This window comes from Macaca thibetana, chromosome 4, assembly GCF_024542745.1.
Source record: "Macaca thibetana thibetana isolate TM-01 chromosome 4, ASM2454274v1, whole genome shotgun sequence".
Taxonomy (NCBI): Eukaryota; Metazoa; Chordata; class Mammalia; order Primates; family Cercopithecidae; genus Macaca; species Macaca thibetana.
The window spans coordinates 124,647,835-124,719,923 of NC_065581.1; positions in this window are offsets into that span (position 1 = coordinate 124,647,835).

Below are 72,089 nucleotides of genomic sequence, written 5' to 3' on the forward strand. Positions count from 1 at the left end.
AAAAAAAGTTTCTAACTCTTGAAACAGACAAGTTCAAGCACATCAGCCATGAATCTCCATCTTGGAGCCAGGCCCAGGGGAGGAGGTCAGTGAATAGTTGAACATAATTATCCATCAACATAACAACCTTTAAATGAATTTCTGCCAGCATGTTAAGGAAGTTTCTTGCATGTCCAGTGCTTATAATCATTGTAATTGCACTAGAGGACTATTTTTTTACTAATGTAACCCTATTTAATACAATCCTTTACATTGCTGTTGCCCTCTGTAATCTCCTTAATGAGTGAATATTTAATTATATTACTCCTTTATCAATTTTATATTGAGTCCATCTGGAGATCATGTGCTAGAACCCTTAATGTATAATTTCATTTTTGAAAACATATTAAATAATTTAAATGAACCTGATTTTCATATATTCTAATACAATTTCATAAATAATTATAGACAGAAACTTGTATGGCTTAGCAGATTGGTAACGTAATGTAGAGTCTTCTTTTAGCTCACATGTTCAAAACCAACTTCAGATTATAAATCGAGGAAAAGTTATGGAAATTAAACCTCATGTTGTGAGCTAGTTTTATTTGCATGTATCTACTAAAAACATTAAAGTATGAAGAAATGCAAACCTTTTTCAAGTCTTAGAAAAATTTCCCAAAAGGTAGTACTATAATCTGAAATCCTTGGAGAAAGAGAGAGAAGAGGGTGGAAGAAAGAGAGAGAGAGAGAGACAGAGAGAACAGATATTTATATATATGATACCAATTAATATCTACTTCCATATAGTAATACTCATGTATTAGTAAACTTGTACACATTTTCCCTTGCAGACATTAAAGATATAAAATCAGAATAAAAACCACCTCAGTGATTTTGAAAAATACACCTTTCTCAATGTTATTTAACATCCCTCCTGGTGGGTCTTTTTTGTACTACCAAATGTGCTTCCCTACAAATTTCTGTAAACCCCAGTTACCACTCCTACTTTAATATAGTATGAATTTGTAGTGGTGACTAGATACTTGTCTTCTTCTTCATGAACTTGTTAAAAATAAAAGTGAGATATCAATCAAAAGGTATATAGTCTTCTTCCTTTCATTTTCAGGAAAATCTGCTTCTGAATTCCGCTTGGCTACTTACAGAACGGATGCTCACCATGTGCCTACACGGGGCCTCTATATATCTTCCCCTTATGGATAATCTAGGAAAATTAGGAAAAGATCTAAGTGAAACTATTGGAGCAGCCAAAGTCAACAATCCAGAAACCTGAAGTTAGATTCCCAGGGGTAGGTTTAACCCATGAGGGTCACAGAAAACTGTTGAGTGCTAAAATGGTAGCTACACGACAGAGTGAAATAGTGCAAATAATCCTATCAAATGTGGAAAGAAGAAAGGCTAGAAGGAGACAGTGTAGAGGGCTTGAATCAATATTAATACCTGGGAATGACAGCAACAGACAAGCTATTCTAGTGTGAAACAATTAAGGTTGACAGGGCTCAGTTTGAACAATGTGTTGCACTGGTCATAAAGCTAAGAAAGAGATCTGCAAACAATGACAAGCTCTGTATACAGTAACCACCATCATTGACTGAGTGATCAGGAGGTTTAATTGGTGACCAAGGAATCACTAATTGGGCATTAATCTTTTAATCGGTAATGTTTGCTTATAGAAATCACTCTTTGGTAAGTTTCATTTTCTTTCTTTTCTCACACAGCCAGGGAAGCTTTGACTTGTACATTAGAAGACAAGTTTACTTTAGTAGTTGATCTGACTTTCAAAAGGACAAAGCCACTGACTCCACAACTAGAAAGCCGTAAAATGTCAAGAAACCTGGTAAAGTAATACCTTTCTTTAAATTGACAGTGAGAGATGAACAAGTGAGACTGAACCCTTTGCTGAGAGCAAATTTAATTGGCAGGGGTCAGGGAATTTCACAATGATATAGAGGTCCTTAAGGATGCAAAAAAAAAAAAAATATATATATATATATATTCTGAAGTGGAGGAAAAAACTGCCTAAAGTAGTTCTGGTGATGTCAATGTCAATCTTCTCCTGCACAATCTTGCCTGGGGCTGGTTCTGCCAAAACTAAAGAGACGATGACATCTGTATGGCATATTCATAGTACTGTAGCATTTTATTGTACACCTTGGTAAAAATAAAGAAATTTTCGGCTTCTTAAGAAAAAGATGAGGGAGAAACTAAATTATGCGTTTGTTGTTCTAAAATGCATATTGCTCTACATTCAGTAAATGCAAAATAAATGCTCATTAACTGAAGTCTATACTAAAATTTTTAAACAATTTTCAAAAGTAGAAAAATAAATTTGATCACAGACCCAGTAGTGGAAGTTCCAATATTTCTTAAATAGTCTAAAATAGTTTTGCTCTTAATAACAGAGCTCTAGGGTTTAAGAAACATGCTTATTTGCTAGGGAAAAGTTTTCAATACCTATGCTTCAGGAAGGGTGTATTGGTTTTATATGTATCTTTTATTTTTCTTTTTAGGACATATTTCCAAAACATGATTTACATTGTGAATTGAATCACGTATGAACAGTTTCTAGACTATTTGAAAATGTACCAAAATAAAACATTCTAATCTGTACAAAATAAATGTCTTGAAACTGAATCCTGTTCTAAAACATTACACGTGTGACTGGGAAACATGATTATTAATATCATCATATTTTCCATGTTAATCTGAATTAGACACAAAGATAATAATAGATTCAACCTTGGAAAGCTATGCAGATTCCAGTTTAAAGTGCTGTGCTACTTAGCAAAGATGTACGGTTCTTTATACCCCATCTATGCTAAAAATCACAGGTATTGAAAACTTTTTCCCATCAAGTAATATACATTCTAAAATGCATATTGCTGTATGTTCAGTAAGGGCAAAATAAATGCTCATTAACTGAACTCTTCCATTAGTTTTTAAACTAATTCTATTAGTTTTTAAACTAATTCTTAAATGTGGAAAATGTAAAACATGTGTTCTATCATCAAATACTATTTCTCATTATGTATTTCAACACATAATTAAGTTAGCTATTGTTTCACTTATATTGAAAACCTAGAATCTGAAACCAGCGACTTATATACAGAGTTGTTTTTCATGCTTTTGTAAGTCTTCGGTGATCCAGTCTTTTAAGTCATTCACTCTCAATTTATGTAAAGCTGTTCACAAAAGCTTTACTAGGAGTTTGTTTGTTGCTAAGATTCATCTATGTTACGGTGCGTTATTAAAGTTCATTTATTTTGCCTACTATAGAACATGCCAACGTGAGAATGACACATGGTTTATTCATCTAGTTTGCCACAGGGGAGCGTTCAAATTATTCCCAGGTGTCTGATGTTATGATATTCTCAGGCACGTCTCTGGTGGTACCATGTTTTAAGAGTTTCTCTTGGGTGCATACCTCCACGTAGCATTCTGGGATACAGAGCATATATATGCTCAACTTTAGAAGGAAATAGGCAACAGCAACTTTCTTCATAGGTTCTTTCACCAAGGTAAACCTCTACTTTTTCATGACTAATCAAGTCACTACTAATTAAACCTATTATTCTTTTCACCGTTAGGCATAATCCAATAATCTCAGAATCGTTAGGGAACACAAAAATACTGTAACATCTTTGAAAATGCAGTTTTCCTAATAAAATATTTTTATTTTTTCACGTGCTTTAAACTATTCATTTGTTTTGTCAAACTAGAGAGTTTCCTGACTTAGATGTTGTTACGGACTTGTCTCAAATCGTGACTTCAGAACTAATGCCTGTTCTCATTAGTAGCCCAGTTAGTCAAATCAGACACTTTATATGAGAAAAAGTTTCACTTCATTTTTTTCAAATCAAAAGCACTTGCTAATATGCACTTAAGGAATATGGAAAACAGACATACATTCCAGAGTATATGTAGTAAAATAAATTATTAAACTTAGTTCAATAAAATTAAAATGATGTGAATTTCAAATAATTAAGTTGGGTAAATTTTATGTAATACCTCATTACTTAATATGAAATAATTTAATGGAGCAAAAAGCAAAAATTATAGACTAAGAATATAAGCACATGATAATATATTAATCTTTCAGATATTATCTTCATGCATGTGTTCAACTCTGACATTCAGTTTCTGGAAAAAGTTAAATAAGAATACCCCCCTTACTTTAATTAGACATAATGATTTTAAAAACTGTGTATTTACAGGAAGAAATGGGACATGCTACTATAAAATAATTAATCCAACATTTACCATTAAAATTTCATTTATGGATAGGAAGTAGAATATATTTTAACACATAATTATAATGAGGTAAGATGATTTTCTATAATTAAATACTTCAAGATAGCATTTGACAAAATAAGACTTATCTACAATGTCAAATAAAGGTGTATCACACCTAACACAAACAATTGTTCATTTGCAACTTTTGTACATCATAATTCAAAAAATATGATGTACTGAATACACTCTAGTTACTATAAAAAAGTTAGAGTAAGTAATCTGTGTTATGCTGGAAATTTGTAGATTCTTTTGTTTCCTCCTAATGATGCATTTAAGGAAAAGGAATTGAAAATAACATTTAAAATTGCTTACATTAAATATGTGAATAAAAGCCATTTTTAAAAGTTTATTATTTCTCAAAGCTCACTTTGTTACTCTATACTTTTTTTTTTTTTTTTAAATTGAGACAGAGTCTCTCTTTGTCGCCCAGGCTAGAGTGCAGTGATGCGATCTCAGCTCACTTTAACATCTGCCTCAAGGGTTCAAGCGATTCTCCCACCTCAGCCTCCTGAGTAGCTGGGATCACAGGTACGTGCCACATGCCTGGATAATTTTTGTATTTTTAGTGGAGACGGGGTTTCACCATGTTGGCCAAGATGGTCTCGAACTCCTGGCCTCAAGTGATCCACCTGCCTAGGCCTCCCAAAGTGCTGGGATTACAAGCATGAGCCACTGTGCCTAGGCTAACTATACATTTATAGTTAGCAATTCATTTTCAAAAGCAATTCATCCTTTGGAAATAGTAGTTTGGCACAGAAGAGGCCATAAAATTAGATTTGCCATCAATTCTACCACCAATAATCTATCATGTATCTGATTTAAGAACAGTCTACAAGGACAGAGATACACCACTTTTTATTCCTTGCTCCTTTCTTAACAGAAATATATATAAGACAGGGAAAAACACAAATTTCTATAGTGGGATTAAGGTATTTTAATGAAGGCAACAAGAGTAATTTGAAATATCTGATGAGATAAATTAGTTTTTTTTTTTGTTTTTTTGTTTTTGTTTTTTTGTAAATAGCTATTATATTCAGGAAAGGGGTTTAAGGGTTTAAACAAAAAACAAACATTATCATGCTAAAAAAGAGTAATTGTGGTAAGTGAGGAACTTTAATTAAGTATGTTAAAACTGTCTGTACTCACATTCTTGGAAATAATCCCAATTTGAAGACCACTGTTCAATGACTCCACTAGGTGAAAAATCTTCTTCCTATCAAAAGTGAGGTAGACATTTAATACTTCCAATCAAGACTTTCTACATTTAAAAAGGCAGATGATGGAAAATTACACTGGAAATCAGCTGGAATGGGGGCAGTGTTGCTCACTGGCTCAGGCTGCGTCTACCTAGGATGACCTGATGTTCTGGTTTGCTTTCCCCAGCAGGCTCTGGTGCACCTCTTGTCCCAGCATCCTGGCAGTTTTTCTTTACTTTTCTTCTTTTTCTTTCCAGACAAAATTATGCAAATTTAGATAATAAATTTTATATCACATACTTCTACCCCAATCCTCTCCCATTTATATGACTTTTGAGAGACTATGGTTCAAGGTTGATCAATAATTGTGTAGAAATGTCCAGAGCCACAGAGTTGTCACATAAAGGGAAAATGTTCTCATCCCAATTCCAGTGTTATAGAACTTGAGGCTGTATGCTTTCTGATTGTAGCTTTATCCCCAGGTCCAAAATAATGAGCTATAAAAATGACCAACCTAGGACTATTTTTCAATGGGGAAAAAGCCAGGGAAACTGGATATTGAATTTGCAAAATTAAAGCTGGTCATTAGCTTCACAAAGAGATTACCAGTCTGTCGAATTCTTACATTGATGTTTCTTAAGGGAATAAGATGGAGTGAAAATGTCTGAGCTTTTTATTTCTCAATTTAGCATAGAGTATATGAATGAGTTACATTCATTTTCATTCAACATTCATTCTGCAATCATTCATTAAGTATTTAAGGCACCCCAAATGCCTGTCTTCAAGGACTTTCAAGTTAAGTAGGGGAGACAGACAAGCAAAGAATGCAATATAAGGTGGTAGGTGCTGCAAAAATACATAAAGTGGGAAAACAAAGGAAAAACTTCCACCATGTCAAAATGTATTAGGAAAGCCTTTTGATCCTTCCTGACTTTAGAGGAATAAACAGAGCTCTGTATTTTTGGTTCATGAACGGACTTCCTTAATTCTAACAACGTGAACACACAAGTCCCCCTCCCTGACAAGTGTCTGAATCTTAAAGCTGAATGTAATTGGCATCTATTTTTGAACTTTTATAAACTATTTGTGGAGAAATGTTTTGCTTCTTGATGCAAAGCCATGGGCAACTGCAATTCACCACAACTTCTCTCCTGCTGCCTGAATTCTTTGAATAAGGCATTGTGTGAAATTCCGACCTCATTAAATCTGCTGTTTAGCTGCGCTCTGTGCAGCCACTGCGAATCTGCTCTGGGTCAACCCTCCTGCTTGTGAAACCATTTAAGGCAAACAAGATGCCTGAACCATGAGGTGTAATATAATACCAAAGTCAGACAGCCACATTCTTTACTGCTTAAGTAAATTTCTACATTCTTTGCTGATCAAACTAAATTCTTTTTCCGTTTTTATTTGGTAGAATCATTCAGACAAAATGTTGCTTCCTCCAAATAATAAATTGCATTGGAGGACCAGATAGTTAAAGAGCCGAGAAACTCATTTCACTTAACCATAGTCCACAAAGGCCGAAAAATCCAAGTTGAAAAGAGTGCCCCTGGTAAAGTGGATCACTTTAATTCTGGAACAGAAATTGCCTGATGACACCACTTGGACAAATTAAGCAAAATATTTTCTATCCTGCACTAGAATTTCAGAACAGAAGATTCATTCCAGAATAATTTTACTCTGCTCTAAAGCAACCCGAGAAGTCATTAAGTGTGTGTGCGCTCACATGCATGCATGTGTTAGGTAGATGGGAAAAATGTCTACTAGAATTGAGACCATATTCTCATTTCACATGATATGACAGTTCTTACGAGGCAGCAGTGACTGTTTTTCTACCTAACTTGGTGACAGTCTCAAATCAATCAGTGACCTAGATGGAAAAGATTTTATAGCCCATTACCCAAGCCTTCAGTCATCCCACTGGTATTGTGACCGAACTGATTTTCAACTCCAAAAATAGACTCTGTTACTGAAGTTATGATATTTTCCAGACAGAGACAACAATGTGATCAATTTGGAGTAGACCTACAGATTTCTTCAAAAGTATTTGTGATATATTTTTATGACTTCAATTATTCACAATGCCTCAAATAAGCACCATGTTAAGTTTGAGAAGTTATATATCTGTTAAGTTTGAAAAGTTATGTATATGATGTATTAGCATGACATATTAAAATTCAATGTGGAAACACATAATAAATTCATTAAAAAGACTTTTTTAAGCTCCTTGAAGTATGTTTTTATTTATTATTTTCTAATTTTAATTTTATTTTTCCTATAATATGTTTAAATAGCAACAATCTTTAATAGTTGCTTTAGCCTTGCTAGAAATAACATTTGTAGATATTCATAATTTAATTTTTTTAGAATATTATTATTTTTTATAATTTTTTAAAAGCATTTATGAGTACATAGTAGGTATATATTTATGGGGTACATGAGATGTGTTGAGAGAGGAATGCAATGTGAAATAAGCACATCATGGAGAATGGAGTATCCATCCCTTCATGCATTTATCCTTTGAGTAACAAACAATCCAGTTACCCTCTTTATTTTAAAGTATATAGTTAAGTTATTATTGACTATGGTCATCCCATTGTGCTATCGAATAGTAGGTCTCATTCATTCTTTCTGTTTTTTTCGCACCCATTAACTGTTTATATCTTCCCCACCAACCCCTCATTACCTTTCCCAGTCTCTGGTAACCATCGTTCTACTCTCTATGTCCATAAATTCAATTGATTTGATTTTTAGATCACACAAATAAGTGAGAATATAATGTTTATCTTTCTGTGCCTGGCTTAGTTCACTTAACGGAAAAATTTCCACTTCCCTCCATGTTGTTGCACATGACTGGATCTCATTCTCTTTATGGCTGATTAGTACTTCATTGAGTATATGTACAACATTTTCTTTATCCATTCATCTGTTGACAGACACTTAGGTAGCTTCCACATCTTAGCTATTGTAAACAGCACAAACATAAGAGTGCAAATATTTCTCTGATATACTGATTTATTTTATTTTCAGTGTACACTCAGCATGGATTGCTGGATTACATGGTAGCTCAATTTTCAGTTTTTTTGAAGAAATGCCCAACTGTTCTCCATAGTAGTTGTACTAATTTACATTCCCACTAACAGTATGCAAGGGTTTCTTTTTCTCTACATCCTTGCCAGCATTTGTTATTGTCCGTCTTTTTGTATAAGCCATTTTAATGGAGATGAGATAATATCTCATTGTAATTTTGATTTACATTTCTCTGATGATCACTGATGTTGAGCACCCTTTTTATATATCTGTCGGCCTTTTGTATGTCTTCTTTTGAAAAATACCTATTCAAATCTTTAAATAGGCTTGTAACTTTTTTCCTATCGCGTTGTATGAGCTCCTTATATATACTGGCTATTAATCCTTTATCAGAGGGTAGATCGCAAATATTTTCTCCCATTCTGTGGGTTGTCTCTTCACTTGGTTGATTGTATCCTTTGCTGTGCAGAAGCTTTTAAACTTTAGGTGATTCTATTTTTCCATGTTTACTTTGCTTGCCTGTGCTTGTGGAGTATTGCTCAAGAAGTCCTTGCCCACACCAATGTCCTGCAGATTTTCCCCAGTGTTTGCAGTGGTTTCATAGTTTGAGGTCTTAGGGTTAAGCCCTAAATCCATTTTAATTTGATTCTTGTAGATGGTAAGAAATAGGGGTCTAATTAAATTATTCTGCATATGAATATCCAGTTTTCCCAGCACCATTTCTTGAAGGGACTGTCTATTCCCCAGCGTGTGTTCTTAGCAACTTTGTCAAAAATGAGTTCATTGTAGGTTGTTTCTGGGTCCTCTATTCTGTTCCACTGGTCTACGTGTCTGTTTTTATGCCATACGATGCTGTTTTGGTCACTACAGCTCGGTAGTATAAAGTCGGGTAATAGGATTCCTCCAGTTTTGTTCTTCTTGTTAGGATATATTTGACTATTCTTGATCTTTTGTGGTTCCATATAAATTTTAGAATTGTTTTTTCTACTTCTGGAAGAATGTCATTGCTATTTTCACAGGGATTGCACTAAATCTGTGGATTGCTTTGGGTAGTATGGTCATTTTAACAATATTGATTCTTCCAATCCATGAACATGCAATATTTTTTCCATTTCTTGGTGTCGTCTTCAGTTTCCTTCATCAGTGTTTTATAGTTTTCATTGTAGAGATCTTTCATTTCTTTGGTTAATCCTTAGGTATTTAATTTTATGTATAGCTACTATAAATGTGATTACTTTTTAAATTTGTTTTTCAGATTGTTAACTATTGGCATAGAAATGCTACTGATTTTTCTATGTTGATTTTGCATCCTGCAACTTTGCTGTATTTGCTTATCAGTTCTAACAGGTTTGTGTGTGTGTGTGTGTGTGTGTGTGTGTGTGTGTGTATGTAGTCTATAGGTTTTTCCACATATAAGATCATATCATTAGCAAATGAGGATAATTTGACTTCTTCTTTTACAATTTGGATGTCCTTTTTAGCTTTCTCTTGTTTAATTGTTCTAGCTAGGACTTCCAGCACTATGCTGAATAACAATGGTGACAGTTAGCATTTCTGCCATGTTCCAGATCTTAGAGAAAATGCTTTCAGATTTTTCCCATTCAGTGTGATACTAGCTGTGGATTTGTCATATATGGCTTTTATTATGTTGAGGTATGTTCCTTGTATACCACTTTTTTTAAGGTTTTTGTCATGAAGAGACGTAGAATTTTATCAAATGCATTTTCAGCCTCAATTGAAATGCTCATATGGTTTTTGTCCTTCATTCTGTTATATGCTATATCAAATTAATTGATTTGCATATGTTGAGCCATCCTTGTATCCCAGAAATAAATCCCACGTGGTCGTGATGAATAATCTTTCTAATGTATTGTTGAATTTGGCTTGAGAGTGTTTTGTTGAGGATTTTTACATCCCTGTTAATTGGAGATATTGGCCTGTAGTTTTCTTTTTCTTTTTTTCTTTCTTTTCTTTTTTTTTTTTTTTTTCCGTATGTGTCTTTGTCTGGTTTTGGTATCAGGGTAATACTGCCTTGTAGAATGGGTTTGGAAGTATTCCACTGTCTTCTATTTTTTGGAATTAGTTTGAGTAGAATTAGTATTATTTCTTTAAATGTTCAGTAGAATTCAGCAGTGAGGCCATTGTGTTCTGGGTTTTTCTTTACTGGAAGACTTTTTATTATAGCTTTGATCACATTACTTATTGGTATATTCAGGTTTTTAATTTATCCCTGGTTCTATCTTGGTAGGTTGTATGTCCATAGGATTTCATCCCTTCTTTTCTTGCTTTTCCAATTTATTGGCACACAGTTGCTCAGAGTAGCCACTAAGGATCTTTTGAATTTCTGTCATGCCTGTTGTAATATGTCCTTTTTCAGTTTTGATTTTATTTGTTTGAATCTTTTCACTTCATTTTCTTAGTCTGGATAGAGGTTTGTCAATTCTATTCATCTTTTAAAAAAATAACTTTTTGTTTCATTGATATGTTGTATTTTTTATTTTAATTGCATTTATTTCTGCTCTGATATTTATTATTTCTCTTTTCCTACTAATTTTGGTTTTGCTTTGGTTTTGCTTTACTAGTTCTTTAAAATGCATCATTAGATTGCATATTTGAAGTTTTTCCTTTTTTGATGACCACAGTTTTAAGTATATACATCTTTCTGTGTACTGCCTTTGCTATATCCAATAGGTTGTTTATGTTATGTTTCTATTATCATTGTTTTAAGAAATTACTCAATTTTATTCTTAATTTCTTCATTGACCTACTCATTCCTTGTCATTCAGGAGCATATTGTTTAATGTCCATGTATTTTTAAAGTTTCCAAAATTTCTCTTGTTATTATTTTCTAGATTTATTCCATTGTGATCAGAAAAGATGCTTGATATTATTTCAAATTTTGAATGTTTAAAACTTGTGTTGTGATCTGTGGTCTATCTTTTAGAATAATCCATGTGCAAAGAAAAATAATGTGCATTTTGCAGCTGTTGGATGAAATGTTCCATAAATATCTTTTAGATCCAGTTGGTCTGTAGTATAAACTAAGTCTAATGTTTATTTGTTGATTTTCTGTCTGGAAGATCTGTCTAATATTGAAAATGGGATGCTGAAGTCTCCAGCTATCATTATATTGGGGCCTATCTCTATATTTACCTCTAATAATATTTTCTTTACATATCTGGGTGCACCAGTGTCAGGTGCATATATATTTACAATTATTATATCCTCTTGCTGAATTTTTATCCTTATATAGTGACCTTTGCCTCTTTTTATAGTTTTCGTCTTGAAATCTATTGCTTCTGACATAAACACATGACTCTTTTTTTTTTTTTTTTTTTTTTTTTTTTTTGGTTTCCAATTGCATGGAATATCTTTTTCCATCCTTTTAGTTTTTGTCTATATGTGTCTTTACAGGTAACGTGTGTTTCTTGTAGGTAACAGATTATTGGGTCTTGGTTTTTTTTAAAACACTTTCAGCCCATCTATGTCTTTTGATTGGATAATTTAGTTGATTTATATTCAATGTTATTATTGATAAACAAATACTTACTCCTACCATTTTGTTATATGTTTTCTGGTTGTTTTGTGGTCCTCTCTTCTTCCCTTTAGTGAAGGTGATTTTCTCTGGTGATATAATTTAGTTTTTTGCTGTTTATTTTTTGTATTCATTGTATGTTTTATTTTTTGAGGTTACCATTAGGCTTGCAGATACTATTTTATAACCCATTGTTTTAACTTCCAAACCCAGAATGGGTCTAGAAGTGCTGTCCAGGATTCAGGGACTAGAGTCACTGAGCAGTCTACCTGGTGTTCTATTGTATTGTTACTGAGCTGGCACTCAAACCACATAATTCCATCCTTCCCACTCTTCCCTCCCCTTTTCAAAAGCAGAGGAGCCTCACCTTGTAACCATTGCCATCCTAGGCCACAAAGAGTACTGCCAGACTAGCACTGGTGTTCTCATAAGGCCCAGCATCTCTTAAGTTAACTTGTCATTAATTCTGCCTGACCTGAGCCTCAGCCTTTGGGGTAGTGGGCTCCCCTCTGGCCCCAGGCAGGTCCAGAAATGTCATCCAAAAGTCATGTCTTGAATCAGAGACCCCAACAGCCAACTTGGTACTCTACCCCACTTTGGTCATGCTGGTAATTAAGGTGCAAGACAAAGTCCCCTTTACTTTTTCCTCTGCTTTTCTCAAGCAGAAACAAAATTGCCCTATGTCCACAATAGCTGGTTATGTTCTGAGTCTCACCTGAAGCCAGTAAGTCTCAGAGGTTCACTTAAGGCCTTCAATGTAGTACCTGGGTGTCATTGTTGGTTATTCAGGGACCAAAGACTCTTCAGTTAGCAGGTGATGAATGCTGTCAGAACTGAGTTCTTTTCTTTATGGAAGTTGGTTCTCTTCCAGCCCAGGGTGTGTCTAGAACTCTCCTTTGCGAACTAGGGCCTGCGATAGGGGCCTCAGGACTCTGTCCAGTGCCCTATCCTGCTGTGGCTGGGGTGGTATGCCAGATGCAAGAGAAAGTCCTTTCTACGCTTCCCTCTCTCCTCCTCAAGCAGAACGAAAGGATCTCTTTTGGAGCCAAGAGCTGTGCAGCCTGGGGTTAGGAGAGAGGTGATGCCATCACTCCCCTGGCTGCCCCAGTTGATGTCTCAGTATGTCACATGTCCCCCAAGTCCACTGTCTGTAGGCCTTATTTAGCACCAGGACTTGCCTAAGAGCTGCAGTCCTTATGGCCCAGACTGCTTTTCAAGTGTACTTGGAGACATAGAGTATAGTATCCTGCACTGGTAAGGTTTGTGGGAACTCAAGTTTGGATCTCTGGGATTGGCGATTCCCCTCTGGTTAGCGCTTATTAAATGTTCCCTCCATGGTAGGCATCAGCTGAGTTTGGTCTGGTTTTCCTTTCTTCTCTAACAGGATAATGCTAAGTTCAGTGCCTCATAATTGCTATGTTCTCCCTCCCCCAATTCCCAGAGATGCTCTCTGGCATCACCGAAGAAGCTCCCTTCAGTGTCTGTTTCAGTTACATAAAATTAAAACCAGGTACTATGTATGCTCACCCAATTTTTTGGTTCTTGTGAAGATGTTTTTTTCTGAATTTGGTGTCCTTACAGGGGAAAATTGGTGGAGCTTTCTATTCTGCCATCTTGCTCTGCCTTCCATATGCGGGTTTTTAAAAAAGCCGAATGTCCCAATATTTTGGAAGGTTTAATAGTATAACTGGAATAACAGATGTGTGCATTTTTGCTTATTTATATTATCACATAAAAGCCATTACAAATTAGAATGTGTCATATGAAAAAAAAAGTGAATAAATTCAATATGTCCACATACACCCATCTTAATACATTATAACGTGTCATTAAAAATGTCATTATAAAATATGTCACTTCATAAGAGATTATGTACAAAATGTTTTAATATGTAAAACAGGGGAAACAGATGATCAGGAAAATTAACAAAACTTAAAAGATATTTAATTTTGTGCCAATTTAGAATGAGGAAATGTTTCCTCACATTTTTATTTTTAATAAGTTCTTAATTTCTTCATATTCTTTATTTTTCTTGTATATTTACAAGCTTGAAATAATAGTAAATAGGAAACTAAATAGATGTTACATAAAGAAAAGTTTAAAATATAGTAAACTTGAAATAGGTTTTCTGAGTGATGAAGATAAATCCATTCAACTTAGAATCCATGAGTTGGTAAAGATGTTAAGGAACTTGATGTAACCATAGAAAAAGGAAAAGATATAATATCAATACCTTTATGAATAGATATACATTATTAAGAAAACATTCTTCAAATGTCATTTCTGGAAAATACTGAATGAGATTTGAATGACATTGTTTTAACTAATTTTATGATTTTTTTTCTACCTTCAAAACCTATGTAGGAATTAAGAAGTTTTAAGGAATTGCCTTATCTCTCTTTTTTGTCATTTCAGGAAAATCTGAAGACTAATCAGCCATTTTATTTTATTTTTAAAAATGTGGTTGGTTTTCACTACTTTTCTCTTACAATTAAAACCAGATAGACTAATCATACACACAGAAACTATATTCAACAAACATTAATTTAATGTCTATTCTATCTAGGTACTAGCCAGTATCTAGCTAGCACCTATACCCAGTACTAGCAATAGCAGGACATTAAAACTCTGTCACTGTCTGCCAGTGGCTCATGATCTAGTTTAGGATTCTTAAAAGAAAATAAGTAATCATCACAAAAGTAAGTAAGTGAGTGCAACAACAGAGTTGCACTTGATACAATGGTTGTAAAGAAGATAAAGGGATCAAGTTTACATAGGAGAAACAGAAAATAACATATAAAGGAGGTTCCTGAGAAAAGGAAATTAGAAACACTTAAAAGGTCATATGGAAATGTCAAGACTGGTAATTGAGGGAAGGATGAAAGGAAGGTAGTTATTATATTCTATTTTCTTCCAGTGTAAATCCCATAAATATCAACTATCAACTTCAGAATGCCTAAGGTGACAAGACACAAAGATGCAATCCTAACTTCTAGAAAATAACAGAAAATATCTTTATATTAAAAAAGACAAATAATACATGATCTCATTTATATGTGGAACCTAAAAAAATCAAAATGATAGAAAGAGAGTAGACTGCTGGTTACCAGGGGCTGAGTGAGGGAGTGGGCAATGGCAACATATTGGTAAAAGGGTGCAAACTTTCACTTATAAAATGAAAAATTCTGGAGACTGCATGTAGGGCATGGTGACTAGAGTTAATAATAATGTATTGTATACTTGAAATTTACTATGAGAGTAGATCTCAAGTATTATCACCACACGAAAAAAAAAAAAAAGGTCACTATGTAGTGAGGTGATATGTTAATTAGTTTGATTGTCATCATTTCACAACATATGCATATCTCAAAACACCTTCAACATCAAAACACATTGAACAACTTCAGTAGAGACAATTTTGGTTTGTCAAACAACCTCAATAAACTAGAAAACTTAAAATAAATCACAGATGGCAGGTATCTTCCTAAGATGTGTTAAATACGATCCATTGTTAATAACTATACTTCACTTCTGGAATAGATGATAAGAAAATCTAACTAGAAGGATGTTATATTGATTGATAAGTACATACATACGTAGAAAAATGGATAGATAGCTTACATTCAAGCTATCAGTTCAAAAGTTTTAAGCTGCCTCAACAAGATTCACAATGACCACATTTCATTAGCAGAAAACTAGTAACAGGTTTGGCTTTAGCTTGAAAGTCCTCCTGCCATTGAGTAATTTTCTTATGCCATATGCTTAGCTCTTGTTATGACCCAATTATACATAATTCTTTTAAAATAGGATCATTACAACGGTGCTTATGACAAGCTCAACAATCATTTAAAAATATTCACCAAAGGTGTTCATGTGGCTAAGCAGGAACGTGAAGTCTGCATCCAATTTTGATAACCACAGAAGATATGTTAGAATAAAAATATTTTTTGAAAACAGTATTTTGGTTTACCCTAGACTGAACCAAGATTGACACAAACAATGAATTTTTTCAGATATTTAAAAAAAAAAAAAAGATAGTTGACTTTTAAGACATTATGCTCAGAAATTGTATGATCTAATACAACACAGGGATCATTCAAGAGAGAACAATAATTTCATTGGGTTCTTAGTCTCATCAAATATACCTCAGGAGATGGAAAGGTCTACCATGAGCAAATAGCCTTCCCCACATGGGTTTTGGAGACTCTCCATTACCTCAGCAGTGAAAGAATAATTTTGAGAGTTTGAAAAATAAGCACTTGTTGATTTGATAACTTAAGAATTGTCCATTTCAGTACATAGGCTAGTTATATGATAGTATATGTTAAGGAAATAAGCTGAATGATAAGGAAAACTGTAGCACATAGAACTTCAAATAGAGTCATCCATTTCACAAGTGTATCCAATTGAGTATTAGAGAGCACCCCATGAAAATCATAGGATAAGTGATTCTGTTGACCACTAAAGATTAGTGAATGATGAATTAATGAATGATGCTTTTATCATTTATTTTATTTTAGAGACAGGATTCTCATGCAAAACCAAGTGTCTAACTTATCTCTCAGCAATGTTAAGTTTTATCAATGCAAAACCATCGTCACTTGTAAAAAGTAAAAAGATTCATGTTGTATCTATATAGTACTTATCATTTTCAGATTCACTTCACTTCCATTTCTGATTTAATTCTGTAGTTGTTGTGATGAATGGTAGAGTTTAATGTTAACAGCTAAAGATGATGAGCTAAGACTGAAGACACCATAATGTTTGAGAAATCAACACATTTGACTTCCTTGGCTCATGAATGTGTATAAAAATTTTATAAAAGAAAATAAATGTGTGTTATAATAGTAAAACTGAGCACTAGGGTAATTTTCTACATTATTAGGTTCAAAGAAATTTTTGCACAGAATTCGCAACTCAGTAGTTTTCAAACATTTTGAGCAGAGAAGTCCTCCTTTCAATAAAATATAGTGTAAATAAAAATTGATATAGTGAATATGCTTATGTTATATGATCAAGTTATAATGTTTTTATTTTCTAAATTAATGGAAATTTCACCTAAAGATATAATACAGAACATATGAATGCATGTCCTCCCTTTCCACAATACTAACTTCAATGATCAGAAAGCAAAATTTTCAAAGGCCTCAACCTGTAAGCCTAAAAACATAGGGAAAGAGAAGATAAGAACAAATTGTGAAGTTAGAGTTAAGTAAAAAGGCAAATGATAGCTGATATTATCAGACATGTGAAAGCACCATCAAAACTGGAGAAATCAAGAAGAAACTCAGTTTCAATCACAAAACCCCTTCAAAAATGCTAAGAAATTGGCAATCCCCATTACCTATGTATATAAGAATTCGGTTGAGGGTCAAAAGTGGTCTGATTACGGCTATGTAAGAACATACAGGTACTGGTTTTCTGTGACATGCCTGCCACAACAGTATACCCACAACTCGGTGGTTTAGACAACAAAAACTGATTGTCTCCTGGTTCTAAGGGCAGAAGCCTAAAATTGTGGTACAGACATGGTTGGTTTCTCTGCAGGCTGTGAGGAAGAATCTTCCTCATGCCTCTCTTCCAGCTTCGGTGGTTTGCTGGCAATCTTAGGCACTCCTTGGCTTGCAAACATATCACCCTGATCTCTGCCTTCATCGTCCCACAGTGTTCTCCCTGTGCGTTTTCTGTTTTCAAATGTCTTCTTTTTGTAAAGACACCAATAATATTGAATTGGGTGCTGCTCCAATGACCTCATTTTAACCTGATTATCTTTGTAAAGGTCCTCCAAACAGGATCACATTTTGAGATAATGGGGCTTATAACTTCCACATACAAATTTTGTGGGGACACAATTTAACCTATAGCATTGTGAAGTCTATGTTCCCTCCTCATCTTCATATAGATGAGATACTATCTCTTCTCACTTCAACATCAAAGAGAAGGTTCATACTCTGGATAAAATATTACAAATGAACCTAATAAACTGTTCTGATTAGCTGAACTTTTGCCTCAGATTTATAGAAATAAAGACTTAACTTCTATAAAGAGATTTTCATTTTTTGGATGGGAGATGAGTATACAACAACTAAAAAATCTGAGTAAGACAAGTTAGTTGCGATGGTGAATTGTATTGCAACTTTTGAATAATTTTCAATGAGAGATAACAAAAATTTTTACTATTAGCACCAAAAGTTAATTTTTTGATTGATGTAAATTATTAAAATTTGGCATGGAACACACCTGTGTGCCAATTATGTGTAATTTCAGCTTTTAAGATAATTACAAATAAATATCCAAAGTAAAATTCAAAGGTACCACTAAAATACCATATCAGTAAAAACAAAGGAATCCACAGGAAAAGATTTAAAAACCCCAAATCTATAAAAACTTAGAGCCATTTTTTATTTCAATTAATATTCTTTATTAATACCTAAGAAATTTTATTGCCCAATACCTTTTTTGTTTGTTTGTTTGTTTGTTTGTTTGGTTCACAGACCCATTTAAGAATCTTATAAAAGCTATGGTCCCTCTCTCCAGGAAAATGCAAGAATACCTTTTATCCATAAATATTCAAATTTTCACAAACAGCCTTCATGAAATTGAGGTACAGAAATAATTGAATTTCCTGAAGTTTGAAGTTTTTGAATAAAAATAGAGCTGAATTAGAATCTGCAGTCTACCATTTAAAAGCAGTATGATGGCTTAATCTCTAGGTTTCAGTTTTGTATATGTATAAAATTAGAAAATTATGCCTATAAGTTTTTGCAATGATGTAATTTATGTAAAATGTTGGAAACATACAGTTGCTGTCTCTATATATATTTAGAAGAGGGTGTTCTTTTAACCTTAACACTGTGATTAACTCACTATTTTTCTTAGGTTCTATATTTATAATTCATTCATGACATTTTTTATGTCACCTTCAGCTTGAGATGTACTGTGTTTCTGCTGATGCTTCATCCTAAACCTGACAGTAGGTCTAAATATCAAAATGATTAAAATAAAATGTTCCTACCTCTTCACATATGAAGTAATGAAGCTTTGCACCTAGAATGATTGCATAAATTGAGGTTTTCTAGAAAATATTAGAAAATTATTTTAGTCCCAAAGATCTCTAATAAGAATATGTATCGAGTGCAGAAATTGGTATTCTTCACTTTAGAAACATTGTTTCCATATTTTTACTTAATGTTTGAATCACTTCTACTGTATCCTACCAGGAATTTATTCAGCTTTTCTATTCATTAAGATAGAAACTTCTTGTCTCCAGAAGTAGACCATTTACATAAACACAATTCTAAGCAAATTCAGACAGACTGAGGAATTTGGGGGGTTAAGCAGTGTGTCTTATTGAGAAGCCCAGATGTTAGCATTGGGCAAATTTAAGATTAAAGCATTAATAACTATCCCAAGTGTTATTTATGAAAATTAAATGAGATTGTGTAGCTTAAGTAACTACCAAAGACAATGCCTTCACATATTTGGTTTTCAAATAAAATTGCCTTTTATTAAATCCAAATTTCTATTCAAACCAAAGCAGTTTTCATGTCAGCAGGAATTTCTTTTAGAAATATATTTAATCTTTCCCTCAACATTTCATATTAGAGCTCTCAAATACATATTATTGAGCATCTCATACTCAATTATTTCCTCAACATTCTTCATATCATAGCATTAATTACTTCTCCTAAATATATTTTTTCATTAATGTGTTTCTTACCCTGATGTTTTAATTAACTTAAAAAATTTTAGATAATTATCAACCAAAACAAATTCTAGAGACTAAATTACTATTGGTACACCTTTGTATTAGTCTATTTTCACACTGCTGACATACCTGAGACTGGGTAATTTATAAAGAAAAGGAGGTTTAATGGATTCACAGTTCCACGCGGCTGGGGAGGCCTCACAGTCATGGCAGGAGGCAAAGGGCACATCTTACACAGCAGCAGCAAAAAATAAAAAAATGAGAACCAAGCAAAAGGTTTTCCCTTATAAAACCATCAGATATCATGAGACTTATTCGCTACGACGAGAAAAGTATAGGGGAAACTGGTCCGGTGGTTCAATTATCTTCCACCAGGTCCCTCCACAACACATGGGAATTATGGAAGCTACAATTCAATATAAAATTTTGGTGCAGACACAGCCAAACCACATCAACCTTATGGAAAAATTTTGGCAGCAAAATCATACTTTTGATTTCCATTGAGTTTATTGTTACTTAAAAACAGGCCTTCACTGAACCTTACTGATCACTGATCAATCATAAAATCAATATAATTCACATAAATATAACTTTTCAGAAACATTTAGGGAATTGTGTAATAGAAGTTTGCTTTTAAGAATAATATATTTGCACTCATTCGACCCTCTCTAATTCAGTCTTTCTTCAATAGCAACATGCTTTCCTAAGATAGCTAATTAATGGTAATCATTCTGTATCCACATAGTAGAACGGAACTTAGTTTTGTAGGCAATATCAACAAACAAGCTCAAAATGTTTTATATTAAAAGGCTATCAAAAGCTTCAACACAGCTATCGTCCTGAAAGAACTTGTTCAACGCCTTCTGTTGTGAACTGAATTTTGGTGAATGATCAAAATTCATATGTTAAGCCCAAAGCCTCAGCATGTTTGTATTTGGAGACAAGACCTCTAAGTAATTAACATTAAATAGGGTACCATTACCTTACGGGGCATGCCCTGATCTGAAAATGTTAATGTTCTTCTAAGAAGAGACAGCAGAGCACCAGAGATCCCCCGCTCTCTCCTTCTCTCTCTCTTTATTTTTGTCTTTCTCTATGTATGCCCACACACATACCAAGGAAAAGCACGTGAGCACACTGTGAGAAGGTGGCCATCTGCAAGCTAGGAAGAGAGCCCTCACAAGAAACTAAATACATTTTCACTGTGATGACAGACTTCTAGCCTCCCTAACTGTGAGAAAATAAATTTGTCATTGAAGTTATTCAGCCTGTGATATTTTATTATGGCAACCCAAGCAAACTAATGCGCTTTCAATACTAATTTATTTTTTATGCCAGAGCTTGAGAATATATGCCTGTACCAAATAACTTTTGAGAAAAACACATATAAATTTTGAGTCAACAGATTCAGAATTATATTACAAATTGATTGATATCTGTTACAATACAAACAACTGGATAAGAAATATGAATGTCCAAGGAATAAAACACATTATTGTGTTATATCAAAAAATTAAAGTGTAACCAAAATTTGAGTAATCTTTTGGAAACTGATAGAACCTTTTCAAGATATATGAATTTTTAAATTCTATTGAACGTACCTACTCAAAAGGGAATCTAACAAGCAAATTCAGACCTTTACGTCTTAATAGAAATAATATAATTGGAGGTTTTGATTTTCTTCTTAACAACAAAAAAAATTCATAAAGAACATAAAAAATTTATTTTCTTTTTTTCTTTCTTTTTTTTTTTTTTTTTTTTTTTTTTGAGACAAAGCCTCACTCTGTTGCCCAGACTGGAGTGCAGTGGCGCAACTTCAGCTCATGGCAACCTTCACTCCAGGTTCAAGTGATTCTTCTGCTTCAGCCTCCTGAGTAGCTGGGATTACAGGCGTGCACCACCACATCTAGCTAATTTTTGTATTTTTAATAGAGATGGAGTTTTGGCATGTTTGCCAGGCTGGTCTAGAACTCTTGGCCTCATGTAATCCACCTGCCTCAGCCTCCCAAAGTGCTGGGATTATACGCATGAACCACCATACCCAGACAATTTCTGAAATTTTTGAATTTGCTACTGATCTATTTGCATGAAAAAGAAATTGTACATATTTGACATGCTGTATGTTTCTCACCCCAATTTCTTTTAAATGAAATCAATTGAATCAATGTTCACATTTCCAAACTACATTAACACTTGCTGCTGTTGATTGTATCGCCGCCCCCACCTACCCCAAAAAAGATATGTTGAAGTCCTAAACTTTAGTACCTCAAAATGTGGTTCTATTTGGAAATAAGGTCTTTAGGGAGCTAATGAAGTTAAAATAACATTAGGTAGGCCCTAGTCCAATGTAACTACTGTACTTGTAAGAAAGGTAAGTTTAGACAGAGACAGACATACACAGAGGAAAAGACAATGAGAAGACACACAGGAAGATGCCATTTGAAAATAGAGGAACATGCGAATTCAGCTGTAAGCCAAGGAATGCTTAGGGTTACCTGCAACCATCAGAAGCAAGGAAAATGGAAGAAGGAGTCTACTTAGAGTCTCAGAGGGTACATGGCTCTACCCTACAGATTTCAAACTTATATTTTCCAGATCTGTGAGATAATTCATATTCACTATCTTCAGTCACTCAGTGTGTGTACTTTGTTACTGCAGCCCTGGGAACTAATAAACTTATATTATAAAATAACATTTGCCAATGTATAGAGTTATAGCATACCTTCCAGGTCTCAAATTAAATCAAATTCCATCAATAACAAGAACATAAATGAACCAATGGAAAAATGCATTGATAATTAATAGAAATGTGTGGCATAAAGTAAATAGATTGCCTAAAATTATTTTTGTTTAAGAGAGTATTAATAAATATAGCTCATCTGAAAGTATTTTTAATAAAAGCATATTTCATACTTTTAATTAATAACATATTTATGTGTCATTGAACCCATCCACTTTATTTTGGAAGGTAAATATCATTTGATATCAAATTAGAAGCTGACTGAAAATTAAACAGTTCTGTTTTTAAGATAAACCACAATAACATGCTTAAATAGGATTTGTGTTGCTATGGTGTGTACAATTCATAACAAAATTTTTCGAACTAAACATTCTTAATGTATGCTATGTTAAAAGGTCTATGGATCATTTACCAAAGAATAGAAAGTCTCATTTCTAAGAGTTCTTTGATCTAGATAAGATCATATTCCCATGTTTTACGTAGAAAATTGTTTGTATGCATATAATACTTCCCTACTAATTTAAACTCTTTAAAATAACCCCGAGGCTATGATGAAAGCTACATACCTCAAATTTTCAGAGATATTGGCACTTCTTAATCTTTCATTTTAAAATGGAACCATTTCAACCTTAGAAATTGTCATTCTCACTTATATTTATGAGCAATCAATGGTACCTGAGCATCATAACAAAGTTTCATTTCAACCATAGCAAGAACTATAAAAGAAAGTGGGAGAAGCATTATAGACTATGTCTTATCCAGCTTGTCAGGTATAAATAAACTCCTGTACACATGAGCACTATGACAAGAAGAGGAGAATGGTATTAAGTTTCCTTGTTCATTTTTCACTGAAATCATTTTAGTACTGAAGTGTAATTTTGTACCTAACTATTCTTTATCTCAACATAGCATCCACTTGCATTAACACAAAGATACACTATGTGTTGTTATGCTTTTTCACATGTTTCCATAGTAGCAAAAAGACAAATCTTTAACTATGTAATAAAGAAAAATAGTGACAATAATTAGCAGTCACCTAGGCTTTATTATGTGCCAGGCACTATTCTAAGCTCCTTACATGTATTAAATCAATTAATTCTCATAATAACCCTTAGAGCATATAAAATATAAAGCTGAGAACCAGTCACTGATCTAACATTGGTGTGCTTCCTTATCTAAGCGTATTTCATATTCATTCATGTGCTGACAGAGCAATTCGGAGAAAAACACAGACCCATAGAAAATATATAATTCCTTTATCGGTGAGGAAATCTGCAGCTGGAGATATTGTCTACCATTGTCAAAGAAACACTGCATCAATGTAGAAATGAAGATTGTAGAAATATCCCAATATACTCAGATGCACTGTGTTGCTTTCTACATAGACAGTGATGATGAAAGAGCAATGTGTTGGAAGTTTGGATACCTGAATTTCCACCTTGATGCTACACATCTCTCTAGTTATGTGTAAGCAAAAAGGAAACATCACAACACTTTGGCTAGACCTTGATTTCCCTACTTTATAAATAAGGATGAAGGCTGACATTTTTTCTAAATGCAATAAATTTGCCCATTTGATACTTAATGAGTACAAACTGTGATAGATGCTTGGGTTACACAGATTAATGAAATATTTTCATGGTGATCATATTCTTATTTTAAACAATTTTATTAAGTATAATTGATATACCCCAATGGCACATATTTAATGTATACAAAAATTTGATAAGTTTGAACAAATTCAATGAAAGAGTTTAGAAAACATCACCCTAAAAAATGTCACTCTCTTATATTGATTCTTTTGCGTTAAAGGCACTAAAAAAACAGCAGATGTAAAGAAGGATGCTGTCATTTCCTTTTTTTTTTTTTTTCCTGAAAAACAAGAGATGAGGCCAGGTGCGGTGGCTCACGCCTGTAATCCCAGCACTTTGGGAGGCCGAGGCGGGCGGATCACGAGGTCAGTAGATCGAGACCATCCTGGCTAACACAGTGAAACCCGGTCTCTACTAAAAATACAAAAATTAGCCAGGCGTGGTGACGGGCGCCTGTAGTCCCAGCTACTCGGGAGGCTGAGGCAGGAGAATGGCGTGAACCCAGGAAGCGGAGCTTGCAGTGAGTGGAGATGGCGCCACTGCACTCCAGCCTGGGTGACAGAGCGAGAATTCGTCTCAAAAAACAAAAGAAAACAAAATAAAAAAAACAAGAGATGAAATTCCCATGTGAGAGCTGCCCTCCCTATGCGACCAAGAGAAAAAAAAAAGGAAACATTCTTATCGTTAAGGACAGGAAAATGAGACAGAGAATTCTGTACAAATATATTTTGTTAAAATAATTCTTATCTTCCTTTAGCCTCTCATATATTTTAACTGCTTTTCAACTGTTGCCTATTTTTTCAATCTGTATTAGTCCATTTTCACGCTGATCAGAAAGACAGAGCCAGGACTAGGCAACTCACAAAAGAAAGAGGTTCAATGGACTTACAGCTCCATGTGGCTGGAGAGGCCTCACAATCATGGCAGAAGGTGAAAGGCACATTTCACACGGCAGCAGACAATAAAAGAGAGCTTGTGCAGGGGAACTCCTCTTTTTAAAACCATTAGATCTCTTGAGACTAGTCCACCACCACGAGAACAGCACAGGAAAGACCCGTCCCCACAATTCAGTCACCTCCCATCGGGTCCCTCCCGCAACACATGGGAACTCAAGATGAGATTTGTGTGGGGATACAGCCAAACTGTATCACAATTCAATACAAAAGTATGTAGAGTTTGCCAGTTCTTTTGGTCTTCATTTCCTTATGAGGGCTCCTGTGTCACATAAAATTGTTATTAAACAAATATGTATTTTTTTCTCCTGTTAATCTGCCATATGGCAAATTAATCTGCAGGCCCATTCAGAGACCCTAAATGGATAGAAGCAAAGTTTTGCTTTTCTCACAGCGTACACCATGAAACTACCACCACAGTCAAGCTATTAGACACATCCATCACCTCCATATGTTTCCTTGTGTCCCTTGGTTTTTGTTTGTTTATTTATTTATGATAAGAATACTTACCATGAAATCCACTGTCTTAACAAAATTTTAAGTGGATTATACAATATTGTTTACTATAGACAATACATTGTAAGACAGATCTTTAGAATTTACTTCATAACTGAAAGTTTAGACCTATTGAGCTACAGGTCCCCATCTCCCCTCTTCTCAGCCCCTGTCAACCACCATACTACTTTCTGCTTCTATGAGTTTGACTGCTTTAAATACTTTATATAAATGAAATCATGTAGTATTTGTCATTCTGTGACCAGTCCAATCAACAGAACAAAAAGGCAATCTTTGGAATGGGAAAAATATTTGCAAATCATATGTCTGATAAAAGGTTAGTGCCTAAACTATGAAGGAAAATCCTATGACTTAATAGCAAAAACACAAAAGAACTGATTTTTAAAAAGCAAAGAACTTGATGACACATTTCTCCAAAGAAGACATACAAAAGTCTAACGGATAATGAAAAGATCTTCAACATCACTAATCATCAGGGAAATACAATTCAAAATCACAATGAGAGGTCATTTCACACCTGTAAAATTTGTTATTTTTTTAAAAAGAAAAGGTGTGTTGGCAAGAATGTGGAGAAATTGAAATCTTTGTAAACTGTAGATATGAATGTCAAATGGTGTAACTATTATAGAAAACAGTATGGAGGATCCCCCCAAATTAAAAATAGATCTACCATTTGATTCAGCTATTCCACCTTTGAGTATATATACAAAATAATTAAAATCAGGATCTCAAAGAGATAGCAGCACATCCATGTTCATTGCAGCATTAGTCCCAATAGTCAATATATGAAAGCAATCTAAATGTTTACTGGTAGATGAATGAATAAAGAAAATGTACTAGACACATTAATGAAGCATTATTCTCTACTTTATAAAAGGAAATCCTACCACATGCAAAATCATGAATGAACCCTGAGGACATTATACTAAGCAAAATAAGCCAGTCACACATGGTATTCATATTCTAATTTTCAACTCAGTATTGTAAGTGCTGTGATAGAGTGAGGCCAGGTTACTATGAGAAGCAAAAGGAGAACATTTAATCCAGACTAGGTAATTATAACAGTCTTTCTGAAGGGGATGACAATAATTCAAGTCTTGAAATTACTTAGGGCTTAAGTATGTTATACAAAAAAATATATATATTTCAGGAAGAAAATCATTACATTATAAGGTAGGGAGAAATGAAAGATGTGGACTTATGTGTTGAAGAGCCCATATAATCTAGCGTGGTTGACATATAGGAAATAATCTGGAAATAGAGAAAACAGAAGCTGAGAAAGCTAGTAGGAGAGAGGTCATAAACAGCATATGTAGTGCCAAATAATTTTGCACATAGATTAATATTTTCCAATATGTATTCTCCAGAAGTAAACTGGGGCATGGTACACAATGTATTACATTTTTACAAGGAAAATCCAAATTAATATTTTAATGGTTTAAACATTATGAAGTAATTGAATTTATTAAATGTTAACATATTTCCCAAATTTGTTTCTAAACTTATTTGATCCTGAAATTTGTTCATCAATTATTATTGCAAATTACCATGCAGACAAAAAATTTTACAGATTAAAAATGTATACTGGGATGAATTGTGTAGGCCAAAAAGCTGAGAGAGAGAGAGAGAGAGTGAGAGAGAGAACAGACAACACACTAGAAGTTCCATTTTGTTTCTTCATAATTATGATGAATTTACTTTGATTACTTTTATCGCTTTTTTATTTACTTATATTACTTTTATTTTGGAGCCTTACTCCAAAAAGATTACTCCTATTTCAATTGCCATATAACTTTTTTCTTTTCAGAAAATGTATGTAAATATAATTTTAAAATCAACTTATTTGTGGCTTGTTTCCTTTTACTCAAAATATGTTTCATTCATGCTGCTGTGGGTAGAGATAGTTAATTCATTTTCATTACTGGAGAGTATTCATTGTACAAATCTACTACAATGTAGACATTCCACTCTGGCTGATAGTTTGGAGATATTATAAATAATTCTACAATTTCTATTTTTGCAAAGGTGTTCTGTTGCATGTATGTACTCAGTTCTGTTTGGTATAAGCATTGGAGTCAAAGTGCTACATTAAATAACTTAAAATACCCAGCATTAGTAAATACTACAAATTATTTTTTCTCAAGTAGTTTTCCAATTTATACTCCCACCAGGAACATGTTAGAGTTGATATTGCTACACATATCTGCCAACAAATGGTATTGTTTGTGTTTGGTTTTGTTTTGTTTTGTTTTGAGACAGAGTCTCGCTCTGTTGCCCAGGGTGGAATGCAGTGGCGTGATCTGGGCTCACTACAACCTCCATCTCCCAGATTCAAGCGATTCTCCTGCCTCAGCCTCCTAAGTAGCTGGGATTACAGTAGCCCACCACCATGCCCAGCTGATTTTTGTTTTCGTTTTTGTTTTTTAAGTGCAGACGGAGTTTCACCATGTCACCCAGGCTGGTCTCCAAGTCCGGACCTCAGGTGATCCGCCGCCTTCGCTTCCCAAACTGCTTAGATTATAGGCATGAGCCACTGCACCTGGCCTTGTGTTTTTTATTTAAACCATTCATGTATCTTGTTTGTGGTATCTCAAAGTGTTTAATTTGTATTTTTCCTAACTAATAATGAGGTTAAACATCATGTCATATAATTTGGCTGTTTGACTATTTTCTTTTGGAAAATGAACTTTCATATTTTTTGTCCATGTTATTATTGAGTTGATGATTTTTGGTTGGTTGGTTGACTGTTTCTTTTTCCTCCCTTGTTATTGATTGTGGGTGTTGTTTAAGTATTCTGAAGACTATTACTATGTCAGTTACATGAATTATAAGTATTATTGTCATATATGTTGCTTAGCATGACATTCTCTTAGTGTTGTCATTTCATAACTAGAAATCTCTGTGTTACTAGAGGGTGAGGTAGGTATCAAGATGTGTGGGTTTTTAGCTTTTATTTTTAATTTTCTTTTTCTGAAACAGGGTCTTGCTCTGTCGCCCAGGCTAGAGTACGGTGGTACCATCCTAGCTCATTCCAGATTCTACCTGGGATCAACCAGTTCTCCTGCCTCAGTCTCCTGAGTAGCTGGGATTAAAGGCACACACCACCATGCCCAGCTAAAGGATATGTCTTTAATAGTTACATCCAATTAATTTAGCATCTTTTGAATAAAACGATTATTTCCTTTCTTCTGTGCAGTACAATTTTTCAGTAAAACAACTGTACATGTATGTAGACTTTGTTTCTGGATGACCCATTCTCCTCTATTATTCTCTTTGTCCTTGTGCCAACACCACCATACTGTTTTAATAACTAAACACCAAGTATATTAAATTTTCATTTATGTAAAAATTTAATAAAACCTAGAGTAAATAATTTCAAAATTAGTAAAAAAAAAATTAGGGACAAATTTGATTTCCTGAAAGAAAATGCAAAATTACATTTTAGAGAATTATTTGAATGTAAATAACTAAGTCAAAAAACAAAACAAATTTCATCTTCTAATATACCAGAGCATCAAAGTTTTGTCTCTAATGTAAATCTAAGTCACACAAAACAATGCATTTTCTATGTGAACGCCTCAGTGAGGTGCCATTTTGAGATAAGATCCTGGGCACAAGTTCTTTAAAATAACTTTTGATATCCATAAAAATAAGTCTTTCCACTACTTTTTCAAGATCAGCTTAGTTATGTGTGGTCCCTTGTATTACACATACTGCCTACACAAAGTTTTTCTGGCATCTCATTAAGACGACATTTAATATAGAGAACATTTTGATAAATGTTGACATACAACATCACATCCTCAAATTCATGAAAGGACCTCTCTCCTTTTTATTCTACTAACATTTTGTGAATTTTTTTATTGAAGTCTTGTGCATCTTTTTTCAGATTTATAATTTTTATTTGATGTGCTTGATATCATTTTAAGTTACATAATTATATTTATTTACTATTTTATTTTTATTATTTTTATTTCAGTAGGTTTTTAGAAAACAGGTGGCATTTGTTTACATGGAAATAAGTTACATAATTTCAAATATATTTTTTCTGCCTTTTGTCTTTGGTATATGGAAATCTAATTGCTTTTGTATATTGACTTTTTAGCCAGTGATTTTGCTAAATGAATTAACTAATTCTCATGATGTATGTGCTGATTTTTTTGGAGATTATATATCAAAATCATATAATCTGTGAATGAGAAGATGTTTACATCTTTCTTTTAATGTCCATACATTTTTCTATTGCCTTATATCACTATATAAGTCTTTAATAAAGTGTCTAATAAAAGTAATGATAGGTATTATTGTCATTTTTATTCTCGAAGCCAAGTTTCAAAATATCACAATTCAATGTTTGCAATAGAACTATTTCAGATATTTTTATCAAATTAAGAAATTTCCTTCCTATACCTAATTGGCTAAGAGTTATTTTCATGAGTGGATATTGAAATTTATTAAATGTTTATTCTGAATTTTATTGTGATAATCACATTATTTTTGCTAGTATTGTGGGTTAAATGCATTGATTAAAACAGCCTGCAGTTACAAAATAAATTAAACTTGGTTGTTATATATACATATTTAATATTGTCAGATTTTTTTGGTTTATATTTAGGGGGCATTTTTCTCCTCTTGTCATTTTTAATGGCTATAAAAATGTTTTCTGCCATGTTTTCTTGTAAAACTTTTATAGTTTCACATCTTACATTTAATGTCATGGTTGCAGCACTTAGGGTTACAGAGCTGGAGTCATCAAGACAGTGGTCTATTGTCATAGTGCTATACAAATAGATCAATGGAACAGCAGGGAGTGCAGAAATAGACCCACATGTATGTGGTCAATTGAGTTTCAACAAAAGTACAAGAGCAATTCACTTGGAAAATCATAGTATGTTTCAACAAATATTCTAGAACAATTGGCAGTTCATGTGCAAAAACTGACTAAATAAAAATTAAAAACTAACAACTGAAAAAAAGAGAGAAGATAAAAATTATAAATATTAGAAATCAGAGGATATTGCTATAAACACTTTAGATATCAAAAGGATAAAAAGGAACTATTAAAAACAATTCTACACACATAAATTTAACAAATTAGCTTAAATTGATCACCTCCTCCAAAACACTAACTATCACAATTAACCAAGTATAAAACAGATGATTTGAATAGCTTTTTAATATTCAAGAAAATTAAAGTCATAATTAAATGCTCCCAAAAATGAATCTCTGGGTCCAGATGATTTTAGTAGATAATTCTACTAAATAATTAACACCAATTCAAATCAAACTCTTCCAGGAAATAGGAGACACTCTTCTCAATTCATTTTATAAAGGCAATATTATACTAATATCAAAACGAGATGAATGTATTTTTTTAATTACAAATAGCCTTCATAAATAGAGACAAAAATATTTAATAAAATATTAGTTAATCCAGCAATATATAAAAGTAATTATATATCACATCTATGTAGAGCTATTACATAGATACTAGGCTGTCTTAATCTGTTCAGACTGCTAAAACAAAATACCATTGATTGGCTAGCTTGTCAACAACAGAAACTTCTTATAGTTCTAGAGGCTGGGAAATCAAGATCATGATAGAATTGCTGCTCCATTAGAGCTTGTTTCCTGGTTCATAGATGATGCCTCTCACTGTGTTCTCACATGGTGGAAAAAGCAAGGCATCTCTCTGGGGCCTCTTTTGTAAAGACACTGATACCATGCATAGGAGCTCCGCCCTCATGACCCAAATGTCTCCACCTCCCAATCATCATTGTCTTGGGAGTTAGGATTTCAATGTATAAATTTCAGGATGACACAAATATTCTGACCATAGCAAAGGGTGGTTTAATACTTGAAAATCAATAAATGTAATCCAGCACATCAAGAAGCTAAAAAGAAAAAAAAAGTGACCATATCAATTGATGCGGATTAAGAGTTTAACAAAATCCAACAATGGTTTTTAACTAAAACTCTCAGCAAGTTAAAAATACAGGGGAATTACTTTAACTTGATAAAGATAACCTACCAAAATTCTGTAGCCAACATTACATTTAATAGTGAAAGACAGAATTTCTACTTTCATTCATCTTATCTAATATACATTCAGGGCTGTCCGATCTTTTGGCTTCCTTGGGCCACCTTGGATGAAGAATTGTCTTGGGCCACGCATAAAATACACTGACACTAACAATAGTTGATGAGCTTAAAACAAAAATCAAACACAAAATGTTATAATGTTTTAAGAAAGTTTACTAATCTGTGTTGGGCCACATTCAAATCTGTCTTGGACCTCATGTGTCCCACAGACCAAGGGTTGGACAAGTTTGCTTTCTATAGTACTAGAAGTCTAGTGAGTTCAGTAAGGCAAAAAAGCAAATAGAAGCATACAGACAAATAGAAAGAAAGAAATAAAACTCTTTCTGTTTGCAATGACATGATAGGCCATGTAGAAAAAACTAAAGAATTTACAAAAACAAAAGTTTGTGAGTTCAATGACATACCATCTCACACCAGTTAGAATGGCGATCATTAAAAAGTCAGGAAACAACAGGTGCTGGAGAGGATGTGGAGAAATAGGAACACTTTTACACTGTTGGTGGGATTGTAAACTAGTTCAACCATTATGGAAAACAGTATGGCGATTCCTCAAGGATCTAGAACTAGATGTACCATATGACCCATCCATCCCATTACTGGGTATATACCCAAAGGATTATAAATTATGCTGCTATAAAGACACATGCACACGTATGTTCATTGCAGCACTATTCACAATATCAAAGACTTGGAATCAACCCAAATGTCCATCAGTGACAGATTGGATTAAGAAAATGTGGCACATATACACCATGGAATACTATGCAGCCATAAAAAAGGATGAGTTTGTGTCCTTTGTAGGGACATGGATGCAGCTGGAAACCATCATTCTTAGCAAACTATCACAAGAACAGAAAACCAAACACCGCATGTTCTCACTCATAGGTGGGAACTGAACAATGAGATCACTTGGACTCGGGAAAGGGAACATCACACACCGGGGCCTATCATGGGGAGGGGGGCGGGGGGAGGGATTGCATTGGGAGTTATACCTGATGTAAATGACGAGTTGATGGGTGCAGCACACCAACATGGCACAAGTATACATATGTAACAAACCTGCACGTTATGCACATGTACCCTACAACTTAAAGTATAATAATAATAAATAAATTTTAAAAAAAAGTTTGTGAGTTTAATAAGGTAATATAAGATCAACATATAAAAATCAATTATACTTCTATATACTATCCATAAACAGATCATGTGGAAATTAAATATATAATACCATTTACAATTGTCCAAAAACTAACAAAACATGTAACAAAACATACTGAAAGCCACAGGATGTTGGTGGAATAAATCCAAAAAGATGCAAATAGATGGAGAGACATAAAATATTCATAAATTGGAAAAATTGATGTAGTAAATATATCAGTGTTCCCCAAAATAATATATAGATTTAACCTAATTCTCATCATATTCACAAGTTTTTTTTTTTTTTTTTTTTTTTGAGACAGAGTCTCACTGTGTCACCCAGGCTGGAGTGCAGTGGTGCCATCTCAGATCACTGCGAGCTCCGTCTCCCAGGTTCATGCCATTCTCCTGCCTCAGCCTCCCAAGCAGCTGGGACTACAGGTACCTGCCACCACACCTGGCTAATTTTTTTTTTTTTTTTTTTTTTTGTATCTTTAGCAGAGATGGGGTTTCATCGTGTTAGCCAGGATGATCTCGATCTCCTGACCTTATGATCTGCCTGCCTCGGCCTCCCAAAATGTTAGGATTACAGGCGTGGTTATTATTTATAAGATTATTCTAAAGTTTGTATAAAGAACAAAGGAACTAAAATAGCAAAAACATTTTGAAAAATATTAATATATTGAGAGGAATCAGTTTTCTAAATTCAATACTTATTCTGTAACTACAGTAATCAAGACTGTGTAGTACACAAATCCAACTAAATTCTAATAAAGATGAAAAACAATTCAATGGAAGAAGTATAGCCTTTTAACAAATGGTGCTTGAGAAATTTGGATAACCATAGACCAAAACCAAAAGAAAAATATACACATGATTCTCAGTTAAACTTTGTCTTAATCCATTCTTAGTTCATTTTGTATTGTTCTAAAACAATACCTGAAATAGGGTAATTTATCAATAAAAGAGAATTACTTAGCTCAGCGTTCTGCAGGTTGAAAAATATGAGGGCATGGCCCTGATTTCTGACCAGGGCTTTCCATGCAGTGTCACAAACTTGGTGGAGAAGATCAAGGGGAAAGCAGACACATGCAATAAGGAGAAAACTCGTGGTGTGTCTTGGTTTTGTAACAACTTGCTCTCACAGAAACTAATCCATTCTAGCAAGAATTAGTCTAGTCTTGCAAGAGCAAGAACTCAATTCCCCAAGAACAACACCATGCCAGTCATGAGGGATCTTCCAACCTTATAACCAAAATACCTCCCACTAGGCCGTAATCTCAACCCCAACACTGGGGATCAAATTTCAGCATGAATTTTGGTGGGGAAAAACAAACTACATCCGAGTCATAGCAAACTTCACACTTTTCACAAAAACTGATTCATCATAGAAAATATATTCAAATAGAAAACCTAAAAGTATGATTTTTTTTTGAATAAACAATTGTGTTAAAACTTCCATGCCTGGAAAGAGTTCTTAGACATAACATTACAAGCATAATCTATAAAAGGGAAAATGATAAGTTAGACCTCATCAAAACAAAAACTTTTACTCTGTGAAACACCATCTGAATAGGATAAATAGAAAGCTAGAGTGGAAGATCATGTTTATTAAACCACCTATATAGTAAAGAACCTGTATCTAGAACTTATAAAGAACCCTCAAAACTTAACAGTAAAAATATAGATAATACAATTAGAAAATGGAAAAAAGGAATAAAGGGGTATATCACTGAAGAGGTTATATAAATGGCAAATAATCTCATGAAAAGGTGTTCAACATCTTTAGTCAAAAGAGAAACAAAATTAAAACCACAATGAAATCTCACAACACATTTATCAGAATGGTTGAAATTAAGAATAGTGATGACATGAGATGCTACTGGTGACAATGTGAAGAAACTGGATTACCGAGTCACTGCTGGTGGAGATGTTAAAATTTAAAAAAAAGATACAGCCACTCTAAAAATAGTTCAGCAGTTTGGTATAAAATTAAACATGCAATTACCATATATCCAAGCAATTGCACTCTTGGATATTTATCCCAGAGAAATAAAAATGTATGTTCACACAAAAACCTGTATATGAATAGTCATTGCAGTTTTATTTGTAATAGCTAAAAACTACTGAAGCAAGTTCAGATATTTTTCAACAGATAAATGGTTACACCAACATATAATATACCGTGGATGGAATATTAGTCAGCAATACAAAGCAATAAGCTATTTATATACACAACAATTTGGATGGATCTCACAGGGCTTATGCTGAGTGAAAAAAGCCTATATCAAAGGTGACATTTATGATTTCATTTATATAACATTCTTGAAATTACAAAAGCATACAGATTGGGAATGCGTATTTTAGTGATTGTCAGAGGTTAGGGACTGGGAGGTGGGGTGGCAAGAGAGGGCTCAGTGTGGTTGTAAAAAAACAACAGAAGGTCACTTTGTGGCAATTGAGTTGTTTGTTATCTTCACGGTGGTGGTGGACACATGAGTCTATACATGTGATAAAGCTGGTGGAACTAATGCCTTTATATATACATACACAAATATAAGGAAAACTAGAAAACCTGAACATGATCTGTGGATATGCATGTACTGTTACATATAATAATTGTGATATTGTAAAACATTACCTTTGAAAGAAACTGGGTAAAGGGTACTCAGGATCTCTATTATTTCTTACATCTGCATGTGAATCTACAATAATTTCAATAAACATTTTAGTATTAAAAATAGTACATATGCCCTTAAATAAGTATAAATATGGTATATATTCATTAAAGTGTCTACAGTCAGCACAGTAAAAAAAAAAAAAAAAAAAAAAAAAAAAAAAAAAGAATGGTTTTCATGCTGACAGACACGGTTTTGAATCTTAAGACTCCTATTTATTTGCCATGCATCCTTGAACTTGTTCTCTAAACTATGCTGAAGCTCAGTTTTCATATTAAAGTTAAATGTATAATAACACCTAAAATGTTTTACTCTAAAATTTAGAGTTACTATTTAAAAGTAACATACTTCTGATACCTTAGTAGATACTCTCAATATTTTAGACATTAACAATTTTTTAGATTTATAACAATATATTTTGGTTTATTGTTCAACATTTCAATTGATAAATACATTCGAAATGACATTTTATGCCTTGTATAGCCTGCAATAACAAATAATAATTTATTTTAAATAAATGAAATAATTGAATAATTATTTTAATTTTAAATGAAAATAAGTTCCAACAGTATAACGTATATTTAACCTTAAATTCTTACCACTCAAAAATCGAAATTCTGATATCCTAAATATTCTACTTCACTAAAATAATAAATACCAGAAATAGATTGTAATTAGTTAAAATTAAAAAGGACAGAAACATAACTGAGAAAATATAACTAACCTTTTTAGAAATTGGGTTTTTATATTTACTTAGCCGCTAATTTATTCAGTTAGTGTATCATTTTTTGTGTGAACTGTAATTAGCAGGTCACATCAGAAGATAGAAAAAAAATGTTTAACAGAAATATCTACTTCTTTTGAATATCTTTGGGATCATTATCTCTGCTATGACCTCCGTGTAGTTGTAACAACTTAGAGAATCTTTATTTATACTAAAATACATGAAAGATACATGCTAATTTTAAAGCTTAGAAATAGAACAGAAATTGAAGAAGCCTTTTCCTCATGGCTGAAAGTGCATAAAATTAATTGGAGTCCTATGAATTTACTCTAATAATATTTCAATTTGTGTGGCAAATGCTTCTAAATAATTTATACTAAAACTCTATTCTTATCTACAAATAACAAATTCCATTACCAAATCCAACATCTGTATTAGCAAAATATGCATGTTGCCCCTTATTTGCACATAAGTATACTTGGTGATGTGGGCCTGAAGACATTTAAGAAAAATATCAAGTACTCAAAAGAACTATGGTAATAAGTATCATATAAATTGAATGGAAATGAACCAGATAGTGGCAGATCTTGTAGAGTAAAATACATTTAAGGAACATTTAAATTTAAAAAGTAAAAGGTAACAGCTAAAATACCAAATTGAGTAGTACTCAGTACACATAATAAACCCATAAAAAGTGCTTGTTAGTGCTTTTGATTAAATGTACAAATACAAGTTATATTATTCTTGAATCCACTACAATCGATTATCAAAGACCGATTCTGAGTGTGAGGACCTCACACAAATGGTCTTGGTGACTTTCCTTTAATGTCAAGAGCCTGTCCTGGAAATATTCGTCCCTAACAAGACACCATGCACAAAATTTATAATCTGACAACTCTCCCCTCTTACAATTTACTACTGGCATCTTCTCACCCTGTTCTACACAAAACTACTGATGGTTCAGAAAGTACCTATACACTCAGAAGAGAAATTTTCATGAGCCTTAGTTCAGAAACCTTAAAGCAGTTTTTATGGCATTCATTCTCTGAAACTGTGGTAGCCTCACTGTGTGTTTTGCCCATAATGTGCTGATCTCATTTTTCCTTATTCACAACCAAGCACACAAAAATAATTTATTTTTAGTGATTAAAGACATGCCAGAATTAAAATATATATAATTTATTTATTTTGCAAGAGATGTCCAGGCCTCCATTCTACCATTGAAGACTCCTGTGTCTTTCTCTCATCCCATGGAGCCAGAATTCTGGGCACATTTGGCTTCTCAACATTTGCTAAATATTCTGTGTATTTTTATGGTTCTACATCTTTAAATGTACATCTCTTGTTGTCTAAAATGCCGTTCTTCAGTCTCAATTTTCTGTCAGGCAAATGTCTCTTTAAACAAAGTCAATACCAATATTATCTCCATTACACTGTTTCCAGCTCTGACCTCATTTTCTTCCACTGACCCAACCAAATGTATCACATTTATATTTTATTCCATGGCATTTTATATTCTCTTGTTGTTGAGGTGATGACAGCACACTGAGAACCCTGGCTCCAGAGTCAGATGCCCTGAGTTTGAATCATGACTCTGTCACTGATGAGCTGTGCAAACTTGCACATATTCCTTAATCTCTACAGGTTTGTTTCCTCATTGTTGAAATGGGCATAAAAGTAATTATGACTGTTGTAAGCATTAAATAAGATAATACATGTAGAAAACTTAGAAGTGTGCTTAGCACATGCCCAATCATTTTACCTATTATTTACCAAGTTATTTTAAAATACACTTGACCCACCCAGGTGCCATGGCTCATGCCTGTAATCCCAGCACTTTGGGAGGCCGAGGTGGGTGGATCACTTGAGGTTGTAAGTTAGAGACCAGCCTGAGCAACATGGAGAAACCCCATTTCTACTAAAAATACAAAAATTAGCTGAGCATGGTGGCTCATGCCTCTAATCCCAGCTACTCCGGAGGCTAAGGCAGGAGAATCGCTTGAACCCAGGAGGTGGAGGTTGCCATGAGCAGAGATCACACCATTGCACTCCAGCCTGGGCAACAAGAGAGAAACTCTGTCTCAAAAAAAGAAAAAAGAAAAGAAAAGAAAATGTACTTGACTAGTAACTAAGAACAAAATATTCTTTTCTAATAAGTTCTTAAAAGAAGGGATTTTTTTTAATCATCTTTCTTTCCTCAACGGTTATTGCCTAGATAACAACAGTAAAACCTCAAAAAAGGGTGATTTTAATTGCTCAATTGCTCTATGTATAGGAAAAGCAGAAACCCCTCTTTATATTTAAAGTATAGGTCAATTTATTATAGTGATCAGGATCTTCATAAATCCAGTGGAATGGCCAAAGGAAGCTGAAGTTGGGGAAGACGTCTTAATTTTCAGATCCACAATTGTAGATATGATGAATACGGTTCGGAATTTGATGCTGCCGAGAATAAACCCTTTTAGGAATACATCCCTAATGGTGATGGTTGCCTTACAGGATCAAGGTGGGAGGCCCTCAGGGGTATGAATGCCTATGGAAACAGACATGTCTACCTGTCTCTCTTCTATGTTCCAAAACATATTGAGTACAAGGCTGCGGAAACCATGGAAGGATTTTGGTGAGTGCTGATTGCCTATTGCTTTAGTCAATTCAAACTGCTAGGGACTAGGTGATTAAAATGACAGACACTTATTTCTCACAGTTCTGGAGACTGGAAAGTTCGAGATCAAGGCACCAGGAAACTCAGTTCCTGGTTGAGCACCTGCTTTCTTCTTCATAGATGGGACAGTTGTTTTATTTTTGTTTTTTGTTTTTTGTTTTGCCGTGTTCTCACAAGGCAGAAGTGGTGAGGGAGCTCTGAAGTATCTTCTACAAGGGCACTAATCCCATTCATGAGGGCTCCACTTTCATGACCTAATCACCACCCCAAAGCCTCAACTCCTTTTGGGGAGTTAGTGTTTCAATACAGATGGTCCCCAACTTAAAATTGTTAGAGTTATAATTTTTTAACTTTATAATGGCATGAAAGTGAAACATATTCTATTTTTCACTTTCAGCACAGTATGCAATAAATTACATGAGAAACTCAATACTTTATTATAAAATAAATGTTGCATTAAATGATTTTTCCCAACTGTAGGCATCCTGAGCATATTTAAGCTAAGCCAGCCTAAGCCATGATGTTCAATAGGTTAGGCATAGTAAACTTACCATATTTTCAACTTATGATGGGTTTATCAAGACACAACTCCATCATGAGTCAAAGGAACATCTGTATATGAATTCTGAGGCGGCACAGACATTCAATCGATAACGTGTATGTGCATCTGTTAGCATGAATTATAAGAGTTTGCCTATTTAGTGCCTCAGACATATAATTTGACAGATAAATAATTTGACAGATAATATTTTATAATTATTGAGTAGGATAATAACTGCCAGGCCCTTACTCTTCTGTTGCCACTGCAATGTTTACAACTATGATCAGTCAAATTCAAACCAGCCTATGAACATTTGTAAATTCTGTGAGAATCCAACTTTCTTAAAGTTGATGGCTGTGTCTAAAAGGAAATCACAATTATATGTACATATGAGAGCACCCTGAAGCTACTTTGTTTTCATGTCCTCCTTGTTTTGCTTAGGTCTTAATTTGCTTAGTGTTCTCTGCATTCTATATTCTTGATACAAGAATTTACTGTCTGTTTGCTCTCCCCTGATTCCTTGTTCCCCATAGGATCACTAGAGCTAACGGCCCAAAGTTCTACCCTTAGATAATTTTCAGGATTCTACTTTGCCTGAGATTGGATCTTACTTCAGATAATTCAATCTATCTGCTTTAAATCTACTGATTACTGATTACAACTAGTTCACCTACTATAAAGTCTGAAGCCCACCAGGATTCTTTTGGCTGGAAGTTTAGTTTTCAACTTCCCTTCCCAGTGGACCTCAAGGATACTGACACATGCTTATATTGGGTTTCTTATTTTTAAACTCATAGTCTTGTACTGGTTCATGTAAAAAAGACAAAATCTATTAGTATTTGAGAATTTATTCAATTATGGCAATTCTAGTTGTGAGTAAAGAGAATTAGAAGCATATTAGAAAGTCTAGACTACTTGACATTAACGGGCACAGTAAGAGCTATAAAAATACACAGTAGAAGGGAAAGAGGCTCATCTGGGTGGATTAGTTTAAGAATAGAGAAGGAGAAATCAAAGACTGAACGTCAAGGACAGAAACTATGGCATACAACATAAGACTGAGATTTTGCAGATTTATAGGAGATTTCATTCAGAGGTGATATGTATCACGGCATGTAATTCCAATTCACTGATTCAGAAATTTCAATAAATAGTTTGATTGATTTTGAAGTATTTTTCCATGTCATACTTCATTTGAATGGGAAATACTACTGAGATAGTAAAAATGAGCTCAGCTTTATAGAGTTTACATTAGATTTTTGGCTAACGTAGCTTTCAACATTACCAGAACTGGCCACTAGATCTGACTCTTAATTTTCCTGGATCCTCCTTGCTCTGGGAACAGTTTGCTGCCTGCCACTGCTCAAGACTTCCCTGGAATCTATGTGGCCAGAAATATGCTATTTTTAACATTGCCCAAGAATTCCCTGCAGTCTATGTGGCCAGAGATATGCTACTTTTAATATCAATGTTTGTCTCTTCCTATTGCAATTACAAAGTGGTCCTTTTCAACAAACATATTACGTAGTATGTTGATCAATAAAGGCATTTTGAGCATCTTCTCAACTACAATCAAGCATTTCTATGTATATGATATTGTGTTATGTGCAATAATCATCCACTCATCTAATTGTGTATATTTTTTATCTATCTATCTATCTATCTATCTATCTATCTATCTATCTGTCTATCTATCCATCTATCATTTATCAATACAAGAGGTGGTATTTAGCCCCACTAGAAAAGGAGACCTACAGAACATATAGGTTTTTTTTAAAAAAAAAGTAAAGAAATGCTTTCTACAATACTGTGCTCCTTCATGAAGTAGGATAAAGCTTCTCATATTGGCTGTATATAGTAAGCGAAGTATATTTTTGAAGTCACTCTTAGCAGGATATATGTTTCAGACATACACACAAGAAAAATAACTTTAGTTGAGCATATTTTTTATAACTATTAAAGTTTGTTTCATGAAAACAAAGTGAAAACTTCAGTAGCTATCCAAACAAAAATACATTTACATTCGCAGAATTGAAAAGGATCAAAATAACCCTCCCATTATAAATTTGTGGAATCACAGGCTTAGAAAGGTCAAGTCATTTTCTCAAGGTCATGAATTCAATTTGGGGACTCAAAACCAGGACTCGTGGACCCCGATTCAGTGACCTTTCACTACACAATATTTTGTCTAAATTAATGATAGGTATAGAGTCAAAAATATCAACATATTAAAACTACTAATATTTTCTGGCATTAATTATATGGTTTAATATCTAGATTCTCTATTTTTCAAGTGAAGACTTATGTTTAATTTGATAGTCTTTGAAAAAGGGTTACTTAAACAGGGATCAGAATGATTAATTTCATCAGTATTGTAAGAACATGCTTAATTTAATTAAATTTCTACGTGACTTTGAATGCTTAATGAAAAAGAACCTTTAAAGATAAACCGAAAGCATATTAATTATATCTTCAAATTAAAATAGTAAAATTGGAAATTTTTTACAAACATTTTTTCCAAAACTATGAAGTCCTTTGAAATTGTAAGTAACCTCTAACAGAAAATTGCTGCATAATATGAAATGTGACTTTTTAAGTTGTCATAATAAGCGTCTATACCAAAAATAAAGCATTTATACTTGTGAGCCATTAATATGCCTTACAGAAAGACTGAAACCGTGATTTGGGATTTAAGCAAATGAATTAGTAGTGCAGACTGTTAATTATAAACATTTTTCCAGACTTTCTTTTGTCACAATTCACAGGACATCAAAGCTTTTAAGTAATAAAATAGCTCATATTTGACTTTTTTCAATTATATATATTTCTATTACCTATTACACATGATTCAATATTAAATGATAGAGGCTATTGAAGTCTCACAAAAATGTTTTACTGAAGTGTATTAAAGGAAAAGTATAAATTACCAATAAAGAGCGTACAACTCAAACACACTGATCTATGACTTGATTTCATAGACTGGAAGTCATTAACTCGTGCCAGGGCAGATGCCAAGTTAACCATGTGTTACCTCTGCATATATATCTCCACTTTTCCTTTTGTATCCCTTACTACCTTGCTACGATAATCAGAACAGCTATCCCACCTCTTTCTATTTACTGTGTTTCCACTAAATATTGGAAAGCCCCATTCCCTTCTCTGTGGCTTGCTGCTGTCTTAAGCTACTAACGTGCTCAGTAAGGATTTGTGGCGTACAAAAAGGAATGGGGGAGAAATTACTTCTAATTCCCAACACCTCCCCCACACCCGACCTACATCTTACCACATTTTTAGCAGTAAGTATTATTCAAACAAAATGTTATGGGGAAACAGAAAATCGATGAGGATGAAACAGTTGTTGTTGATATAGAGAAGACACCCAAGGCCAGCAATTGGTATCCTTCTCATTCTCAATGGCAGTCTTTGTGCTGCTTCTAGAACTCTATAGAACATGGCTTAAAAATCACTCAATCAAGAGAATGAAAACAGAAACCGGAGATCGGGAGACAAGTATTTGCAACAGACATATTTGATAAAATAATGTTATCCAAAATATGCAAATAACTCTTAACTCTTTTCCCGTTTTGGAAAAGAAAAAAAAAGTACACTCACTGCCAACACTCATTTAATTTTACATAAAGATGCTCTTTGAGGCTGAAGCAAATCTGACTGATGACTGATTTTCAATGTGAAAATAAAATATAAAAACTGTTCTTGGAGTTATTTCTAAACAGAACTAAAATCAGAATCCTCTGAATCACCAGAGTCACTTATTTTGGAAAAATCAGATTCATCAAATGATTCTTTGACCAACAACTGTTCGAGAAAGGTGTTAACATCATGCATAGGAATGCTACGTTTTCTAGGATTTGCCATGTTCAGCAATCAAGAATTCCGAAATTTTGTAAATGGAAATACCACTACTAAAACAAATGCCATAAATAGAATGATGTCTTTTCTTTCCAAAGCCAATACACTAGAACAATTCAAAAATAATAATAAAAGTGAGATAGTTTGTGACAAAGTTAGCTCGGGGTAAATGCTGTAGCCACAAGCACCCTCGGCGAGTATTCTCGGAGCAAATAGGAAAAGGGTTAAAACTCAGTAATAAGAAAACGAATAACTGGAGTAAAAAATGAACTAAAGTCCTTAATAGACACCTCACTAACAAGAATATAAAGACTGCAAACAAACATGAAAAGATGCACCATATCATATATCATATGATAAATGCAAATTATGACTACAATGAGATATCACCATCCACCTATTAGAATGGTCAAAATCCAGAATCCCAACAACACCAAATGTTGATGAGAATGTGGAACAACAGGAACTCTCATTGATTCCTGGTAGGAATACAATATGTTATAGCCACTTTGTAAGATAATTTGGCAGTTTCTCGCACAATTAAACATACTTTTACCATATGATGCAGTGACTGCGCTTTTTAGTATTTAAGCAAAGGAGTTACAAATTTATCTTCACACCAAAACCTGCACATGGATGTTTATAACAGCTTTAGCAATTCTTAATTACCAAAAGTTGGAAGCAACCAAGATGACCTTCTCTAGGTGAAGAAACAAACGAAGTGTGGTATATCCAGACAATGGAATATTATTTGGTCCTAAAAAGAAGGGAGTTATCACACCATGAAAAGATATGTAGGAAACTTAATTTTTTTTTTTTTTTTTCCTGAAATGGAGTGTCACTCTGTAGCCCAAGCTGGAGTGCAGTGGCACGATCTTGGCTCACTACAAACTTCACCTCTGGGGCTCAAGCGATTCTCCTGCCTCAGCCTCCCAAGTAGCTGGAACTAGAGGCGTGTGCTACCACACTGTTTAATTTTTTTGTATTTGTAGTAGAGACGGGGTTTCATGTTGCCCTGGGTGGTCTCGAACTCCTGAGCTCAGGCAATCCACCGGCCTCAGCCTCCCAAAGTTCTGGGATTATAGGCGTCAGTCACCACGCCTGGCCACTTAAATGTATTTTCGTAAGTGAAAGAACCCAGTCTGAAATGGCCGCACTATGTGATTCCCACTATATGTTATTCTAGAAAAAAAAAAAAACTGTGGAGACAATAAAGAGATCAATGTTTGCCAGGGATTAGGGGAGAAGGAGAGATGAATAGGCAAAGCACAGATTATTTTCAGGGCAGTGAAATTATTTCGTATGATACTGTAATTGTGGATATTTGTCATACATTTGTTCAAATCCGTAGAATGTACAGCACCAAGAGTGAACCCTAATGTAAACTATGGGCTTCGGATAAAAATGATGTGTCAATATAGTGTCATCGATTGTAACAAATGTACCAATCTGGTAAAAAGTGTCGTTAATAGGGAAGGCTATGCTGCCATGGGGACAGGGAGTATATGGGATGTCACTCTACTTTCCTTTCAATTTTGCTGTTAATCTAAAACTCTCAACAAAAAGTAGTCTTTTCTCCCAAAAAAATCACTCTGCTATAAAACCTCAAAAATAACATACAATTACGAGTAATTTTCAAATGTCCTGCTCTCAAGCTACAAAAGGCCAATTAGTAGTATCCTTCTAGATAAATCAGTCTCATATATGTTGACAGTTATACACTAAAAGCTAGAAAGGGCAGGGCAGTAGAAGATACTTTGAGAACATTCTTCTAAATTACTTCTGAGAAGTGCCTCTTCAACCTCCTTTTATATATGGCTGTTCTCTTACTGCATGAGAAAAACAAAATGAGATGTCTTGGATGACAGTTCCAATTCTCCTAACTAGTTAGATGTTCCCTAGACGATGAAGTATCATGTCCTACTGCAGCAGAATAAGAAAGCACAGGTTTCCTCTTATTAAAGTCACCCAGCTATCTGTTACTTTCGTTCCTCCCATCCTCAAGAAGGACATAGCCTTTTCTAAAACTCCATACCCGATGGGTATTAACCAGTAAATGTCAGCATATCTGTGCCCTTCCCTTAACAGCTGTGCCTTCCATCCTAGACATACACACAATTAATATAAGAATAACTTCTTTCTGGATGAAAGAGTAGATAATGTCTGGATAGTTGACCCGGAATTATAAGTGAATTAAGTTAGTAATAATTTTGGTGCATTGATTAATATTCTTCTTGAGAAGACAGCCTTGACTGTTACATCTATCTGACCTAGCCAGCCCCTCTCAATTCAGCAGTAGTTTGCACTAATTACAGTTTACAGCAGGAGTCAGATTCCCAAACCAGTTCTGTGTACAACGTGGTCTGACAAGAAAAGAAAAAATAACAACTCTGTGTAGTTATAACTTGGGTTGTTCTCGCACATTCCCACTTCTCAAAAGAGCAATACCTGAGATTTCTTTCACTCCTTTACAAACGTCAAACATGTAATCAACTCAACACAGATATTGATTTAGGGGCACAGCAACTTCATTTCAGGTGGAGTCAAAAGATTGAACACAGAGATATACTTTTTTGTCTTACAGCATACTTGTTACATTGTGGGAGAATACAGAATAAAGCTATGACCAAGAGAGCTAGCTAAAACAATTCTACTTGTTTCCATAAGTAAAATGTATTCCATATCAACAAATATTTCCTAGCCCAGAAAATTCCGAAGGCTGCCTTGAGAATTTGAATACCTTGTCAGTATTTTGTGCTTAAACATACTTGCTGTTCAGAAAGATGGAAATCATTTTTCCAGAGGAATAATGACACATATCTGATAAAATAAATCAACCTTCCCAAATCTGTTTTACTTAAAGTTTGTATATTGTAATTCTCTTAGTTATCTTCAATTTACAGATATAACAGACTTCGCTGACTTTGTTTCTGGCCCTCATACAGAAAGAAACTATCTAAAGATAATGGTGAGTGACAAAATGAGGACCATATAGATTGACAATGCAAGCAAGACTCAAATATCTAACAGTAAGAGTGTAGTAATTAATTAACACAATATCAGCCTCTCATATTCTATCCTAATTAAATAGCAAAATATTGAAATCTTTGGCTTCACCAACACATATATGTTTATTTCGATGTGCTCCATATAATATGCTTTCTTGACAGTATGCTAATATGAAAATATTGCCAATATAGCTTAATGGTGTGAGTGTTCTATTAATGACAGTAGATTTCTAAGCCTGTTACATTATGAGTCATGTAATAGGAAATATGTTTATCCACATACTTCAGCATATTAATGAATGTGAGCAGCCTACTGGTAAATAATATTCAGAATAATATTGAATAGAAAAGGGATCTGATGTTCATATTGAATAGTGCAAATAACCTTACACTGAACATAAACCATAAGTTACCATAGAATGTGTTCACTGTATCTCAGTAATATGAAAAGAAATAATAAAATCTAAATGAAATAAGCAATAAAAAATTTCAACTTGTATCTATGTGAATAAATGCCTTGGAAAAATAATATAAATTGCCAAGATGTGTGGAATATGCAATTTATTAAGTATACATTGTTGAATTTCTTTCATGTGTTGAACACATTCTTTATTGTAATAAGGCTCAAAAGATATGTTAGTCACGGTCATTTACTAGACGAATATGTAAGAAAAAAGTAAGCACATTAGGTGATCATTAGTAAATTATTTCTAAATGTTAGTAAAACATATATTCTACTTATATTCATACTGGATATATGAATGTAATATCTTGCTAACCAAAACAAAATGTTAGGAATTAAGATAGCTTATTAAAAGAGTGATTCATTACAATGATAATTTTATTTCTATTCTATGGTACAGTGTTTTTACTTTTTAGAAAAAAAAAATCAGAAAGTAGTTTATAATTTTTTTTACCAACAAGTTTTCTTTAATTTTCTTAATAGTCTTCACTTTTATATACGTGTCAAGATGGAAACATTTTGTACAATATTACTTGAAAATAGCACAGGACAGAAAAGAAGAAAATATGAAAAACACATGGAATATAATGAAAGCAATTTCACCTCAGTGAAATTTCTAGGGCTCTAGTGGTGTGGAGCATGTTGAGTTATTCAAGATACAGGATAAGTTGTTACATATCCAAATCCTATAACAAAAACAGAATCAGAATGCCCAATGGGCCTCTTCGGATTTCGGAGGCCATATTCCTCACTGGGATGTGTTACTGCAGCACATACACCAAGTGACCTGAAAAGCAGTTAGAGTTGAGTGGTGACCAGAACAATAGAAGGCTCTGCAGCAGGTCCAGGCTGCAGTGCAAGCTGTTGTGCACTCAGACACATGATCCACCAGATCCAGTAGTGTTTGAAGTGCTGGTGATAGAAAAGGATGCTGTTTCCTCCTTTGGGTTTTGGGAGCAAAGTTCTGCCATCCTCTGCAGATAACTATTCTCCTTTTGAGAAAACAGCTCTTGGACTATAATTGGGCCTTAGAAACTGAACAATTAACTGTGGGCCACAAAGTTACCCTGTGACCTGAACCCCCATCATGAACTGGGTTTTATCTAACCCCAAAGTCGTAAAGTTATGAGTACACAGCACATCAAATGGAAATGAAACATGTGTGCTGAAGCCCAAGCAGTCCCTGAATATCCAAGGAAGTTACAATAAGAAGTGGACCAAATGTCCATGATACCCATTGCTGCCACATTGCCTTCTCGCTGCCAGCCTGCACCTATTGGCTCATGGAGATTTCCTATGATCAAAAGAGGAAGAGAAGACTCAGGCCTACATTACATGATATGATATATGCAGGCATCACCCCAAAGTGGGCAGCTGCAACATTACAGTTCCTTTCTGGGACATCCCTGAATGACAGTGGGGAAGGGAGCTCTTTCCAATGCACAGAACTTTGCACAGGGCACCTGACTGTTCACTTTGCTTATGATGATTAATCTTCTGTGTCAAATTGACTTTGCCACAGGGTGCCCAGATATTTGGTTAAACATTATTCTGCACATGTTTATGAGGGTGTTTCTGGGTGATACTAACATTTGAATGGATAGACTCAGTAAAGCAAATTGCCCTCCCCAATATGGGTGAGCCTCATCCAATCCATGGAAAACTTGAATTGAACAAAAAGGATGAGTAAGGGAGAATTCACTTTCTTTATCTGACCGTTTTCTAATTGGGATGCTGGTCTTCTGCCTTTGGATGCCAGATTTGGAGTGCAATTACATCACTGCTATCTTGGGTCTCCAGCTTGCTAACTACAGATTGTGAGACTTCTCAGCCGAGACTTCTGAGCTTCTATAATAGTGTAAGCAAATTCCTTTTACTACACACACACATATACACACACACACACACACACACACATACACATACATATATATCTCCTATCGATTCTGTTTCTCTGAAGAACCCTGAATAATACATTTTACTTTCACAAAAACAAAGCTCAGGGTTATATTTAGGTAATTGAATCTGAAAATTTATACTTCCTTTCTGTCATCTTCTAATCTTTTATTTCTAATTTAAGGAGATCACAGATGTAGAGGCACTCATTAGTTTTGAAATCTTGAGCAAAGGTTTTCCTGACTTGCTGGGCGTGGTGGCTCATGCCTATAATCCTAGCACTTTGGGAGGCTGAGCAGAGTACTTTGCCTGAGCACAGGAGTTCCAGACTGGCATGGCCAACGTAGTGAAATCCCATCTTTAGAAAAAATACAAAAAAAAAAAAAAAAAAAAAAAACAGTTGCGTGTGGAGGCTCACGCCTATAGTCCCAGCTACCCAGGAGGCTGAGGCGGAAGGATCGTTTGAGCCCAGAAGGCAATGGTTGCAGTGAGCTGTAATCACACAGCTGCATTCCAGCCTGGATGACAGAGCCAGATCCCGTCTCAAAAACAAACAAACAAACAAACAAAAAAGATTTGCCCGAATTGCCTACGTTATACCCATGATATATTTATTGTATCAACCAATTGTCTTTCCCGTGAAGACTGAAAAGTGCACTATGTTCTTCTGTGATTTTCTGTGCAATATTTTTCACCAAAATGTCCATCATTGATAAGGATACTCAATTTAGGTGTCTGTATTTAGAACCTACAATTATCATGCAATATATTTTAAAATATACATGACTTCTCAAAAATGCCCAAAGTTTAATTGTCATAGTATTAGAAGCTCTATTCGTTTTTCTACATTGATTCTATTTTATTTATATTGAAGAACAATTTGTATAGTTTGCAATGAACAGATTTTCAAGGTACACATCAATGAATTTTAATAAATGTGTAATCGATGCAACCAGTGCCTAAATCAGGGTATAGTACACTGTCATTACAACAGAAAATGATCTCATTCTTTTTCTAGTTGCACCCACTGCAGACAATTCTTATTTCCACCACTAAAGATTGGTTTTGCCTGTTTTTAAACATTATAGTAAATTATTCATATATACAATTTTCATAATATTTAACATATTTCGTTGTTCCACATTGTTTAAAAATTAGCATGTTTTAAATTTTGTTCTATTCTTTTGTGCATCTGTAATTTATTATTTATTTGATTTTTTCTTGATAAATATTAGTCTGTAGTAAGAATATATTATGTGTGTTTATTTATTCTCCTATTGATGGACATTTGCTTTGTTTCCCATCGTTAGTTAATATGAAGAAAGCCACTAAAAACATTCTTGCACAAATCTTTTGTATTCTTTATCTCAGATAAAAACAGAGAAATTAAATTCCTTGATTAATTCTGAGCATCATAGTGGCTGCAAAAATTTATTTCACCTGATTATAATTTTCATTCCCTTCATGACTAAGATGATGAGCAATATTTTATGAGCTTTTTGTTCATTAATGAATTTTTTTTTATTTTGAGAAGGATCTAGTTAACTTTTTGTTTTAAATTTTAAAATTGTGGTGGGGCGGAGCAAGATGGCCAAATAGGAACAGCTCCAGTCTCCAACTCCCAGCGCGAGTGACACAGAAGACCGGTGATTTCTGCATTTTCAACTGAGGTACTGGGTTCATCTCACTGGGGAGTGCCGGACGATCGGTGCTGGTCAGCTGCTGCAGCCCGACCAGCGAGAGCTGAAGCAGGGCCAGGCATTGCCTCACCTGGGAAGCGCAAGGGGGAAGGGAATCCCTTTTCCTAGCCAGGGGAACTGAGACACACAACACCTGGAAAATCAGGTAACTCCAACCCCAATACTGCGCTTTAAGCAAACAGGCACACCAGGAGATCATATCCCACACCTGGCCGGGAGGGTCCCACACCCACGGAGCCTCCCTCATTGCTAGCACAGCAGTCTGTGATCTACCGGCAAGGCAGCAGCGAGGCTGGGGGAGGGGCGCCCGCCATTGCTGAGGCTTAAGTAGGTAAACAACGCTGCTTGGAAGCTCGAACAGGGTGGAGCTCACAGCAGCTCAAGGAAACCTGCCTGTCTCTGTAGACTCCACCTCTGGGGACAGGGCAATAACAAACGCAGCCAAAACCTCTGCAGACACAAACGACTCTGTCTCACAGCTTTGAAGAGAGCAGTGGATCTCCCAACATGGAGGTTGAGATCTGAGAAGGGACAGACTCCCTGCTCAAGTGGGTCCCTGACGCCTGAGTAGCCTAACTGGGAGACATTCCCCACTAGGGGCAGTCTGACACCACACACCTCACAGGGTGGAGTACACCCCTGAGAGGAAGCTTCCAGAGCAAGAATCAGACAGGTACACTCGCTGTTCAGAAATATTCTATCTTCTGCAGCCTCTGCTGCTGACACCCAGGCAAACAGGGTCTGGAGTGGACCTCAAGCAATCTCCAACAGATCTACAGCTGAGGGTCCTGACTGGTAGAAGGAAAACTATCAAACAGGAAGGACACCTACACCAAAACCCCATCAGTACATCACCATCATGAAAGACCAGAGGCAGATAAAACCACAAAGATGGGGAAAAAGCAGGGCAGAAAAGCTGGAAATTGAAAAAATAAGAGCTCATCTCCCCCGGCAAAGGAGCGCAGCTCATCGCCAGCAACGGATCAAAGCTGGACAGAGAATCACTTTGACGAGATGAGAGAAGAAGGCTTCAGTCCATCAAACTTCTCAGAGCTAAAGGCGGAATTACGTACCCAGCGCAAAGAAACTAAAAATCTTGAAAAAAAAGTGGAAGAATTGATGGCTAGAGTAATTAATGCAGAGAAGGTCATAAACGAAATGAAAGAGATGAAAACCATGACACGAGAAATACGTGACAAATGCACAAGCTTCAGTAACCGACTCGATCAACTGGAAGAAAGAGTATCTGCGATTGAGGATCAAATGAATGAAATGAAGCGAGAAGAGAAACCAAAAGAAAAAAGAAGAAAAAGAAATGAACAAAGCCTGCAAGAAGTATGGGATTATGTAAAAAGACCAAATCTACGTCTGATTGGGGTGCCTGAAAGTGACGGGGAAAATGGAACCAAGTTGGAAAACACTCTTCAGGATATCATCCAGGAGAACTTCCCCAACCTAGTAGGGCAGGCCAACATTCAAATCCAGGAAATACAGAGAACGCCACAAAGATACTCCTCGAGAAGAGCAACTCCAAGACACATAATTGCCAGATTCAACAAAGTTGAAATGAAGGAAAAAATGTTAAGGGCAGCCAGAGAGAAAGGTCGGGTTACCCACAAAGGGAAGCCCATCAGACTAACAGCAGATCTCTCGGCAGAAACTCTACAAGCCAGAAGAGAGTGGGGGCCAATATTCAACATTCTTAAAGAAAAGAATTTTAAACCCAGAATTTCATATCCAGCCAAACTAAGTTTCATAAGTGAAGGAGAAATAAAATCCTTTACAGATAAGCAAATGCTTAGAGATTTTGTCACCACTAGACCTGCCTTACAAGAGACCCTGAAGGAAGCACTAAACATGGAAAGGAACAACTGGTACCAGCCATTGCAAAAACATGCCAAAATGTAAAGACCATTGAGGCTAGGAAGAAACTGCATCAACTAACGAGCAAAATAACCAGTTAATATCATAATGGCAGGATCAAGTTCACACATAACAATCTTAACCTTAAATGTAAATGGACTAAATGCTCCAATTAAAAGACACAGACTGGCAAACTGGATAAAGAGTCCAGACCCATCAGTCTGCTGTATTCAGGAGACCCATCTCACACGCAGAGACATACATAGGCTCAAAAAAAGGGATGGAGGAAGATTTACCAAGCAAATGGAGAACAAGAAAAAGCAGGGGTTGCAATACTAGTCTCTGATAAAACAGACTTTAAACCATCAAAGATCAAAAGAGACAAAGAAGGCCATCACATAATGGTAAAGGGATCAATTCAACAGGAAGAGCTAACTATCCTAAATATATATGCACCCAATACAGGAGCACTCAGATTCATAAAGCAAGTCCTTAGAGACTTACAAAGAGACTTAGACTCCCATACAATAATAATGGGAGACTTCAACAGTCCACTGTCAACATTAGACAGATCAACGAGACAGAAAGTTAACAAGGATATCCAGGAATTGAACTCATCTCTGCAGCAAGCAGACCTAATAGACATCTATAGAACTCTCCACCCCAAATCAACAGAATATACATTCTTCTCAGCACCACATCGTACTTACTCCAAAATCGACCACGTAATTGGAAGTAAAGCACTCCTCAGCAAATGTACAAGAACAGAAATTATAACAAACTGTCTCTCAGACCACAGTGCAATCAAACTAGAACTCAGGACTAAGAAACTCAATCAAAACCGCTCAACTACATGGAAACTGAACAACCTGCTCCTGAATGACTACTGGGTACATAACGAAATGAAGGCAGAAATAAAGATGTTCTTTGAAACCAATGAGAACAAAGATACAACATACCAGAATCTCTGGGACACATTTAAAGCAGTGTGTAGAGGGAAATTTATAGCACTAAATGCCCACAAGAGAAAGCAGGAAAGATCTAAAATTGACACTCTAACATCGCAAATAAAAGAACTAGAGAAGCAAGAGCAAACACATTCAAAAGCTAGCAGAAGGCAAGAAATAACTAAGATCAGAGCAGAACTGAAGGAGATAGAGACACAAAAAACCCTCCAAAAAATCAATGAATCCAGGAGTTGGTTTTTTGAAAAGATCAACAAAATTGACAGACCGCTAGCAAGACTAATAAAGAAGAAAAGAGAGAAGAATCAAATAGACACAATAAAAAATGATAAAGGGGATATCACCACCGACCCCACAGAAATACAAACTACCATCAGAGAATACTATAAACACCTCTACGCAAATAAACTAGAAAATCTAGAAGAAATGGATCATTTCCTGGACACTTACACTCTTCCAAGACAAAACCAGGAAGAAGTTGAATCCCTGAATAGACCAATAGCAGGCTCTGAAATTGAGGCAATAATTAATAGCCTACCAACCAAAAAAAGTCCAGGACCAGATCGATTCACAGCTGAATTCTACCAGAGGTACAAGAAGGAGTTGGTACCATTCCTTCTGAAACTATTCCAATCAATAGAAAAAGAGGGAATCCTCCCTAACTCATTTTATGAGGCCAACATCATCCTGATACCAAAGCCTGGCAGAGACACAACAAAAAAAGAGAATTTTAGACCAATATCCCTCATGAACATCGATGCAAAAATCCTCAATAAAATACTGGCAAACCGGATTCAGCAACACATCAAAAAGCTTATCCACCATGATCAAGTGGGCTTCATCCCTGGGATGCAAGGCTGGTTCAACATTCGCAAATCAATAAACATAATCCAGCATATAAACAGAACCAAAGACAAGAACCACATGGTTATCTCAATAGATGCAGAAAAAGCTTTTGACAAAATTCAACAGCCCTTCATGCTAAAAACGCTCAATAAATTCGGTATTGATGGAACGTACCTCAAAATAATAAGAGCTATTTATGACAAACCCACAGCCAATATCATACTGAATGGGCAAAAACTGGAAAAATTCCCTTTGAAAACGGGCACAAGACAGGGATGCCCTCTCTTACCACTCCTATTCAACATAGTGTTGGAAGTTCTGGCTAGGGCAATCAGGCAAGAGAAAGAAATCAAGAGTATTCAGTTAGGAAAAGAAGAAGTCAAATTGTCCCTGTTTGCAGATGACATGATTGTATATTTAGAAAACCCCATTGTCTCAGCCCAATTTCTCCTTAAGCTGATAAGCAACTTCAGCAAAGTCTCAGGATACAAAATTAATGTGCAAAAATCACAAGCATTCTTATACACCAGTAACAGACAAACAGAGAGCCAAATCAGGAATGAACTTCCATTCACAATTGCTTCAAAGAGAATAAAATACCTAGGAATCCAACTTATAAGGGATGTAAAGGACCTCTTCAAGGAGAACTACAAACCACTGCTCAGTGAAATAAAAGAGGACAAAAACAAATGGAAGAACATACCATGCTCATGGATAGGAAGAATCAATATAGTGAAAATGGCCATACTGCCCAAGGTTATTTATAGATTCAATGCCATCCCCATCAAGCTACCAATGTGTTTCTTCACAGAATTGGAAAAAACTGCTTTAAAGTTCATATGGAACCAAAAAAGAGCCCGCATCTCCAAGACAATCCTAAGTCAAAAGAACAAAGCTGGAGGCATCACCCTACCTGACTTCACACTATATTACAAGGCTACAGTAACCAAAACAGCATGGTACTGGTACCAAAACAGAGATCTAGACCAATGCAACAGAACAGAGTCCTCAGAAATAATACCACACATCTGCAGCCATCTGATCTTTGACAAACCTGAGAGAAACAAGAAATGGGGAAAGGATTCCCTATTTAATAAATGGTGCTGGGAAAATTGGCTAGCCATAAGTAGAAAGCTGAAACTGGATCCTTTCCTTACTCCTTATACGAAAATTAATTCAAGATGGATTAGAGACTTAAATGTTAGACCTAATACCATAAAAATCCTAGAGGAAAACCTAGGTAGTACCATTCAGGACATAGGCATGGGCAAAGACTTCATGTCTAAAACACCAAAAGCAACGGCAGCAAAAGCCAAAATTGACAAATGGGATCTAATTAAACTAAAGAGCTTCTGCACAGCAAAAGAAACTACCATCAGAGTGAACAGGCAACCTACAGAATGGGAGAAAATTTTTGCAATCTACTCATCTGACAAAGGGCTAATATCCAGAACCTACAAAGAACTCAAACAAATTTACAAGAAAAAAACAAACAACCCCATCAAAAAGTGGGCAAAGGATATAAACAGACATTTCTCAAAAGAAGACATTCATACAGCCAACAGACACATGAAAAAATGCTCATCATCACTGGCCATCAGAGAAATGCAAATCAAAACCACAATGAGATACCATCTCACACCAGTTAGAATGGCGATCATTTAAAAGTCAGGAAACAACAGGTGCTGGAGAGGATGTGGAGAAATAGGAACACTTTTACACTGTTGGTGGGATTGTAAACTAGTTCAACCATTATGGAAAACAGTATGGCAATTCCTCAAGGATCTAGAACTAGATGTACCATATGACCCAGCCATCCCATTACTGGGTATATACCCAAAGGATTATAAATCATGCTGCTATAAAGACACATGCACACGTATATTCATTGCAGCACTATTCACAATATCAAAGACTTGGAATCAACCCAAATGTCCATCAGTGACAGATTGGATTAAGAAAATGTGGCACATATACACCATGGAATACTATGCAGCCATAAAAAAGGATGAGTTTGTGTCCTTTGTAGGGACATGGATGCAGCTGGAAACCATCATTCTTAGCAAACTATCACAAGAACAGAAAACCAAACACCGCATGTTCTCACTCATAGGTGGGAACTGAACAATGAGATCACTTGGACTCGGGAAGGGGAACATCACACACCGGGGCCTATCATGGGGAGGGGGGCGGGGGGAGGGATTGCATTGGGAGTTATAACTGATGTAAATGACGAGTTGATGGGTGCAGCACACCAACATGGCACAAGTATACATATGTAACAAACCTGCACGTTATGCACATATACCATACAACTTAAAGTATAATAATAATAAATAAATTTTAAAAAAATAATAATAAAAATAAAGGGATGAAGCCAACAACAACAAAAAAGAAAACATATTTGTACATCCATGTTCAGAGCAACATTATCCACAATCATCAAAAGGTGGAAACAACCCCAACATCCAACAACTGAATGGATAAACAAAATGTGGTCTATATACAATGAAGTGTTATTCCACTTTAATACGGAGTGCAATGCTGATACATGCTACAACATGGATGTAACTTGAAAACATTACGCTATCTGAAATAAACCACACATAAAAGGACAAATAATATGATTTCATTTGAAGTAGCTAGAATATGTAGATTCATAGAGACAGTAGAACAAATGTTACCAAGGATCGAGGAGCGGGGTAATGGGGAGTTCCTATTTAATGGGTACAAAATTTCATAGAAATGATAAAAAGGTTCTGGAGATGGATGGTGGTAATGGTTGCAAAACAATGTGAATGTACTTAATGCCACTGAAGCATACACTTAAAAAATGGTTTAAATGGTGAATTTTATATTATGTGTTTTTTACATTATTAAAAAATAGAAAAGCAGAATGTGAAAGCAAAGATAAATAAGACAGTATTTGATCTGAAAGTGTGCACAATAAACAGAGGTTGCATATAGAAAAAAAAATTTTTTTAATTGTTTATCTTTTTTAGTATTGAATTCTATATATAATTTTTAATATTCTGGAAGCAAGTGACTTGTTACATAGTCCTCCAGACTATGGGTTGCACTTTCATATTCTTAATGATGTTTTGTGTTGAGAATGTTGAGAAGTAATTAAATTTGATTATATCTTAATATGTGCTTATTTTGTACCATCTCTAAGGAAAATAGCTTATATAAAGTTTTCTTCTCATTTAAGCTGTTGGCTTTCACGTTAAGTCTATGATACAGCTCAAGTTAAATCTGGGCATAGCCTGAGGTAGGGACAAAAGTTAATTTTTCCCATACATTTACAAAGATGTCCCAGTGCCGTTTATGGAAAAGATTCATGGTTGATCATTGAATTGCTTTTATGCCTATGTTAAGAATTCACAGACTGGAATTTTGCTTCTGGCAAAGATTGAGTAACAGGGCTGGCTTAATGTTCATACTCAAAATAACTAAAATAGAAGAGACAAAATATATTAAAGCATGACTTACTGATACTTGACACTAGGCAGCAAGGTGACCTCTGAGAGAAGAGGAAAGTGAGGTAAGTCCTAGAAGTGCTCCAGCTTAATATCTGCATAAAGTTTCCAGAACATTGCCTAGGGCAGTGAGGTTGAGATGCAGTGCACAGGACTTGAGTTGAGAAAATGAGAGTAGTGAAGCTGATACAGGTAGAAATTGCAGGGAGCAGCACTAGGAAAGAGAGAGTTAAGCAGAGAGAAAGAGTTCTGAAAACCAGTGAATGGTATCCCGAGTCAGTAGATAGGTTCTAATCAGTAAACACATATAAGGAAAATAGCAGAGGCCAGAGCAAATGCGCTCAAATAAAATGGAGAGAAAAATCCTCAAAGATTATACAACATCAGGAATAGTCTGTGCTCCAACAAACCAAAGTAGTAATCTAGAAAGTCATAGGGCATTGGGAAAAGTACTCAGATGAGTGTTGCCTCAGTCAAGAAGTAAAATAAAGGCTATTGTGATCACTTACAACATTTTTTTTTTCTTTTTTTTGTTTTTGAGACGGAGTCTCACTCTGTCGCCCAGGCTGGAGTGCAGTGGCATGAGCTAGGCTCACAGCAACCTCCGCCTCCTGAGTTCAAGCAATTCTCCTGCCTCAGCCTCCCAAGTAGCTGAGACTATAGGTACCTGCCACCTTGCCCAGCCAATTTTTAATTTTTATTTTTTACTTTTAGTAGAGATGGGGTTTTACCATGTTAGCCAGGATGGTCTTGATCTCCTGACCTCATGATTCACCTAATTTTGCCTCCCAAAGTGCTGGGATTACAGGCATGAGCCACTGCACCCAGCCCACTTATAACAAATTTAAAAGCAAGATTAGAAAGAATCAAATTATACTCATGTGAAAAATAGTGCTTCAGAATATAATTCAAGTATATTTATAGAAATACAAAACTATTTAGCACCTGGCCGGGCATGGTGGCTCACACCTCTAATTCCAGCACTTTGGGAGGCCGAAGTGGACCTGAGGTCAGGAGTTCAAGACCAGCCTACCCAACCTGGCGAAAACTCATCTCTACTAAAAATACAAAAAATTAGCCAGGCGTGGTGACAGGTGCCTATAATCCCAGCTACTCAGGAGGCTGAGGCAGGAGAATTGCTTGAACCTAGGAGGTGGAGGTTGCAGTGAGCTGAGATCACGCCATTGCCTGGGAGACAAAAGCAAAACTCCATTTCAAAATAAATAAATAAATAAAATAAATCAGCAGTAAAAAATATAAAATATAAAATTTAAATGTCTGACATCCTTTTATGATTACTAAGTATGCAAAGTAGCAGAAAAATATGACACATAATGAGAAGAAATTTCAGTCAATAGAAACACACTCAGAAATGACTCAAGTAATAGAATTAGATGGCAGACTGTTATAAAACAGTAGCTAATTCTATCATTCAAGTGTTAGCTAACAGTAGCTAATTCTATTATTCAAGCAAACTGTTAATAAAATAGTAATGATAACTATATTTCATTCAAAAAGAGAGAGGACAAAATTGAGTATTTAAAGTACAGAGTTGCAACATTAAAGATGAACATTTAAATAGAACTTCTAGAGCTAAACAATACAATTTGGAGTTAAAAAATATACCACTTAAGATTAACAGCAGATTAAACATTGAAGAAAAAAGTCAATCAACTGAAAGTATAGTAATATAAACTGTCCAAAATAAAATACAAACAGTAAAAAAGAATTTTAAAATTGAAAAGAGCACTGTGAGTGGCAAAACAACTTCAAGGGACTGGCTACATGTATACTTAGAGTCTCTGAGGGACAGGGAGCATTATAAAATATATATAAAGGAATTTCGGGTACATTTTCCACATTTCATAAAAACAATAAACTCATCTATCCAATATGTTCTGTGAACTCTAAGTGCAAAAAGCACATATAATTTTATTGTTTAAAATCAAAGATAAGGAGAGCATCTTAAAATCAGCCAGAGGGGGGAAATGTCATATACAGACAGGGAAACAAATATAACAGCACATTGTTCATCCAAAGCAATAAAAGTTAGAAGGCAATGAAGCAACATTTTTGAAGTACTAAAAGAAAAAAATGACAACCCAAAATTGTATATCCAGCCAAAAGGTTTTCAAAATCTTTCTATTGTCAAAAAATAAAGACAATATAAAGACATCTTCACATATACAAAAGTTGAAAGAATTCATCACTAGTAGACTTTCACTACAATAAATATTTTTAAAACTTCTACAGGAAGATAGCGATTTCAGATGGGAGTCTATATCTACCGAGAAAAGCGGCAAAAATGTAAACATTTAATTAAATATAACACAATTTCTTATACATTAAATCATGAGAGCTGTTTAAAGCAAAAAAATGGCAACACACTGTAGGATTTACATAAATAGTGTATGTATGACAATAACAGCATAAAGGCTAGGAGGGGAGAAATGAAAGTATACTATTATAAAATCTTTATACTAAATGTGAAGTGGTATAATATTACTTGCAGACAGACTATGAAAGTGAAATACGTATACCAAAAAAATCTGAAACAATCACTAAAATAATGCAAAAAAGGTACAGATAATAAGCCAGTAAAGAAGATAATTTAAAAAAATAGTATTCAGTCTAAAAAGAAACAGAAAAAGAGGAACAGTGAAACAATGATGATATGGGAAAAATATAAATTAAATACCAAGATCACTGATATAACCCAATCTTGTTAATAACCACATTAAATATGAAAAGTTTAAATACTCCCAAAAAAAGTGACTCAGATTAGAAAATGTGAAAAAATTGCCCCAAATATGTGCTGCCTACACATAACTAATGTTATTATAAATAAAGCAAAAGTAACAGAATAGAAAAATATTTATCATGTAAATAATAAAAAGAAACCTGAATTTCTGTGTTAAAATCAGATAGTTGATTTCAGAACAAAGACTATTGGACAGGGTAAAGAAGGCTATTTCATAATGCTAAAGGAATCAATTCATTAAGAAGACAAAATAATTCTAATTTTTTTTTCACCTAATAAAAGGACTTCAAAATACATAAATCTAAATATTTGCATAACTTTAAAAGAAATATACAAATAAACAATTCTAATCAAAATTTTCAATGACCTTGTCTCAATAATGGGTAGGAAAGACAGGCAGACATTCAGTAAGGACACAAAACATTTAAACAGCACTATTAAACAAATTGACCTAAATTGTAATGTATAGGACATATCACCCAACAAGGGCAGAATACACATTCTTTACAAGTATACATGAAACACTTAAGAAGATTGATATACTAAATGTTATAAAATAAGTATCATTATATTTTAAAGTAGTTCAATGATACACCATATATTCTGTGACCAGTGTATTTGAATTAATAAGAACTAATCGAACCATTTTAAATCAAGTTTAGCCTAAAGTTGCCTCCTTAAATATTTTAAGTTTGGCTTAAAGGTTTTTCTGCGTATTATGAACTATAAAAAAGTATATAAACAGACTGTAGCTTACACTTGTGCCAATCACTGAGTCTTGGCCAATCATATGTATCCAACCATCTGAATTGTATTCAAATAAATAAGGCAAACGATGAGCCAACTGTTCCTGTACCTCACTTACATTTTCTGTTTGTCACTTTCCTTTTCCTGTCCATAAATGTTCTTTCACCATGTGGCTGTGCTGGAGTCTCTGAGTCTACCCTGGCTCAGAAGGCTGCCTGATTCATGAAGCATTCATTGCTCAGTTAAACTTCTCTGAATTTAATTTGGTAAAAGAATTTTTCTTTTATCAACCATATCAAGAAAATCGTGAAATATTTGAAAGTCACATAATCTAATTCTAATAAGCAATCAATAAAACAGGAAATTGAAAGAGAAATTAAAAATAATATGCAGGAAAAGAAATTAAAAACCAAATATATCAAAGTTAGTGAAATGCTACCAAAGAAATATTGAGAGAGTAATTTGTAACACTAATAGCATATATTAGAAATGTAGAAAGGTCTCAAGTCTATTACCTTAGCCCCTACTGTTAATGAAAGAGAAAACAAAAGAAAACAAAAGTCAGCAGAAGAAAGGAAAGAAGATGACAGGAGCAAGATTAAATGACACAGAAAACAATAACAGTAGTGGTAGCCAATGAAGCTAAATTCTGACTTTCGACAAGATTCCCTTTCACTAAAAGTCAATAAATAAGTAAACAAAAAGTTGTTAACATTTAATCAGACTGACAAGGAAAGAGACATGAAATGCAAATAACCCATAACTGTAAATAGAATAGTTACATCACTACAGATATTTACAAATTATTAAGGAAATATTAATGACTTAATATCAATAAATTTGCCAATTTGGATGAAAAGGGAAAATTTCTTGAAAGACATAATTTGCCAAAGTTCATTCAAGAAGAAATAGGTAATCTGAATTGACATATATATCTATAAAACAAATTGAATGTATAACAGAAACCTTCTCAAAAAAAAAAAAGAAGATAAACCAGTCCCATATATTTAACTGATGAAGTCAACCAACATCTAAGGAAGAAGCAATACCAATTTTACACGAACTATTTAGAAAAATAGAAGAGGACAAAATATTTCCCTGTAACTTCTATGAGTCAACATTACTCATAACAAGAAACTAAAAGAGAAATATGGACCAATGTCTTTCATGAACATAAATGAAAAAACTCTAAAAGACTGTTAGCAAATAAAACTCAATATATAAAAAAGATAATATATTGTGACTTGTTGCAGGAAATCAGGGACCCCGAATGGAGGGACTGGCTGAAGCCGTGGCAGAAGAACATAAATTGTGAAGATTTCATGGACATTTATTAGTTCCCCAAATTAATACTTTTGTAATTTCCTATGCCTGTCTTTAATCTCTTAATCCCATCATCTTCTTCGTAAACTGAAGAGGATGAATGTCACCTCAGGACCCTGTGAGGATTGTGTCAACTGCACAAATTGTTTGTAGAGCATGTGTGCTTGAACAATATGAAATCTGGACATCTTAAAAAAAGAACAGGATAACAGCGATGTTCAGGGAACAAGAGAGGTAATTTTGAACTGGCCGCTGGTGAGCCGGACGGAACAGAGTTATATTTCTCCTCTTTCAAAAGCAAACAGGAGAAATATCGCTGAATTCTTTTTCTCAGCAAGGAACATCCCTGAGAAAGAGAATGCGCCCTGAAGGTAGGCTTATATACAGCCCCTTTAAGGCATGCCGGTCTTTTATAGTCGGAGCCAAAGGGGTGAAATAAGCCCGGTCTCCTGTAGCGCTCCCAGGCTTATTAGGAGGAAATTCCCGCCTAATAAATTTTGGTCAGACAGGTTGTCTGCTCTCAAACCCTGTTTCCTGATAAGATGTTATCAGGAAACTTCATTAGCAATTTTAATTTCATCCCATCTTGTGGTCCTGTGATCTCGCCCTGCCTCCACTTGCTTTGTGATATTTTTGTGAAGTATGTGATATTTGTGAAGTATGTCATCTCTGTGATACACACCCTATTTGTGTACTCCCTCCCCTTTTGAAAATTACTGATAAAAACTTGCTGGTTTTACAGCTCGGGGAACATCACGGATGCTGCCGACATGTGATGTCTCCCCCAGACACCCAGCTTTAAATTTTTCTCTCTTGTGCTCTTTCCCTTTATTTCTCAAACCAGCCGAGACACCTAGGAAATAGAAAAGAACCCACATAACCATCAGGAGCAGATTCTCCCGATAGTGATTGTATAGTATTTGTCTCCCAAACACAGTTCATTTAATATTTTTAAATCAAATTAATGCAATACACCAGTTAAGAGACAAATAATAATTACCTCAAGAGACGTCAGAATAATCAGTTTAGGAATTTAGCATGCATTTCTGTTAGAATTTCTCAGCAAACTAAAAACACAAGTAAAGTTTGTAAACGTGATCAAGGGAATCCAGACAATACAGCTAATAATAGATTCAATGCTGAAAAAGAGAATACTATAATTGAGGATCAGGAGCAATGCAAAGACATTTGCTCTCATCACTTCTATTTCACATGACATAAGAAGTCCAACAACTGGAAAGAAAAGGGTAAGAAGAAAAGAGGTTATAGACATATAGTTAGTAAAGGAAAAAATAAATATCGTGTGTTTTAGCTCATGACAAAATTGGCAATGTAGAAAAACCTATCAAATTTACACAAAACTACTAGAACTAATAACTGGACCTTGTAAGTTTATTTAATACAAGATTAATATACTAATACTAATATACTAATATACTAAATATATTAGTATAATATCTATAGTATTAATATACTAATATATAATAACAGCAAAAATAAGAAATTAAATTGAAAGGCAATGTCATTTATATAAGCATTAAGAATATGATTTAGTAAGGAATAAATTTGACAAGAGATGTGTGGTAACTGTATACTAAAAACTGCAAATGTGGATAAGAGAAATAGAAATGATTAAAGGAGAACTAAATAAATGGATAGATATACCATTATCATGGATCAGAAGAATCAATATTTTTATAAGTGGTCCATTCTCTGCAAATTAATCTACAGAATCAATGCAATACCAATCAAAATTTCAGTAGACTTTTTTTATACTAATTTACAGACTGATTTAAAACATATAGAAATATGCAAGAAAATAGAATATGTTAAAAAGAAAAAACTTAAAGAACAAGAACAAAATGATAGTACTACATTATCAGATTTCAAGTTTGATTATAATGCAACAGTAAATAAAACTGTGATTTTAGAGTTAGGATACACAAACAGAACAATGAAACTAATAATGCCCAATTTTATTATTTTCTAAATGCTACGGTAATTCAATGGGAGAAAATGCCAAATTGAAAAAACTCAAAGAGCTTTCAAAAGGTTAATGAGTAACACAATTGTGGTACAACCATGCAATAGAATACTATTCAGAAACAAAACATGATGAAACTTCTGATACATACTCCCACATCATGGATGATCTTGACAATAATTTTACTGACAGAAATTAGACAAAAAATAATATCTACTATGTTATTTCATTCAGATAAAACTTCAGAAAATACAAACAAATCTATAGTGACCAAAAGCAGATCTGTGGTTTCTGTGGGTGGGGTAAGGAATGAATTGAAGAAATCAGGGACAACAAAATAGTATGGGAAAACTTTGGAATTTGGGGAATAATTACGTTCATTATCTTGTGATGACAATTTTGTGATGAGGATTTTAGGAGTAGAAATATATGTTAAAATTCACCCAATTGTGTAACTTATGTGCTATTCATTATATCCCAGTTAAACCTTGCTAAAGCTATTATTCAAATCCTAGTGGTTTAATACAATATTCATTTATCCTCACAGATACACAATGTTGTGAAGCTTGGCTGATTTAAACCAGGATCACGTACAGAGGTTTGCACTAATATGCATCTTTCTGAAAGCCTCTAGATAACACTGGGTGGCTCTGCCTGATACGTTTGTAATCCATTTTTGACTGGCAGATTGACTAGCATGGATTCTTCTCATGATAATGGCAGAAGTGAAAAAGGGTAAGCAGAAACAAGCAAGGGCTCTTAAATCCTTGACTTGAAAATAGCACACTAGTTCAACCATTATGGAAAACAGTATGGCGATTCCTCAAGGATCTAGAACTAGATGTACCATATGACCCAGCCATCCCATTACTGGGTATATACCCAAAGGATTATAAATCATGCTGCTATAAAGACACATGCACACGTATGTTTATTGCAGCACTATTCACAATATCAAAGACTTGGAATCAACCCAAATGTCCATCAGTGACAGACTGGATTAAGAAAATGTGGCACATATACACCATGGAATACTATGCAGCCATAAAAAAGGATGAGTTTGTGTCCTTTGTAGGGACATGGATGCAGCTGGAAACCATCATTCTTAGCAAACTATCACAAGAACAGAAAACCAAACACCGCATGTTCTCACTCATAGGTGGGAACTGAACAATGAGATCACTTGGACTCGGGAAGGGGAACATCACACACCGGGGCCTATCATGGGGAGGGGGGCGGGGGGAGGGATTGCATTGGGAGTTATACCTGATGTAAATGACGAGTTGATGGGTGCTGACGAGTTGATGGGTGCAGCACAGCAACATGGCACAAGTATACATATGTAACAAACCTGCACGTTATGCACACGTACCCTAGAACTTAAAGTATAATAATAAAAAATTAATTAAAAAAAAAAAAAGAAAATAGCACACAGTCACTTTCGACGCTTTGTATTCATGAAAGCAAATCACACAATCAATTCCAAAGTCAAGGGTAGGAAATATGCTCCAACCATAATGTTGTCATAGTAAGGGAATGCCTACAGGGATGGTTGAAGAATTAGGCCAATAACGCCACCTAACACACACGAGAAATAGGATTTTGTCCAAAAGAACCAATAACTTTTGAAAAGTACTTCAGAGAAACAGGAAATAACTTTATTCTTTTACCTTAATCACTTTCCATTATATTGTGAGCTCTCATCTTCTAAAACAATGTCTCAACACTAATCAGGAGGCTTCAATGCTAAGTCGATAGTTAAATGTACCTCAAGATTGGCTTTGTCTAATAAATGATAAAAAAAGTAATGCTTGAGCATATTATTTAAAAATAACAGATTCTTGAATCTGTTTCTGTGAAGATTCTTGTCTCTATGAAAAACACAAAAATTAAAAACACACCCTCCTAACTACCTCAATTAATAATACAATCATCTCAAATTAGCCCTGGGCTATTGTTGTTGAAATGCAAAACTGCTGAGTCACTGAGATAAGTAAATTATCAACTACTACAACTTGTTAGTATTGAAATCTCCATGTAGTTCATTGTATTATTTTAAAACTGTTTGGAATTAACACATATTCTAAATATCCTACATACTTCACATTTTCCCCATTTCCCTAAATAGTGTGTAGGGGAATAGTAAGGCAATTTGTGTGTACATAGGGTTGGAAAATGTTAAGAGGTATTACTCATCACCATGGATTGGTGATTCTGCTGACTAACATCGCTGCCCACACGGTGGCCTACTTAGTATAAGAGGAAGTTGGAACTTTTAATATCTCTTGGCTAGATACACACTCTAAAGTATAAACACATAATTTTGAAGGGAGCAAATTACATTTGTTAAACTGAGTTAACAATAGTGTCTTATCTGCATATAATTATTTATTTGAGGTGAAACACGTGAGGTTTCCAGAGAATTTCAGGTGAAACAAAACTCATATTTGTAAAGTATTGCAACAATCTTCCTCAGAAGTACAGCCATAACATTCAAGCTGAAAGGACAAGAATCTCTCAGGAAATTTTCCTTCTCTGACATTTATAAGTATTTGCTTACAGCAAGAGAAGAGAGCAGAAAAACAAAAGATTTAATGACATCATTTTTCACATCGATGTGATTTTCTCTATTAACTGTTCTTTAAAATTGGCTAACTCAAGAATGATTGTTATATACAAAACCTGGTCTGTATATATTACTTGGAATCTGCTGTCAAAACAATATTTGTTTTTCTGGCCATTAATGCTGTAGAAAAGTGGAGAGGGAAGGTGGAAGGAAAATATGAGAGTTCAGAAAACATTCATTACTTGGTCCACGGGCACAATTCAAAATAAGCTAAATGTAAAAGAGTAATAGTTCTCACCTTGCAGACTTACCTGCAGTAGAGATCAGGCTGTGAGCACCCCACATCTACCCTTTTGATCTTATTATTGTGTGGCACAGAAGGAGAAGAAGGTCCTGCTGCTAGGGAAAAACAGATCATGGATGGAAAGGTAAATGTCAAGGAGGAAATAAGGTTAAAATATAAAATCATAACCAAAGGTAACAACAGTGGTTTTCATGGAATGCCAACTAAAAGAAAAAAATTATAGTTGGAAAACAGAATAAGAGTGAAACAGGAGGAAAGAAATGAAAGGGTTGCAAAGGTCATTTCTCTAGAGCACACGGAAGTGCTAACTTGCCAGTTTCTTGACTTTTAGTTGAAGAATATTTATGAAAAAAAAATGTATCGCACACAAGGATTCACGTTTTTCATGAGAATAAAGTGGGCATTTAAGGTGTTTTGTTTGTTTTTTATTCCATCCACTGGACTGTAGCTGTAATTGGCTCATTTTTTCTTAAAATAGTTTTCACCGCAATAATTCCATACAGAGATTTTTCACATTTATATTTCTGTACCTATCTGTTGTTAAAACAGTGAGGCCTGTATAGGGAGGTTCTGAATTGAACACAAGAACACAAATGCTCTCTTGATGCAGGACAATGGTGACAACACAAATTAAACCCTTCTAAATCTCTTGCCTCCCAGAAATGCCTGCATTCAAAGCAATGCTTGTTTGCAGGTCATATCATCTGTTTCTTTGTTTAAGTAATAGCAGTAAATCAGAATGGTTCAATTATCAACATGATACTGAGAGGGGGTTTTACTCAATGTGTTTACATTATTGACCTTGGCATTTACTGATTCATCATTGCTATTCTGACTACTCAAAATGAACCTAATGGTATGTGTAGGATTTTCAAATCAGACAGACACATATTTTAGGCTGGGAAATTTCCTCTGTGCCAGGAAGAGGAATTAGGATTATTCACCTAGCCAGCCTTTGCCCTATAGGGGCATTATAGAGTCATTTATATAATGCAATGTAAGACCATTTAATGACATGCAAAACATTTTAAAATATATTATTGGTTGGGGTAAAGAAAGATGCTAAAATAAAGAATCAGTTTAATCACATCAGTCAAATCAATCAAATCAGTGTGAGTATGAACATGCATAGAAAAGAAGTAACTAAATATACCCTCAGTATAATTATTTTCGATGTATGTATATTTAGTATTTTATTTTCTGGATATTATTAATAGTGGTTTATATTTTTTTATTTGTTATTTTCTATACTCAACCTGGATGGCATTTGCAAGATAGAAAATATACTGACATAGAAATTGAACAGCAGACATGTTTAGCTTTTTAGCCATATGTTGGACTCCCACAAAAAATATTAACAAGCAATCCACACACGTCAAGACTATTTCTTGCTTTTAGTGTCAGAAATAATATCATACTACTCTGACCACCTTTCCTGTCTCATGCTTTTTTTCTTTTTTTCCATATCATACCACACCACACACATAATCAGTGGTGGAACTCTCACGACTATCATTATCTCATAAAAAAATTACTATTGTTACTGTTGTTGTTATTATAATACATCTTTTTACGCTTATCAGGAGTTGTCCTGTTTTAGATTATCTGTAGAAATACAGCAATACAATTCATTAAGGAAAAAGTAACAACTCAAGGCAAAAGGGGAAAAACAGTTTTAGAAGAAAATTGAGTACATGACTTTCATATTTTAATGAGCAAAGAAAGCAAATATTTAATAAATTAATAACATAAATATCAAAAATTATGTTATCAAATTTATAGAATAAGAAAAATATGCATGTTTCAAAGGGTATAGAAAAAATGAATCATTAATAATTATATACATATTTCAAATCACATTATAGCAAAGAGAGTAATATTTTTTTAAGTAACCAAACCAAACAGAGGCATTGAAAGTGCACACACACACACACACACAAATGAGCTCAGGAAAAAAAATAAAGATATCACTAATACATTTTTAAATGCCCAACATATACTCTACAGCAAAACTTTGGAGTGTGAGTAAAGTATTTCATTCCTTTAAATGTTTTTATGAATCAAAAATGACGAGAAAAAATTAACAAATTAAAGATTCGCATTTTGTTTTTAGCATAAGAACAAGTTAACCAAGGAATAAAGTAGAAAAAAATGAAAAGTTAAAGCAAAAATACTAGATCAATACAAAATTTAATTGTTAAAAGAAATAATGTTAGTTTTTCTACTTTCAATACTAATTGAACAATCTACAAATTTCAGTAATATTAGTAGAAATTTTTAAAAATAATCAATGTACATAAATACAATATATGTATATATGTGAAGACTTCTGAAATCATGTTTAAATAGATACTTTTATTTTAAAATGACAATTACTGGCTGGGTGAGGAGGCTCACACCTGTAATCCCACCAGTTTGGAAAGCCAACGAGGGAAGGTTGCTTGAGCCTAGGAGTTGGAGACCAGCTTAGGCAGCATAGCGAGACATCATTTCCAGAAAATATTAGCCAGGTGTGGTGGCATGGGCCTATAGTCCCAGATACTCAGGAGGCTGAGGTGGGAGGGTACTTTGAGCCCGGGGGGTCAAGGACGCAGTGAACTATGTTCACGCCACTACACTCTAGCTTGAGCAATAGAACAAGACACTGTCTCAAAAACAACAACAAAAAAAAGACAATAACCACAATTGACATATCAATGAGACAACTTAAATAGGACAGTAAAAACAAAATAGGTAAAAGTTCTAACAGCAACAAGAAACTAAAGAACATCCAATGGATATAGGTCATTTCTTTCTAACTTGTAAAAAAAGAAAACAAAATCATCAGGTTGTAGAAAATACTTTTAAACAAAGAAGAAAAATGTATCATCTTCAACTAATTTGTTAAGGCAAATATGGTCTTCAGTTTAAAATAAGACAAAGAAAATAAGAAAAATATAAGTCATTCTCACTTGTCTATGAAAATAAAGACTAAAAGTATTTGTAAAACTATTACATTAAAAGATCATTTTTGAATAGTGAGGTTCATTCAAAGAATAAAAGGTAAGAAACAAGCAATTCAATTATGCTCACCAAGACAATATATAAAAGTATAAGATTATACAATTATAAGAATAAAATATAATTTTTAAAAGTGGATTTAAAAAGTGAAGTATTAGCTTCAAAGACAGAGGTGACACAAAGCAGATCAGCACGTATTTGATATGATCAAGGAGAACTTTTGGTTTAAAGAACGCATAGGAAAATATTACTGCTATTCTTTTTCTTAAAACCAGTATAAAATCTGAAGAGGTCATTTAACACTCCAGGAAGGAAACTATAACGACAAAATTAGCCATTTAAGAGGTTAAAGGCAAACAGAAATATAAAAGTAATTAGTGAATAAAAATGCTGTACTTTTAACAAAGCAACTAGATAACATAATTTTTAAAAAAATACAGAACATTTACATAGAAAATCAGAAATGACAAAGGGAGGTTATTAAAACAAAGCAACAATAGAATTATAAAGGATATTTTGCAAAATTTTAGACACTTTTTTTTTTTTTTTTGAGATGGAGTCTCACTCTGTCACCCATGCTGGAGTGCAGTGGCGCCATCTTGGCTCACTGCAACCTCCACCTCCTAGATTCAAGTGATTCTCCTGCCTCAGCATCCCAAGTAGCTGGGATTACAGGCGTGTGCCACCACGACCCACTAATTTTTGTATTTTTAGTAGAGATGGGGTTTCACCATGTTGGCCAGGCTGGTCTTGAACCCCTGACCTCAGGTGATCTGCCTGCCATGGCCTCCCAAAGTTCTGGGATTACAGGCATGAGCCACCGCACCTGGCCCAGACACATTTTAAAGCTTATATAAAATATGTTATATAAGCATGTTAATAACATATTTTATTTTATAGTGTTTTTAATAAAAATATTTAATTAAAATAGTTTAAATTATTAAAAAATTTGTTTTACAAATTATTTTCCTGAAAAAAACTTATTAAAATTGACCCCAGTAGAACTGATTGAGCACTTAAAGGAATCAATTTCCTTAGGAGTAACACAATGTATCAAATAACTACCCATACAAAAGACAAAGGTCAAATAATGTTTTATGTAAATGCTTAAGACCTTCAAAGACCAAGCAATTCTAAGTTGTCCCCAACTCCTAATCCCTACCTGTCCCCCATCCCTGCCCTCACTCTTTTTTTAAACAATGTAAAATCTGATTGTTGTCACTTTCTGGCATAAAAGCTCTGTAAAGTAACTTCTCACCTGCAAAGTAACTTCCCATTGCATGTGAATAGAACTTATGAATATAATGAAATATCACTCCCATGATTATGCTATGTTATATAGCAGAAAGGAAATTATCCCGATTTGTCCTGTCTTAATCAAGTGAGGGTTTTCAAAGTACAGTGTTTTCTCGGGCTTTTTGGTGAGGGAGGAAACAGAGAAAATTGCTCCTGCTTGCCCGAGAGAGAAGCAGCAGCTATCCATCTGCATTGCCCGTGGAAGCCACGTGGCAAGGAATTATGGACAGTATCTGGAAGCTGACAGTGATCTGGCCAAGAGTTAGCAAGCAAATAGAGACTGTGGTAATACAGCTGCAAGAAAATGATTCTGCCAAGTTGAAAGAGGAAGCTGACTTTTCCCTAGTCCAAGCCTCCAGATGCATCAGACAGATGCTTTGATTTCAGCCATGTGAGACCCTGAGCAGGGAGCCCATTTAAAATGTGTCAGACTTCAGAGTCTCAGAAATTGTCAGATAAATTTGTATTGTTTTAAGATACTAATATTTTGATAATTTGTTGCACAGCAATAGAAACCTAATACAATGACCAAACATATTAACAAAATGAAACACAGTGGTATTCCCAAGTCTCCAAGTGTGAAACCCTGAACATGACAATGCAACAGACATAAT